Source organism: Pteronotus mesoamericanus, unplaced genomic scaffold (genome assembly GCF_021234165.1).
Source record: "Pteronotus mesoamericanus isolate MK-2021 breed Mesoamerican mustached bat unplaced genomic scaffold, CSHL_Meso_final contig_173, whole genome shotgun sequence".
NCBI lineage: Eukaryota > Metazoa > Chordata > Mammalia > Chiroptera > Mormoopidae > Pteronotus > Pteronotus mesoamericanus.
Genome location: NW_026555072.1, coordinates 14,220,798 through 14,292,886, shown reverse-complemented (window position 1 = coordinate 14,292,886; position 72,089 = coordinate 14,220,798). Strand labels below are relative to the sequence as shown.

The following is a 72,089-nucleotide window of genomic DNA, read 5'->3' as shown; positions in this document are numbered from 1 at the left end:
TCTTTTGTACTTAGAAAAGTACTTGAAATTTAAAATTAGCAGTTACTTAAATTATGGCTTGCCTACAGTTCTGTAATAAATAAAACCATCATGGGGTGTTTTTAAGAAATTTAAAGAACGACCCTTGCCTTTCCACTTCCTCATCAAGACATAGCACATTTTACGTACTGTTAGTTATTTTTGCATTTGCTTAATCTTTACTGATTGTTTGAAAAGCTTGAAAGCAGGGATGATGTCTTTTACATCTTCCTTGGTCTACAGTTCTTAGCACATATCTGACCCATGGCAGGATGGTAATAGATATTTATTGAAATAATAAATGAGTGGAGAATATGCTATTTTGTGGGTAAGGTTAAATGTGTGATTGTGTGTGTGTGTGTGTATATACTATGTTTGGGTAATAATAAAAGATTCAATAACAGAGTTAAATAGTATGGTGTAGATTTTTCAGAGAATGCTTCATGGGAATTAGAATAGTCATATGTTGTTGGTGAACCTAAAATTCCACTAAAATAAACAGCCTAGTAAAAAAAAAGGTGTTTTTTTTTTTTTTTTTTTTTTTTTTTTACTGTAGCTTTAAGTTTACAGGAGATCTGGCGAAGAGGTTCAGACAAGGAATGATATGCAATTGGCAGGAGATGATGGTCCTAGGTTAGTCATATGTCATGAAAAAAGTGTGGAGACACATGATGATGAATAAAAAGCTGAATCCCTGGCAGGATGTTGGACTGAAGGGAAGAGAGAGAAAGCTGAGCAAGTGCAGGTGGTTAGGGTTTGGAGATTCAAAGAGTCTGCGGATGCGCTCTCAGGCCGGGCTTGATCCCTTAAGTGACTGGCAACCACACAGTATGTGGGGGGGGAACAGGGCAGGACTGGGGCGTAACTGTCTTGCCCCTTAATGGGAGGGCTGTGAGGCTGGAGAGGACACGAAAAACTGTAAACCATACGGGCTGCATGGTCTCTTCCAAATGCGTCCCAATGAATAGGAAAGAAGTAATGTTTCTGCGTGTCTTCCCCCCTCATTCTGGGCTCCTGGGCCTAAGCGAGGCAGTGGACCAGGTTTGGAGGCTAGAAACTCGGTGGGTAAACTGAGGCAATGCAAGCTAGCCCTTGGGTGCTACTTCTTTAGAAACCCCTGTGTTCTTGTAAATCCCCACAATCACAACTGTTTCTGCACAGAGACTTCTGCAGAGAATGATTTGAAAAGAAAACCAAAAACTTTTATTTGGGGAGAGGCACAGGAAATCTTTCTTGGGCAGATTAATAACTATTTTATGTTAATCTAATGAGTGAAATGTGGCAAGACAGTTGCACAGAGCGGAGTGATGGTGTTAGAATCATGCTATTTTTCCCCGCCCACAAATCCGGTCTTGTGAGTAACGTGAGCCTGACTAAGTGGCAAACACACTCTCTTTCTGGAGAAGACCAAGAGCGTCCCACATCTTGAACAGGGGCACGAGTTGCAGAGCAAGATGTGCCATAGTGAGGGTGGGTGACATTATGAAAATAGAAAATCCCAGTTGCCCTAGTGGGCTTGCCACCCCGGCGAGTGTGACTGCCTCCTCTTTGTCACGCCTCCCATTTGCGTCGCCCTAGTCAGGCTGGGCTCCTGAGTCGGGCCCACGGTGCGTTAGTCCCAAACAGTTGTCAGAACAGGCAGCGCGACCCACCTGCACGCTGCACCTGTGCCTGGCCGATGGGGACCCATAAATGCACCGCGCGGCTGTGTTTTGCAGGTAGCGAGGGCAGACAATGTCGCTATCGCCTAAGGGAAGGGAAGGCAGGCAAACGTGTCACCAAGTCAAACTCTAAGCGAAGTGCAGTCCGGAAGGAGCCCTCGGGGGCTGCTCGGAGCCGAGTCTCCCAGCCCCCGGGAGCGCAGGAGTCCTCCTCATTCCGATTCACGGCGCTCTCCGGGGACAGAAGGTGCTCGGCATTCGGGCAATTGAGGGAACAATCAGCCAGACAATATGGGCGTGCTCACGAGGAGACGCCTGCTGCTGAGATAACGCCCAGCTGTGGTTTTATTTCTCTCTGTTTGGATAACACAGTCCCTTCTTACTGCATTAACTGAAATAGACTGCCAAAGGAATGGCCGGTTTGAAAGAACACACACTGAAAAATCAACATTCCTGACTCCTCTTGGGATCCCCGCGGCAACAGGCACACATTTCCAAAGAGCCAGAGGCGAACAGCAGGAAGTCGAGGAGAGAGGATGCGGTCCTGCCAGACTGCGGCATGATCTCGCCTGAGCGCACGGACTGTGAGGCCAGGACCGGAATGAGACTTCCGCGGCGACACTGGGGATTCCTTGGAAACATCAAATGTCAAGCACAATACACTCCCCACTGCAGCCGTCCATCTTGCAGTAACTTCCAATTATTTCTGTCTTCTCCCCCAGTTCATTTTCTGCTTGCACAAAATAAAAAGAAGCCAGATTGGTTTCCTTTTTAAATCCTAATATTAGGCAATATCTACGCCTCTCACAAAATGGGTTTGGCTCATAAATGAAAAGCTTTGTTAAGTTTTCCTCTTAATATGGATGCGATTACTCAAAATGTAGGGCATTCTTATTGTCATATTTGTGGCAAAGCTGTTAGTGATTATTACATAGCTGATTCCAGCAACAGAATTTGCTTCTTTTTTTAGCATGTCATTTCTGGCATGCCAAAGGTTTCTGTAGGGTGGATGATGTGCAGGATTTAGGCAGGGTGAAAAAATTCAGGGTTTGCAATGATAATTCTGCCACACGAATTACATCTATTTCTTGAGCATATCCGATAGCATTAATGTAGAGGCCTGGCTATGTATATCTTATCTTCAATACAAGCAAAATGATGAAGGAAACTTAGCTTGGGACACTCATCATTCCTTCCTGGCACAAATGCCTGCTCCCTCCCCTCATTATTCATGTTTCAGCTATGATTTTGCAGATGAGACACAACTTTTAAGTGCTCCACATGGCAGAAATGTCATGCTTTTCCACCATGGGAAGCCTTCTTCCCCGATTTTTCCTGTGAAAACTGTGTGGAAGAGAAAATATAAAATGTGAATAATATGCAGAAATATTTATGGTCTCTATGCTGTCACTCAAATATTTTTTTACATAGCCTCAGCTAACTCTATTTTATGTTTTCTGTCAGAAAGTTATAAATTTCCCATGTAAACAGATAGAGAAGAAGCTTAGCACATCACCGAATTGAATTTGGAAATCTAGAATTTACCTTTAGAAATTGATAGAATCTACCTACAAAAGAGCTAGTTAACATGTGCATCAGAATCAAAAGACTAACATGAAAAGGGAACTGAAGTGTGATTTATTTCTTACTCTTTTGAAGTATGACTAAAATATGACTCACAGCCTCCTACCCTATGTTCCACTGAGCTGTCACTCTGTGAGTTAACATTCAATCACTCCTGGAGTTAACATTCAATAAGAATCTGAGGGAGAAGGGAAGAGGGTAAACATGTGACAGGTACAGGAGGATTTCTTCTCTTACAGCACCACTGAGTTCCTATATGGCAGTTAACAGATCACAGCTGCCTTGTTGCACCCTTGGCATTTAGATGGTGGGGACAGACAGTGGCCAGCAGAAAGAAGACATCCGTTCAGGGGATCTCGGACAAGCATCAGTTGGACTCTAACTTACATTCTTTCTTCTCTATAACCTCTAGAAATTTTAGCACAGTGCCATTTTAGAATCATGAAATCCATTTTTAAAGCATCAGTGATGTGTATTCAGTCACAAAAGATGGCAGTTTTCCCCCATTAAAACTGAGCCTGCCTCTCGTCATTTAATGCCTTTGATGCTTGAGTTGGTGCTTTCGGTCTCTGTCTACCGCTCCAGTGAGGGGGCGCTGGGGCTGAAGGCTGGTTTGTAATCCAAGACTTCATGCTCCAGCTGCTGAGGTTACCAAAGGGAGGTATAGGGATCAAAGAGACCTACTCATGCCTGTTAGATGGGAATGAACAGCTGATTCCCAGAGCTATGGCTGGGCCACCTCAAGCTGGAGCAATTCATTGGAAGAGCTGGTGTGTCAGGCAGCATAAGACTAATTGTAAAGGTAAAAGGAATTCCCCTGGCCAAGCAGAACTGCAGAGCGGGTACCTACTCAGAACAAGGGGTGGTAGGTACGACTCCAAAGACAGATTGGAAACAGAAGGGGCTGTAGCTTCACAAGTGGGTCATTCCCCAGTGTGTGTCGCTGACATAATGCTGGGGTAAAGGATCCCCCGCAATGAACTAGGGCCGAAAGAGGGCATTAAGAGAATTTCAGTCATTTATTCTGCTCCCATATTTCTTCTTTTTTTTCCCTTTGAAACTCTTATGAAGGTATGATAATTCTTTCTCTGTTTTTTTATTTTGTTTTGGTGGGGATTATTGACTTCCATTTCCCCAGTAAGAAAAAGCAAATACTAGTAAAAAAAAAAGTGGAAGGTTTTTGGCCAGATAACTTTTGAATATTTTTGTCACCCATGTATATTTTTACATTTTATTCACTTTTAAAATTTATAGACAGTAGAAATAATATTTGTGCACTCTTAGGAATTTGTCAAAGGAATGCAGTTGATTAGCAGTCCTTAGAAATAACATACGAGTTGCATCAACCTTGTGCTGCTCATTTAAAATCAGTTCCCTTCAGACTCTGGAAAATTCTAAATTTTTAGTGTTTCTACACATGTATCTTTTCCAAAATGCCATATAAATGGGTTTATGTAGTACGTCGCTTGTTTCAGTCTGGCATCTTCCACATAGCACTTGAAATTCAGCATGCTATTGTGTATATATCAAGTTGTGTATATCAGAAGTTTATTATTTTTATGGCTGAGTAGTAGTCCATGTTATGGATGTATCACAGTTTATCCATGTGTTAGTTGAAGGACATAGGGTCTGTTTCCAATTTCTGGTGATTATGAATAAAGCCATTTTTCATTCTATTAAAATATTTTCTAGTTTTCCTTGGGGTTCCCTCTCTGAGCCATTTTTTAGGGCTCTAAATATTTAGTGATTTTCCTATATATCTTTCTGTGACTCATTTGTAGTTAATTTTATCATGATCATAGGACATATTTTTGATATCAATCCTTATAAAATTGTTAAAGTTTGTTTTATGACATTATATTGGTGCTTATTCCATGTGAACATGAAAAGAAAGTGTATTCTGCTGGTGCTGGGTGGTTTATTCTCTAAACAGCAATTAGGCCAGGTTGAGTGATAGTATTTTGTATGTTTCCTCTGTTCTTACACTTTCTGTATCCTATACTTATTACAGTTAGTCTATTGAATAGAGTGGAGTGTTGAAGTCTCCACTGTTAATTGTGACTCATTTATCTCTTTTAGTTTTATCAATATTTTTGAAATGTATTTTTCAATTCATTTTTTTAGGTTCGTGCACATTCAGGATTGTTACATCGTTTTAGTGTATGGACACCTCCCCCGCTCCCCCCACATCCCTAGTAATGGAGATGTATTTTGTCTTTAAGTCACTCACATTTAACAGAAAAGATTGCTATATAGGTGCCATTACCGATGAGGATGTCATAATATGTTTTTCTTTCTTGAAAAAAACCTCACTTGTAACATTATGTAATTATAGAAAAGGAACATAAAAAGGAAGCTGAGAAAACAACACAGAGGGAATGGAATTTAGGCTGGGCCTTAGAAGAAGAATAGATTTAAAACACTTTAAAACAGCTTAGAAAAGCACTCTAAGCTGAAAACAAAAACTAAGTACCGACACTGCATGATCAAAGTAAGTAGGGACTTCCAGCATATAATGTCTTTGTGTAAAACTATATACATCTATAGTCATCAATGTAGGTCCAAGAACTAGTCTAAGAATCTGAGTAAACTTAAATATAAAGAGTGATATTCCTACATAAAGTGTTATATTTGTAGTGGATATGCATCACAGGCTTTTAGAAATTCAGCTGAAATAGAAAATATACTTGGAAATGTTGATTTAGGATTTATCAAGATAGAGATGACTTCCTTTGTCATTTATATCACTGGTATGTATGTAGATATTTTTTATTTGCCTCCTGTATTCTGGGTCTAAATGGAGATGATACAGCCTATGGACCACCTTTATCTTCTAGGTAGCTGCTTTTTAATTATATGAAAAAATGTTTAATTAAAGTTGTGATAAGAGTTACAAAGAAAATGTACAGGGTTATAGCAATGTAATTTGTACTGAAAGGAATGTTGAGGAAAGTTGTTCAGGCTATAGGGAAATTATACCAGAGGAAAATGTGGAACTTCAGGAATAAACAAAGTGCAAAGGAAATGGTAAATACTGGGATAAATATAAAAGATTATTTTTTCAATATAAATTCTTTAAAATATGTACGACAAAATAGAATTCAGGAAAAGAAATATTACCAGGGTTGTTGTAAGGATTAAATGAGTAAGGTCAATCAATAAGCCCTCAATGATTATTTGCAATTATTATAATTTTTCTCTTCTCTCTCTTGATTCTTTTTTTAAATCTTTACCTTTGGTAGGAAATTTTTAAAGGTTTATCTAAAAGAATATGATTACATTAGAAAATTTGCAAAATATTACAAAGAAGCAAAAACAAAAATACAAGATAAAAAAGAAAACATTTAAATAATTACCTCAGGCAGACAAAACATTGTTATCAGTGTAGAAAATACACTTCCAGTAATATACAGAATAGGCACACAGATGCCTATATAAATGTCTTTTTAAAAAATTGAGATGATTCTGTGTAATACACTTTTAAAAAGGAGTCACCCTGGCCCTGGCCACGTGGCTTAGTTGGTTGGAGCGTTGTTTTGTGAACCAAAAAGCTGCTAGTTTGATTCGCTGTCCGGGCAGGTACGGGATCCCTGGTCAGGGCATGTATGGGAGGTAACCGGTCAATGTTTCTCCCTCACATTGATGTTTCTCTCTCCCCCTTCCTATCTCTCTAAAATTAATTAATTTAAAAAGTAATCAACCTATTTCGAATTTTTCCATGTCATTGCAATTATTTCACAATACTTTTAATATTGCTTAATCATATTGATAAGCCATCATTTATGGTTGGAGTCAGGAGAATAATTAGATCATTTCGAAGTGACCACAGAGGGTAATCATAGTAGGGAGACAAAATTTGATTCAAGAGTCTTTAGGTAATACTATTGAATTGTATACTTAAAAATAGTTAAAATGACAAAGTTTATCTTTTATAAAAACAGAAGTATTTAGGAACTCAGATCCACAGAACTTGGTGAGATTTTAGTTGTGTGAAGTATGGGACTTACTGAGAAATACACAGAGACCTAAGGAGTTAGGTGGTTGGTGGATTTTATTTATTTCTCTTTCGTTCATAATTGAGGAGCTATTTGAATAATTCATTAAAACTTAAATATTTTACAGGTCAAATTTGTATCCTTGACTTCATGTTGACGAGAGTCATGGTACCCAATTTTTTTTTTACCATAACAAAAGCTGTCAATAAGACCAAGTGTATTTGTGAATAATTAAATCAAATGTAAGACTAGTAATAAAGGTGAGTGAGACTTTTAAAATAACTCAGTTTTCACCATAGCATAAACAATACTGACTCAAGAATTATAAAACATGCCAACATTGGAGATTATTAGACCATCATGGCAAACTGATCATACCCGTGCACTTTCCCACCTATGTAATATTTCTTAAGATTATAGAAAATAGACACCACAAGATGCTGGTGAGGTTGGTGGCTCATCAGTTGAGAGGACTTTCTAAAATTTGGTAAAAGGAAGGAAACTGATTAACAAAGAGGACACTTCAATATGTGTTGAAAAGGTCTTAGTGAAATAAGAACATATACTAAAAAAAAAAAATTAAATTTAAAATAATGTAGACAGTTCTCCAGGGAATTTACCAAGGTAATTAATTAAAGAACTGCACTCTGAATAGACAAAGACTGACATGCTCCTGTTCCATGTTAGCCGCATTTCCATTGGTATTCTGAATCTTGTTTCTCATTAGAAATATTCAGCACTGGCTGGTGTGGCTCAGTGGATTAAGCGCATGCCTGTACACTGCAAGGTTGCTGGTTCAGTTCCCGGTCAGAGCACATGCATGGGCTGTGTGCCAGGTTCCCCTTTGGGGCGTGCGAGAGGCAAACAATTGATGTTTCTCTCCCTCCCTTCCCCTCTCTCTGAAAATGGATGAATAAAATCTTTAAAAAATAATAATACATGAATAAACACTATGTTTTTTTAAAAGAAATATTCAGATAGTTTCAAAACAAAACAAAACAAAACAAAACAAAACAAAACACTGACTCCTGGGCCCCTCTCCCAGAGACTGAGTTAGTTGTTTTGGATTAAATTCTGGGCATTAGGATTTCCTTAAAGTTTCTTAGGTGATTCCCACGTGCAACCAAAGTTGAGATCCACTACACTAAAGGAAGCGAATTACTTCTCTAACACCCTTATTCATGCAGAATTTGAGAGAGAAGAGCAGAGCAAGAGGTAGTTCAGAATCCCAAAAACACATGCAGAGAAAGAGTGAATGGAAAGGCCAATCTTTTCAGGAGATAAGTACACTTAGCTCATGTGGCAGAGCAAGATGCTACTTCTTTTAGCAAATGAGACTCTGCATGCTGTTCCCTACCTAGAACCTTTGCCTGACCCTTGACACTTTATGCTTCTGCACACAGCACGCTTGAAGTTACCGCCGCAGGTGAGGTAGCTGCGAAGAAAACCTGTATCATTTGCCTCCTATCACCAACATAATCTTTAATTCGTAAAATTAACTGAAAATCAGGAATCATGGGATATGAAGTAAAACCAACAGCATTAAAAAGAAAGACCTTGGGGGAGGAGGGAAAAAAGATCTTGGCTCTGACACACAGAGAATTCAGAATTTGAATAGAAACTCTAAGCTGCTAATTAGTACTCTCAGCGAGATGCTAAGATATTAGATACAAAAATAAGCAGCAATCAAAAATGAGCAAAAAAAGATTCTCATAAAAAGTACATGAGCATGTGTATGGATAAAAAGTTTTGAAATGTGATCAATAGAACGGGCAAAGATGAGAAAACGAGTTAAGAATATGAAAGTAAAAACAAAATACTTGTAAGATGAGCAAAAAGAAAGAGGCATAAACATACGGGGAAAGAACACAAAAATAAGTAGACATGGAGAGTCACTCTTGGACTTTCAGACTATATATAAAATAAATTCCAGAAGGCAAAAGTGAAATCAAATTTAAAACAAGAATAAATATCTTTTAATAAATAAGAGAAGAGCATCTGTAAGAGCTGGAACAGGTAAAATCCAGGGTTTAAGAGTTAATCAAATAAAGAAAATGTAAAAAGACCCACTACTAGTGTAATAATCTGGCAAAATTTTAGAACTTCAAGAAGCAAAGAGGAATTCTAAAAGCATGGGGAGGGGAAGAAGCCTAACTATAAAATTGTAGAAATTCATTTGATATCAGACATCATCATTGACCATAGAAGCTAGAAGACAATGATCAAACATCTTCTAAGCTTGAAATGAAGTGATTTGGCACCTCTTATTCTATACCAAATAAACTAATCAAAATAACGGCAACTTTATTTTGAGGTCATTGATAAATATTTGAAAATGTTAATATCTGTACACTTTATATGTAAGAATTATGCAACACATATAAACTTCAACAAAAGAACAATGATATGGGAAACAAGACACAGCAGTGAGATATACCCCAGTGGTGAAATGTTAATTAAACAATTACTGATGAATAATGTTAAAAATGACAATTGAGAAACAAAAAACATTTTTACAAAAAATAATGAAACTTGCTGGTGAGGAAATTAAAGGAGTGATAGTATACAATGACTAGGGTGATTTTCAGAAGGAAAATATAGCTATTGATTTTATCTTGGTAGTAGTAATACAATGAAAGTTTAAATATTTGTTCAAAGTAATAGCATAGAAAATGAAAAAAATGTTAATATATCTGTTAAACCTAATCGGTGAGTAAATGGTAATATGTTGTATAATTTCGTTTTAATTAAATTGCATAACTTAAAATGAGAAAAATTAAAAATGAAACAAACTGGAATACAATGGAATAAGTATTAGAAGAAAAGAAGATGCAAAGACTTCAACATGAAAAGCTTAAAATGGAATAAATTAAAATCGATAAATATAAAAGAATCATAAGATGTTTACTTTTGCTTACAAAAGGAAAATGGATAGTGCACTATTGATCTCAGATAAGATGGAACTCATGATGAATGCATTAGGTAAACATAATAGTTTATTTTGTAGTGATAAAAATTCCAGTCCAGTAAAGTACAGTGGTCTTGAATCTTTTTTCACTAATTATCTTTAAAATACTTAAGGCAAAAAAATGAATGGTAATTTTAAAGAGAAATTAACCAATCTACCATCTTAGTGGGACATCAATGTGCATTAAAAATGATAGATTAAGTAGACCAAAAATAATTAATGATATTGAGGATTTAAGTAGTATGAGTAAAAAAGATGAGTAATGAGAACAAAAATTTTTCGAACACGTTTGAAAAGTCAGCTCTCTGCAATAATAATCTCAAAAAATTAGATAAAAGGAAGAAAAAAGGAGAAACCTCTAAAAGTAACATTCATTTATTGTAATACAATAAAAATGGAATACAGTAGAATAACTTTAAACCCCAAGATGTCCTTTTTAAAGGTTAATAGTTAATAATAATAACATTGATAATTAAAATAAGATATAAAATTATTTATAATGGCAACTATCAACAATATGAAAGTCAGAAAAAATGAGAATATTTCATTTCCAATCTTTAGAATAACACCAAAGAGGAATTCAGGGAAAAAAAAGTATGACCTCAAACATATTTAAAAAAAAGTATAGCTTCACCCTGGCCAGTAGCTCAGATGGATCGAACGTTCTCCCAGTACGCCAAAGTTGCGGGCTCTATACCCCGTCAAGGTGCAAACAAGAAGCAACCAACAAATGCACACATAAATGTAATAAATCAGTGTTTCTCTCTGTCTCTCTTTCCTTTCCCATCTCTCTCTAAAATTAATTTAAAAAGTATAGCTTCAAACACATATTAAAATATATTTTAATATATGAACAAAATGAAAAAAAACCCCAAAGAGTAGGAAGATAAGCTTAGTATTGGGAAAAATTGATAGGGGATCCAAAAGTTGTTTCTTTGGAAAGATCAATATAATAGCTAAATTTAATTAGGCTTGTTTTGAGAAAGGGGATGAACAGAAAAATAATGGAGCAGAATGAGAGAGAGAGTGTGCCTGTGCACAGAATAAGAAGAGACTCATAGGGAAATGGTGGACGATCCTACAAAATTGAAAAAATAGTTCCTTCTGTTGCATCATCGAGGCATGTGAAAATTTAGAAAAATTATTTTATTTTCTGAGAAAATATAAATCATTCAAACTAGGGCCAATTGATGTAACTGAAAGCAGGTCTGGCTGCCTGCCGATTCGAAGCCAATACTCAAGAGGCAGGTGCTGATATAAAGGAAAGTGGTTTATTCGATTGTGGGCCATCTGGAAGATGGAGGCCTTATGTTTCAAAGCCTATCTCCTTGGGAAGATGGGGGACTCGTCTCAAAACCCATCTCCTGGGAAGATGGGAGACTCTTGTCTCAAGCCCATCTCTACCTCTCAGTGGAGGCAGAGGTTTTTATAAGGAGAGAGAACAGAACAAAGAGATCATGGGAGGGGGTTGCAAAGTTCTCTACATGCAGACTAGCACACCCATTCCGATAAGGCAAGTGATGGTCTGGTGTGCATCATCCTGGTTTAGTCAGCCTGGTTTCATGTCATCTCAGCCTCAAATCATCCTGGATCCACAGCCGAAGGTCAGCAAATCTGGAGCTGGGATGTCTGAAGGTCAGAGTCTGTATCTTTTGAAGTTAATACCTAGGATTCTTACACAGACATGCTATTTATTTACAAGCTACATATTAGGTAGAGTCAGGCACTTACAGAAACAATGTCAAAAACTAGTGGGATGGGTTAAAATTTCCCACTGTTACAGTGAATAGAAAACTTGGTTATGTAAGCCACCAGGCAATAAGTGGAAGAATTGGTAAAATTTCTTCCCTAAACACATACCAGACCCAGCCAATATTTAAGGGTCAGCCCTATTAATGCTTTAATGAGGGTAGTATATAATTCTTTTTCAGAGCATAGAAAAAGAGACTGACATTTTTCACACACACAACACCCATGTAAACAGAAACATACACACTTAGGACTATATACCATCAAAACAATGACAATTAAGGCAAAAGTTCTAAGTAAAATACTAACACACTGAATCCTCTCTGTATTAGCGTAAAAAACATTTATTCTTAGAATACAAGATTGAATCAATATTGAAAAATCCATTAATATTCATTGTTACATTCTGAAACTAAAAAGGAGGAAAATAAATGTTGAAAAAGCATTTTATTAAAAAAAATCCCTTATCTCTATTTTTTTAAAAGGGCATTAGGACAAATAAAGAGTAAAGAGAACTTTCTTAATTTAATGAACCCAATCTACTGAATTTGATTATAAATGACACATTCTTTAGCATTAAAGAATGCTTCCCCATAAAAATCAGGAACAAAACAAGGTTAGTTCCTATTATTAAATATTACATAGGACCCATGGAAATAATATAAAATAAGGAAAATAAAGAAGGAATATACATATTAGAAAGGAAGAGAGAAAACTATCATCCTTTGCATATTATATGATTTTCTTTGCACAATATTCCAAAGAATTAAATAAAAAATTGGTAACAACTCATAATATTTTTAGATGCCTATATATAAGAAAAATATACATACCGCCTTTTCCTATATACTAGCACCAGTAATTATTTAAAAATGAAACTTCAGATTAAACAGTAAATGTGCTGTACATGAGAATAAATTGATCAAAAGCTGTGGAAAATCCTTACAGTTATACGAATAAAGACCTATAGATGGATGTAAAGGAAGAACCTAAAAACAAAGAGAGAAAACATAGCTTATATGGCAGACCTTAAAGTAAGCTTACCACACTGTCAAAACTATGGCATAATTCAATTTCCTTGGTTTAAATGTGCTGCAAACATAATGATTTTTAATGAAAAGTAATGGAAGCTAAACCACTGAATCAGTGTAAAACAAATGCAATAAAAGAATGTATACAACTTGACAGGATTCTCAAGTTATCTTGAAGAAAGGCTATGTAAAGCTAATTCACTATACATAATATATTTTTAAATGAAAAAATGAAGATTTTTCCACTATGTATAAAGACAGTATAAAGAAACATTATTAAAAAAAGTGTGGTAGTACTAAAGGTATTAAATAATAGAGCAATGAAACAAGAGTAGAAAATCCAGGCACAAATTCGTGTACAGGGTCTGACAGAGGTAACGCCTGCTTGTGTGGTTTGGAGGGTGATAATATAGGTGTAATAATTTATAGTTTTAATTTGAACATTTCCCCTAAAATGTCATATGGCATGCTTGAGTGTGATATTATTACGTTACAGAATTACATGCTTATGTAATAAAAGATTTTGTAATAAAAAGGGATGTTATTTGTGCCAGACCCTGTATGTTTGCAAATATATGTGCATGTGTATATGTAGATATATTCACTTTAATAAATGGTTAAGAGTCTATTTTCTATCAGATGGGTGAAGGAGGGGATCGTCAATGGTGTTGTAACAATTTGGCCATACTCTTAGAAAGAAAATCTTAATTACCTACCTCGCCCCATATATGACAGTACATTTTAGGTCAGCGATTTTCAACCTGTGTGCCGCAAGAGGCACACTGATATGTCACAAGAATTTTTAAAACATGCAATACTTGACTATTTAACCAGGGACAGTGACCTCTTTTCTCTTAGATCGTCATATAAAAAAATGACAACAATAACCGTCAGTGTGAATGAATCAAAATTATACCTATTTTTGTCAGATTGGCAAAAGATATATTTAGTAATTATTTTATGTGTGTCATGAGATGAAAAAGGTTGAAAATTGCTATTTTAGCTGTATCCTAGGCTTAAGTAGTTTTCATTATGAGTAGGTGAAAATATGAGAGAATATTTTTGCTATTCTTGAATTTGATTTCTGAAGTGACACTTCAAATCTCAAAGACATACAAAAAAAAAGTTAAATTTAATTATATAAAAAGGAACCATTTTGTGTGCCTAAAGTGAGCACAAAATTAAGTGTAAAGTGGAAGAAAATATTTGCACCATACTCAGCAAAGGATAAACATTCATAGTGTTATTGAGATATTATTAAATTATAGTAGGGAAAACAGTACAATTCAATTCAATTTTATAAGGAAAAACAATAGACAGTCCGTTGAAGAGTATGATTAAGAAGAGATCAGCTGAAGGTTTCAAAGGGCTAGTACATTTCTGGAAAGGTGTTCAGCATCAGAGTTAAGACCAGAAATGCATACTGATGCTTGCCTGTCACACAATAAAGAGTTTTTCAAGGGGAGTGAGGATATGTGCATTCTCATTTGAGTCTATCTTGGTATAAACTTTGTGGAGGGCATTGGCAAAATTTCCTAAAGTTTTAGATGTGTGTATTGATCCATCAATTCCAGTTCTGGATATCTACCTCACAAATCACTAACAGCGTGCTCAGTAATGCTTAGGTTGTTTTAATGATGCTCATTGCAAGGTGGTTGCAGTAAACATTTTGACCGAAATGCTGAGTTGTTACTGCAAAGGAAGGATGATTTTACATTTTTACTCCATCTTCATCTGTTCTGTTTGAACTTTCTGAAAGCCTTTCAAAACAATTTGACATCTCAAAATACACCTGAAAACATCTTACTGTCTTGAGAATTTGTTTAAACTGGATAAGTGGAATACAGTGGATTTCATTGATTCTATTGTCTTTCTGTAATTTGTTTCTGGGACTCGGGAAATAAAAGTAGTGAAAATGTTATTTAGAGTGCTAGATACTGACAGTGATTAAAAGGATTATTTAAATGATGTTATTTATGGAGGAGTCTTGCAATTTTTGGAAGTGCCTTTGGTTCTGGGGAGAGCTTCCTCCTTTGTCGAGTTTGAGATCTTTTGCTTCTGTTCATGTTAGAGGCTGCACAACTAGAAGTACTGCTACAGTATCGCACTCAGAGAATGGCTTTTAGGATGGAAATTAGAATAGAACTGAAAATGGGAAATGGTATCTTTGACAAGTGAATATTTCCAATTTATGTAGTACATTCTGGAACTAAAACAAACGTAATAGAAATTTATTTCAAATTCAGATTGGTTTTTCAACCAGTCTTATAAAATTACTGCCATCATATCAGTGTTGAGAGGCAGAATAATTTTGTAGATAGAAAGCAGGTTTAAGCACCTATTTTGTTTTAGGACGTAATTATATTCTATTCTGACTTGTGCATTATTGTCGAAAATTATATGTGTCTCCAATGTTTAACGGCATTTTATGTTTTTGCCACATTATAAGTTTGAGGTGATCGTAAATAAATATTACCTGATTATAAATATCAGGTGATTTGATTTTAAAAGTGAAGTCTAAACAATTCTGCTACTTGCACTCACAAGTATAGAACTATTAAAGGAAGGGGATCTCACACATCAAGAGAAGGCTGAAAGTGCAAGTAAGACCAGATTACTACCTAATGTTATTTTGAGTACTAAACAAGACAGGACATTTATTTATAAGCCTTTCTACTCTCTTGAATTATGAAACTTGTTTTCACTGCCTTATAAGAACCTAATATTTAATTTATGACTCAGAAGGGAAAAGGAGATCTTTCCTGAATTTGGGCTATAGATTTTATAAACAGGTATATGACCCAGAAAGCCCTCTTCTGGATATCTACCCTAAAAATTTGAAAACATTTACTCACAAAGATATGTACCTTTAAATTCATTGCGACACTATGCACAGTGGCCAAGATACGGAAAAAAACAAAGTGTCCCTTAATAGATGATTGAATGAAGATGTGGTGCATATATAGAATGGAATACTACTCAGCCATTGGAAAAGATGAAATACTATTGTACAATTTGTGACAATGTGGATGGATCCTCAGACTATCATGTGAAGGGAAATAAGTCAGACAGAAAACGTCAAGAACTATATGATTTCACTTAATGTGGGATATAAAACTGAAACTCATAGACCCAGACAACAGTGTGCTGGTTATCAGAGGGAAGGAGGTATGGGAGTAGTAGTAAAGGGCAAAGGGGCCCAAATAGATGGTGATGGAAGATTGGACTTTGGGCGGTGGGCACACAATGCAAAATACAGAGGATGTATCGTAGGATTATACACTTGAAACCGATATAATTTTATCAGCCAATATCACCTCAATACATTTAGTGGAAAATAAAACTAATAAAGGACTCATCTAATTAGGTCAGGCTCACCTAAAATTTTCTTATAATTATTTTTTTCTGGTTAATGGGGAAACAGAACATCTTTTTTCAGAGTCTACAGAGAAATTTATTTGTTTATGAGAGCCATGATTTGGAACATTGAAAAGTTCTTTTGGGAATGTGATTTGGGAAAAATGCGATGAGAGGGTGAGACTCGGCAACCCACAGGCCTGGTAAAAGACGCGCACAAACTCTCTTGGGTGAACTCTGCTCTGATTTCAGGCCAAAGTTGTTTACCCGGCACCCTGGGTGGTTGAAAGGCCCTGGCTCGAGAGAATCTATGTGGAATCTTTCATCTTTGTCTTCTTTTTCACTGGTATTTCATCTAGCATAGCATCTACTGCTGCCTCAACTTGTTTTTGTAGCTTTTCCTTTTCTTTTCTTTTTGGGGGGTTGGGAGGCTTTGGTGGTAAGTCTGGTCAGCACATGGCCACACACAATCCTCTCCATCTTCAGCAGAAGAGTCACAATTCTCGTCTCAAAAAGGGTCTCTGACCTACTGCTCAACCTGGACTCTTTTTGCTTGGTCTTGGGTTGTGTGTAGTTTTCCACATTTTTATATTTGACTTTTTCTTTTTATTTCCCCTTTTCCTTTCTGTTTGGTTCTCTGGAAGATCAGGGCCCACAGCCATGGCCTATGGCTTGTTGTTTAGTTCTGCCATCCGCTTGGCAAAGTCCTCCTGGATGGTGAAGGCACTGCTACCGTATTGGACATTTCATTCCCATCCGGAGTGGCGAGGCTGAGATCATCCTGGGGAGTCTCTTTACTCTGTCTTTTCTGAAAAATGCAGTCAAGATCTGTTTTGCTCTGAGATATTTCCTTCCCTTTTGTGTGTTTCCTATAATGAATACGGATTTTGGAGATGTTGGACTTTTTTTCAAGGCTGAAAGATTTCTTTTCCCCTTGTTGTCCTAGGAGGAGCCTGCTACTTCCAGCCCATGGCAAGTGTTCAGTTCAGCCAGAAGCTGGTTAAAAGCATCCTGATGATCAATCCAGCTGTCTTCATTATTGATCATAGCTCCAAGTCCCAGGTGGTTATTTTTCACTTGAACTTTAATATGATGTGTAGCTTCTTTCTCTTGAACCCCTTAACCCTTTCCTTGAGACCACCCCATCTCCTCCAGTATCCTCTGGCCAAACTTGAAATCATTCTTACATCCACAGCCCACTTCTGTTTCCGCTGATGCTTATTAGTTAGCTTCGAACTGTTGCAGAGCCTGTGATGTCGCTGGGCCGCCAGGCCTGGGCATCTGGGGCTACTTGGCAGTCGGCTCGCAGAGAAGTTGGAACCACCTGACTCGCGTGCCCGGAGAACTGCAGCTATGGAATACCTTCTTCGTGCCGTCACCCAGGTAGGGTTTTTCTTCCGTTACACACGCACACACAGGGTAAATATCTATAGTTATGTATCAATATCTATATCTATATCCTTATTTTGTATAATAATACTGAGATCATTAGAATTAAGATCATTCCAACTGAGTATCTTTTCTCACACTATGGCTCATATTTTAACTTGATTTATGGCATCTTTTAAGGAAGATTTTAATTTTGTCAAACAAAAATCATAGTTTTTAATTAATTTTTTTGTATTCTCTTTTAGTAGCACAGTGTCATTATGTGTGTGTGTGTGTGTGTGTGTGTGTGTGTGTGTGTGTCTCATCCTCACCCAAGGCCACTTTTTCATTGCTTTTCAGAGAGAGAGAGAAAGGGGAAGAGAGAGAGAAACATCATCAATGTGAGAACAAACATCAGTCACTTGCCCCCTTAAGCTTCCTGACCAGAGATCAAACCTGCAACCTAGGTATGTGTCCTAACCAGGAATTGAACTCTCAGCCTTTTGGTGCACAGGGTGATGCTCTAACCAATTAAGCCACAGCAGCCCAGGCTTTTCTTCTGATATTTTTATGTTTTAGTTTTTCTCATCAGGTTTCAATTCGTATTTGATTTGTATAGTATACACAATGAAAGAGAAATGTTTTTCCATGTGAAAGGTCAGATGTATCACTGTCCTTTATAGACTTGAATAGTACATTCTTTCCCCCATGCATTGGTAATGTAATCTCTCTTAGACCAATTTTTGGTGTATGCATAGGTGGGTATGTATGCTAACAACTTACATACTCTATTTTTGCCATTGTTATATTGAGTATTCCTAAATTATTATCAGTATCACATTTTAAAAATTATATCCTTTTTAAAAAAATATTTATTTATATTTAGAAAGAGCAGAAGGGAAGAAGAAAGAGGTAGAGAAACATCAATGTGTGGTTACCTCTTGTGCTCTCCTTACTGAGGACCTGGCCTGCAACCCAGGCATGTGCCTGGACTGGGAATCGAACCAGCGACCCTTTGGTTTGCAGGATGGCACTCAATCCACTGAGCCACACTGGCCAGGGCTATTATGTACTTTTAATAAGCCTAATGTTCTGAACAGAGTATCCCTCGTAGAGTTCTTAAAAATTATGTTGTTATAGACCTTTTAAATTTCCATAAATATTAGGCGATATGATTTTAAAAGTGAAGTCTAAACAAGTCTATGACTCACACTCACAAGTATAGAATTACTAAAGGAAAGGGACCTCACTCATGAAGAGAAGGCTGAAAGTGTCTGACATCTTTTATTAGATTTATTTCTAAGTGCATTTTAAATATTATTCCTATTTTTAAAAGTACGTCTGAGTGGTCGTCTATATTTTCTAATACTATGTATGGAATGGCAATTTCTTATTTGCAATGTTATGAATATGCTTTAGGCAAAACAACATGGGATAGTGCGTACCTCTGGGCTAGAAGCAGTGAAGAGCTCATACTACCACACTTCCAAATGAGGTGGACAGAACTGTTTGAGAGGATCTGTGGATTCCCATAGAGGAAAGCAGGCAGTCCACAGGAGCCTCCGGGAGGGAGGTTGGGGGGTAAGCCAGGGAAATCAGTCCTTTGCCCTCACTTTTTTTTGTCCTCTAGTTTCTTGCTAGTATCTCTTCTTGGTTGAACCCAACTCAAAGCCTGAGGGTTTAGGGAGGCTGTGAATTCAGTCCACATAGGAAAGCCCCTTAGGACACAGGACAGAGTGTAAAAGGATTTAGAGTAGATCTTGGGGGCACACAGAAGATGTACAGTACTCTTCTATTTGTGTTAGTCAGGGTTCTCCAGAGAAGCAGAACAGATGGGATACAGGTATTGGCTCATGCAGGTATGGAGGCTGAGAAGTCCCATGATCCGCTGTCTGGATACTGGAAAAGCTATTGGGGTGGTTTGAAGCCCTGAGAGCCAGAGAGCTTATGATATAGATTCTAGTCTGGGTCAGGAGGCCTGAGAACAAGCTCAAAGAATCAGGCAGTCGCTGCTAGTGTGGCTCAGCGGACTGAGCGCTGGCCTGTGAACCAAAAGCTCGCCTATTCGATTCCCAGTCAGGTACATGCCTGGGTTGTGAGCCGGGTCCCTGGTTAGGGGGGTGTGTGAGAGGCGATTGATGTTTCTTTCATGCATCCGTCTTTCTCCGTCCCTTCCCCTCTCTCTAAAAATAAATAAATAAATAAACAAACAAACAAACTTTAAAACAATCAGACAGAGAGCAAATTCAACCTCCTTCCACTTTTTGCTTCTATTCAGGCTTTCAACAAAATGGAAGATGAGCAGCCACATAGGCGAGGGCCATGTACTTTACTAAAGTCCACCAATTTAGATGAGATGCTAATCTCTTCCAGGCACACCCAGAAAGACCATTTAACCAGCTATTTGGTAATCCCTTGGTTTGGTTAGGTTGGCATAAACTTAACCATCACAGTAGTGTACACACATCCAATCCTCATGCTTTCATGAAATAGATATTTTTATATTCATCTTAAAAATGAAGAAATTGAGATACAGACAGGGTAATTAACGTAACCGAAGTCTCACTATCAGTAAATGGGGGAGCTGGACTTCTAACCTGGCTGACTGATTGCCGGATCTATACTCCTAAACATTATTCCTCTTATGTTTGGTCTGGTGATTGTGAAATAACAATAATAACATGAATAAATATTGCACTGTTCTTTCATACCAGATAAAATTTTGATTGAAATTAAATTGAAACTTTAAAATAATGTGGGGCTAAACATAGTTATTTATTATGTCTTCCAAATGGCAGTCTGTCTATTCATTTAGGTTTTCTTTAATAAGAAGCTTTAAAATTACCTCTAAAAAGACCTTGCACAACTTTGCTAGATTTATTTTTGGCTGTATTTTTCTTGCTATTGTAAACTGTTTTTTAAATACCTACAAGATTTATGTGTGTATAAATTAGGTTGTATTGGATTTTTGTATATTAATTCCAGCGAATTTGCTAAACTTTCATACTTATTATGTAAATGTAACTAGTTACTTTTGGGTCTCTATACACACAATTATCTTCAGTGAATATGGATAATTTTGTGGATTCCTTTCCAATCATACTGTTTTTAATTTGTTTTTCCTTTATATGTGGTACTAGTTGAGTCCTCCATTACAGTGCTCAACCACAGTTGTGATAACTGGCATTCTTGTCCTACTTATTATCTTAAAAGTAATACTGTTTCATTTCACCATTGATTTGGATGAGTTTACTTTTCCTTTTTTAAAGATTTTATTTATTTCTTTTTAGAGAGGGGACAGAGACGGAGAAAAAGGAGAACTATCAGTGTGTGGTTGCCTCTTGCGTGCCCCGTACTGGGGACCTGGCCTGCAACCCAGACACTTGCCCTGACTGGGAGTCGAACCAGTGACCCTTTGCTTCACAGTCTGGTGCTCAGTCCACTGAGCCACACCAGGCAGGGCATGGATGAGTTTGCTTTTTTAAAAAAGTTCCTTTATATACCAAATAAAGTAGTAGAATCTTTTTCATAAAATATATTTGAAAGCTACTTAAGTTCATATGATTTTCTCTTTAATTCTGTCACTGGGATGAATTATGTTGTGGAACAAAACCTAATGCAACTATATTTTACTTTTTTTCACATCGCTTGATTCAATTTGTGTCTTAGTTTAGGAAACTACAAGCTAACATATGTTCGGTTACAAATTATTGAGAGAGTGTTCTATAGGAGGGACGGGGACAGAACCAACAAAGCAAGGATGCGGTCTTGGAATACCAGTCCACAAATGTCCTGCCTTGAGGCAGGTGGGCTTAGTTTTTTGTAATTTCATCAGTTGCTGTTCCCAGTACAAGAGCGTGTGTGCAAAGCATGTAGATGGCAGGGCAAGGCCACAACCTGTTTTTATAAATAAAGTTTTATTGGAGCACAGCAGTGCTCACTCATTTAGATGTTTTCTATGGCTGCTTTTGTGCTACAAAGGCATAAGCGAATAGTTACAATTCAGACTATCTGGCCCACAAGTCCTAAATTATTTGCCATCTGTCCCTTTACAGAAAAAGGATTGCAAACCCTTTATCTAGATTCTTGTTGAGATTGGTCTTTTTTTCCCCAACACTTTCTTTTGCTTTTCGGTTTGTTTTATGTTAACAGGTTTATAATAATTTTAATTATTATAGTCAAGAGGCCTGTTCTAAATTCCTCTAGACTTTGAATAACTGGAATAAGTTGGCAGAATTTTTCTTACAGCTCACAGGTAACACTTGCTGAGCATGTAGTCTTATTTATGGGAAAATTTTAAAGCTCTAATACAGTTCCTTTAACTATTTAGCTATTTAAAAAGACTATAATAATCATATTTTTATAAATGTGTTTATGTGAGTGAAATTTTACATTTATTGATATGCTGTTATATTCTCAACTTTTTATTGTCTGTAACATTTTTAATGTCCCCTTTTTAAATTTTTTATATTGGCTTTTCTATCCTCTGTCACTTTTATTAATCTTTTCAAAATATTAATATTGTTGATTTTCTCTGTTTTATCATTTTCTTATTTTTTCTAATTTATTAAGCTGTCCTTGTTCTTGTATTATGTCTTCATCTTACTTTCCTTAGATTCTGTTCTTTTTCACACCTTTTCAATTATGTTTGGATCATAGAGTTCAGCCATTCTGTTTCCCAGCATGAATGCTTGATTTATATTATTTTAAGTATTTTGAAATGTATTTATTATCTAACTACATTTCCAGTATGGCTAATTCATTTACCCATGAGGTGCTTGAAATATGTTTATAATTTATAACTCTACAAGCCTTCTCTAATTATCATTTATTATTGACTTTAACTTAATTGCTTTGTATCAGAGAACACATTGTGTATGATTACAGTTGATTAACATTTGTGTAGCTTCACTGTAAAATGTGTGGCCATTAAAAAGTGCTTCATGTATAACTGAATGACTTTGAGGTTTAGTGTATTTCAATAATTCTGGAAAATTCACTGCTAATGTATCTCTAATTGGATTTCCAGGAGTGGATAAAGAAAATGGAAGAGTATTATTCTAAGATATTAGGCCTTCTTATTTAATCTTCTCTTAATATCTAATATACTTACTACCTTTTTTCTCTATTACACATCCTGTATAAATTTTTCATATGTATCAATTATTAATTTTTCCTAATCTCTATTGAATCTCATTTAGCTGAGCTTAAGTATACCGTGTTTTAAGTTTTGAGATAGTCTATTTGATATTTTTGTAATTTGTTTAGTTACTTTTATAGGTTCTTGCTGGTGTTTTTAATTTATTTCTTTAGATATTTTGAACAAATTATTTCTGTTACGTGTATGATGATTCCTATGTATGAATTTTTGTATATCTGATTCTGCATTTTTTTGACTTAATCATAGTGCCTCCTTTCCTTGTATACCATTTGCATAAACTCCTCGCAACACTGTATTTGTATGGGTATTCCTTGGGGTTACCCACAGGCTTAAGGTGAAGGTTATTCCTTCAGGAGGATTTGTGTTTCCTTGCAAAGAGTGTGAAATTGAGCTTCAAACCCGCCTCCTTTGGATCACTGTGTGTGTTTAGAAATTCCAAGGGAGGATATTTTCTTTCCTCCTACAAGCAAAAGTTCAGTACATGGTCTCCACTTAAAAGGTGCCTTCTAAAGTTACTTCTCTAGAGTTCACCTTTCAGTTTCTTTCTGGAATTTGAGGAGGATTCATTACTTTTTTTTCTCAGCTGAACGATGACTAAAAAAAAAAAAAATTATTATCCTGCATTGTTTTGGTTTTCTGTGGTAAGCTTGTTCGACAAGGAAATGGAATCCTTGATTTGTTTAATACAATGATACATTTCAGTTTCCAAATATACCACTTAGAATTTAGCATTACCTTTCTAAATGAGATTGCTATATTATTTTGTTTTCCCTTATTATCTTTTAGACATTGGATTATCAAAATTAGGGTGGAGGATGGGAATAAAATAAAATAATAATAATAAAAAATGACTAGCAACAAAAAAATATTAAGCATATTCCCATAGCAATCTTTCCTGTATGCTTTGCCATTGAAATTAAAAAGCAGAAGATACTCTTTTTTAACTGATTTCTTTTTCTTTTAAATTAGCCTAGCTTTAGGAAATATATTGAGGAAACTTCCCTTGTTTATGTTTTGTAGAACAATTTTTTCTAGGGAAGTCTTCCAGGCTTGTGGAAGTGTACTCTTCGTCTTTGGACACTCACCACAGGTGTTTGATATTAGGTGATACATTGACATTAATGTCAAACTGTAGGATTCTTCTGTCTCACAAGAGATAGGGATTTGGATCTCCACTCACGTGTGGCAGAGTCTAGGGTTTTGATTTCTCGGAGACCTCTTAATTATTTCCTAGCCAGAAGACTGGACAGGTGACAATTGTTCTTGCTGCCTCCTTGCCCCAGAAACTATAGTTTTCCAATCCCCTTTAATAGCTGTCTGCTGGCATGTCAGGGCCGTTTCCTGACATGAAGCTTCATGCAGGCATAAGCTCACATCCTCTTGGGCATTACAACCCCAGCCTTGTGCGACCAGGGCCTATTTGCAGGTTTGATAACCATGGTATCAACAAGCAGAGCTAACACTGTGGTATTGACTTGCCTTTCTGTTTCTGGAAACTAGGGGTATCATCTCTTCTAGATATAGCTGAGCTGTGAATAAACAATTCTGTCTAGGAATTTCATGTTCCATGAGTGGGAGGGGCATCGGTGCCATTCATTAGGCTGTGCTACCAAAAGCAGCCAACCTTTCATTTTCTGCTAGTTGAAAGGAGGCTGTTGAAATGCTGCCCAAATCTCTTCATCAGTGAAATGGGCAAAAATACTGCCATTTAACCTAATGGTATCATATTGGAGAATGACCTAAATCATTATAAAATTACACTATTCTATGAATGGTGTTCTAAATGGATGCCAAAGGCATTGATACTTTAATTTTCTCTTTTATGTTTTTTTCTCCCTATAATGTCTACTTTTTAAACCCTGGCTTAATGCCCACAGATGTAATGTTTTCCACTTATGTTATTTTCCACTTCACGTTTCTCAGTCCAGAGGAAATTTCAACACAAGATTTCATTTCAATAATATCTTCATACATCTGTTTGAAAAGTAATGTGATTTCTATTATAATTGTCCTGTCACGACAGATTACAGTCCCAAAGGCATGTTGAGTTTTTCTTCACTTATGAACTCATTTATTATATATACAAATGCCATATATAAATATTTATCCATCTAACTGATAAAATGGGTATCTTCCAATAGTGATAAAATTAAACTAATAGAAAATATTTTGCATGATGATGAGAGCATTATCTCAACCTGCGTGTACTAGTCCCCTAAGGACACTTTTGATCTCATTATTGCTGGTCTGAGCTCTGCCTTCTCACAAAAGAAGTTCACGTGGCAGGAGTTCTATATTCAGTGACTTTTAAAAGAACTTACTATTACCCAAAATAACTTCATTGAGATTATTCCATAAGAACAAACACTGATACAAATATTATGTAGTTGAAATCTGCTAGGAGAGTAGATCTTAAGTGTTCTCAATACACATACAAAAGTGGTTATTGTGTGAGGGAATGCATGTATATACTAACTTGACTGTGGTAATCATTTCAGAATATATATGTATATCATAGCATTATGTTGTACACCTTAAATATATACAACTTTATTTATCTATTATATCTCAGAAAAGCTGAAAAAATAAACAAAACTTAACATTGTTGATTAGATCTTTGTTTATATAACTTATGAGTTAATATTGGGCATCACTCAGTTTTTTCCAATAAAGAGTCTGTAATCTATTATATAAGTTTGTTTACAGGCAGCAAAATTACCTGCAAGAGAGGTTCCACTCATAGTTTTAGATCCTTTAATAGTGATTCGTGACTGAATTTCTAGGTGACCTCAGGAAGGTGAATTAGAAGCATGTAGATATTTAGATATCGAGTCAGCTTCAGTCCTTTGTAAAAAAATCTATTCAATACATCTTGAGTGTGGATGATAAATGCTTTTCATATGAACTACATTTGCTGAGAGAACACATTAATGGAGGAATACTAATAAATCAACTATTCTTCAGAATGTATTCTGTTCTTTGTTGCATTTATAGAAGAATAATGTCTACATTAGGGAACTGATAAATCCAGAATATTAGTATTTGTCAGGTCATACGTGACATGTTAGGTTCAGTTCTGGGTGCCACATTTTACAAGGATCTTTGAAAAATGGAAATGCATTCAAAAGAAGCTGACTGGGAGATTGAAACGATGACATACGAAGAATTAGTGAAAATTTTGGAAGTGTTTAGCTTGGAGATCAGAACACAGAGAAAACAGTGTGTTCTTTAAAAATGGGAAGGGTTGCCAGTCATTCAGTAAACAGTCCTTGAGCAAGTACCTCACATCAGGTACATAATGAGCATGGGGCTTTGAAGGGAGGTATTATGAATAAGAAGGGGGTGCTCTTTTCAACAAGTATACAGAATAATTATAACTCATGTTATAATTGTGTAAATTCTACCAAAAATATAGTCCCGAAAAGTTATAGGAGAACATATGTAGAAGGAATTACTGAAATATACATTTGGTTGCCTCAGATTTCATAACTAGGGACAATGGATTAAAGGAACGAGGCACATATTTTCAAAAACAATATAATGAAGATCTTTCTGACGATTTTATTAGTTTTACAGAGAATTTACACTCAGCTAAGCCTTGTATGAACTCAGAATTATCACTATAATCTTCACAGTGGATGCTATTATTATCACTTTTACAGATGAGGAACGGAAGGCACAGAAAGTTTAAGTGACTTGCTCAAAGGTCGCATGTAACAGAATTACGGTTTGAATACAGACAGTCTTGCTCTAGAAAACATGCTCTTAACCCCCTGGCTACATTGCCTCTCCAGATAGATCATTGGTCTCCATCACAGGACATTGTACAATCTCCATGGCTACCCTTTAAAAGTGATACTGCCCAGATTGAGAGGATGATCTAAGTGACCTTCGAGAACTTTCTGATTATTATGAATCTGTGCTGCTGCTGAGATAAGCTTATGAGCAATCAGTAGTCATTAGTTTACAGACTAAGGTTAATACATTGGACCTTTATTTTAGGCCAGATCAAGAAATTCTATCGTTTGATTTGTAGCGAAGATAGATATCTGCGTATTCTTATTGCTTGCCAGTTAGCGTTTTTATCTCCTAGACGGCACAGCATTTTCTTTGCTCAATGAAAATCTTGATTTTCTACTCCCTGAGGATATATTCCTCATGACACACCACAGTGCTGCATTCCTCATTGTTTGCCAGTGTGCTTTCCTACAATTTCCCTTTGTCTTCCATGACTTAATTGAGATCTCCAAGAGCAGCTGTTCAGCTAGATTCCTGGCATCTGTCTTCTAAAGGAATATATTTGAAATTGATTGAGGCTGGTTGCAAACAACTTCTTATATATTGGTGGACTAGTGCTATTCCAAAGACAAACCATCGCAGGTTTTTTGTCTTTGGCAACGTTTATAAAAATATCCTATGTGACAGGTAACTGTGGTGGATCCACTTCTGGTTTGCCGAAAAGATGTCCCATCAGTGCACAGGAAGTTCAGTGGTTTGTTCTGGAGCTTGATGTGATTTCAGTGCAATGCTCAATGCCTCCCCTGCAATGGGTCTCAGCTGGAGAACTAGCTGCCCATATCAGTGAATGTGAAAGAAGATCATACCCACAAACTCCCGCCTCCATTACCTGCATCTGTGTTCGCACACCCTGCTTTCTTTTTGGTCACTGTGAACAAACTGTTCTCCCAGCAAAAATGAACACTTCCACTTGGGCACTAGATCTAATTTCTTTATGCCTATTCAAGGACTTTGGTGCAGTAATCTCTCCTCTTTTCTGTGACATAAATTTATTAAGACTGGAAAGTGTTAGGGAGGAGCAGGTATAGTAGGTGGTGAAATAAAGAGTTCTCTTTTGCAATGTTCTGTGAAGCGCATGCCCAATCCAGTATCTAAGTGGATGTCTCAAGTGGTAGATGCATAAATGAGTCTGGAATACGAGGCAGGTCTCAAGCACAGGTAGGTAATTTGGAAGTCAGAAATACATAAATGGTATTAAAAGCCACAAGATGTGACTGGGTATGTACAGAAAACTAGAGCATCACTGATTGGTTTTTAGAGACCTCACAGAGAAGCCAGCAAAGCAGCGTGCGTTGGAAGTGTAATGAAGGACAAGCAAGGGAAGTGTTTCAAGAAAGGAGTGGCCAATGATACTGACTACTACCGAGAAATATATTTAAAAAAATTAGAAATGTGAATGTTGGGTTTAACAGTGAAGCCACCTTCCTTTGACAGTTGAGTTATTGAGCAGTGTTCGAGAGATAAAGTCCACATTTTTTCCAAGAAGATTTTCTGTAAAGAGGAAAAGAGAAACTGGTTGGTACAAGGCGGGAGGTACCCGTTGCCAAGGGAATGCTAAGGAATGAATATGTTTGGAAAGTACTTTCAGAACTGACAAAGCAGTGAAAAAGTTATATGTAATACTCAGGTGGCAAACATTGATGCCATTGTTAAAGGTAATACTGAAAGGGCTAAAAAATTATGAAGAAATACAAATATCACACTTAGATTAAGGTAATCTTAGTCAATCAATCTGTATAAAATTGACAGGAATTTTCAGAACTATGGACAGAGAACAGCTCTGAGTAATATTTCCTGGAATAGGTACAGACTGGTATTCTATAAGTACATTCAATATTATTGATGCCTCTAAAATTTATCTGGCACATACCTGTTACTAAGAAATATTATGTCCTTTAATTTAACTTCAGGAAAGGATACATTCCCTCTTAGATCAGACATTTACTTCCAAAATTAAAAAAAAATCACTGGGAGTATAACATGAAAAATTCATAGAATGCATTCTCCTATCACTATTTTCTTTAATGGACTTCCAAATATTGATAATGAAATAAAACTCCCAATGGTCCATATGTTGGGCTACAAAATCTGCAGTGATCACTCCAAAATACTTAGTTACTGTTTTCTTTTTCAATTTTATATGCAATTATTTGCTCATAAGAACCTTTCCCCGCTTCATAGGTACAAATTAAAGCCATACCAAACATCATGGGAAAAGTTAAGGTTCAGCAGGTTCCAAGGTTAGATGAAAAAGTTAATTTTATCCTAGTTTAGCTGATTATAAACTTGGATATAATAATCAGGAATTTTCACTGTTTCTATTATTAATTAACATTATTGAAAACCAACAATGATGATGATGATTATTATGTGTAGGATTGTTCTTTGTACATAATAAATGAGCAATAAAGATCTGCAATTTTATTTCAAAAGAAGTACTCAAAGCTCATGGCAGACATTTTATGTTTACTTATTAAGAACTACTATAATTTGTTGCTTGTTAGGCCTCTCTTAAATAGTGAGCTATTTGGGCTAATCTAAATATTAGGATGCATTTGTCTTTAATGTACAAGAGGTAGGGTGAAACCTATTTTTTCCTTATACTTAGATAACTCCAAATTGGGTATAAATTGAATAGTGAAAGGCAAAATTTGATTATAAAAGTGAGGTAGTTATAGAAATGTAACTAACAGTCTCTGCATTATGCTAATCCCGATCTTCCCCCTCGTTGTCCTCTATTTCTATGTTATCCATAGAGTCACCCTACCTGGAAAACGGGTCCAGTGTGTGAGCCTTGCTCTCCCCTCAGTCTCTTATCCTCACCTTTAGAGTATTTAGGAGGGTAAGGCACCCCTTTAGGACATACAGATTACACCAGAATTTCTAGAAATATTAATTTCGAACATGTGCTAGGCATCTGTGGGCTGAACAGATGAATATCTGGGAGATGGGTACAATTTCTTCTAAACACATTCATCTGGGGAGACAGTTGTCCGTCCCTTAAGGTAATGTTAACCATTACAGTGGGTTTTATTTCTTTATACTTATTTTTTAACAATGATGTGAAAACAAGTGAATATACTTGCAAATAATTTCTAATATATCGATAGGCAGATACATGATTACAAAATTACCTTAAGCCTGTTCCAGTTTCATCTAGGAAAGGAGAAAACAGAGTGATGTAATTTTCATTCTAATACAAGTAATTCCACTCAAAGCTCTATAGCCTGACATTGATCATTGGATCAAATATCAAGACTAGTTTATTTATTATTATTATTTCCATCCTTCTTTTTAATGTGTGTACTTTGGGAAAATGGCGACATTTCTCTTAACTTCAGTTGTCCCATTTACAAAATGGAGATAAGGTACCCATTTTTAACTGTATCTCAGAGTTGTCCTGAGGCTCAAACAAGTTAATTTATGAAAAGGTAATATCTAATTTATAAACTATTAAAACTATAAGGTCCTATTTTTATTAACACTAGATGGGTTTAGCTTTTTCTTTATTCTACAATTTGCTTTAAGATGTCAATCTTATAAAAGATAAACTTAAGCTAGTTAGCTGAGCTTTTATAGTCATTTATTTATTGTGAGGTAAGTGATATTCCAGAGAAAAGTTCTGGGGTCATTGCATTTTACAAAAGTGAAAACACATTATAGAAGCATCATAAATATTAAACAACTACATAAGCTATTTGGAAGTATCTATTGAAATACTTTGCTGTGTCTCTGAAACACCCCTTAGCAAACTCTGAATAATTAATGATGTTTTCAAAAACTACAGATAGTAATGTGAAGTTCATTCATGTCTTTCAAAGCCATTGGAATTCCTGGGGATAAATGAGTACAAATCTAAACAAGCATCTTTTTTCTTAAAAAAGAAAATAAAGTAAGTCATGCAGTTTTCAGTAAGTCATCACTCTGTAAATTAGGATATTTCTTTTTTTATTTTGCCCCAGGGTAAGGTTCATAGGGATATGGTGTACAGAAAACCAAAAAGCAACAATGGTCTGCTTATGCATGATACCGCATGTGAGTGCAAGTTCACTGGGACACTTTACCTTCTAAAGAAGGGTTGCCCACTGCTAGGAATGAGAATGACATCGAAGGTTAACAGAGAAGATTGATACCATTTTCTCTGATCAAATAAAAGTCTTTCTTCCCATGCACCACAGGTAGATACCAATTGCATATTAATACAAATACCATGATTTCGTTCTTGCTAAATTGTAAGTGATAACAAATTTAACCAATGTAGCATAGAAAGAAGGGATTCCAAGAGAAGAAGCAGGTTTTTTTTTTCTAAAGGGAAAAAAGCGACTAGAGTGAATGCAGAAGAGCTTGAAACTTCAAGCAAGTGACAATTTAATTATGTACCTTAGACATTTAGACATGGAGGTGATGAAGCTCTGGGAGAACTGTTAATGGTCATCTGCTTTAAATCCCTGCCTTTTGACAATGAAGCATTATAATATTATTCCAGTATTATAGATAAGATAATTTACCTAAACTAAAATGTGATTAGTCTCAAGGCCACAAATTAAATGGTGCAATGTAAAGTGATGAAGAAATCAGCCCATTGATGTTTAGAGAAAACCTGAACTCAGTAGTTAGAGAAATGAAATAGAGTGTCAACTAAGGGACACTTAAGGATTTACGCTCCTGGGCAAACACCTCTCCCCCATCCTAATATTCTACTGGACACATACAAGGAGCTCTGTACATGTATGTTATTGAATCCCTTTCAAATTAGCTTTTGAAGTGTGCTTCCTTGTGACTTATGTAATTCCAACCTCCTTCTTCTCGAGTATTTGGAATCTCTCCTCCGGGTCTGAGTCTCAGGAGAGATCCTCTCTACTGTTGATGACCCCAGGCAAATATTAGGATCGGAGTCTGATCAGCCTTCTGTGTGTAATGAAACCTGTGGTTTTGGTGTGTTAAGGATTGGTGCGTAGTGGGTCCAGGTCTCTGGCTGAAACAATCAGTCTCTCCTTCCTTCCTACAATGCAGTTTATTTTCTTTTTAAAAATAAAGATAACACCATTTATTATTTAAATAGCCTTATTGAGGTATAATTGATATACAGAAAGGTGCACATATTTAAGGTATACAGGCTGATGAGTTTGGATATATGCATATGCTCATCAAACCATCACCACAATCAAGTTGATAGATATACCCATCAACTCCAAAAGTTTCCTTGTGCCATCCCCTTTTGGTGATAAGAACACTTAACATGAGATCTGCCCTCTTTGCAGTTGATTTTTTAATAGGCTTTTTTATTTTGGAATATTTTCAGATTTACAGAAAAGTTAGAAAGATTGTACAGATAGCGCCTACATACCTTTCAGTCAGTTTCCCTAACATTAACATCTTACATAACGATCCGTATTACATCTGTCAACACTAAGAAATTAACGTTGATGCAATTCCATGAACTGTCATTCACTAATGTCTTGTTCACTAATGTCTGTTCTCCGTTCAAAAGGGATGCCTTTAAAAGTTAAGTTGCATGATGTGTTTTCTTTGCTCAAAATCCAACAATGGCTCAATATCACACTCAGAATAAAAGCCAGCATCACACAGGGGACTACAATGTACTACATCACCTTCTCTGCAATCAGTTACCGTTCTTGCTACTTCCTTTAACTGTTCTGTTTCCCACCCACCTGGATCCCTATGCTGCATTTACAATCAACCTTTTTGCTCTTCTCTAAATATACCAGGTACACTCCTGCCTCAGGCCTTTGCATTGAGGCTTCCTTCTGCCTGGGGCACTTGTCCTCAGTAATTTTCTTTTAACAATAGCAAAAATTTATTTAGTGTTTCTGGGTGCCGGGCACTGTGCTAAGTGTATTACGTGTTATTCAATTTAATCCCCCAAATAACTTGATAAAGGAGGTACTGTTATTATCCTCATCTTGCTTATAATGCCTTAGTTTTGACCCCGACATTGGGAAGGCCTGTGGGTAAATCCATGACCATTGCCACGAGTTACTTGAAGACTATTTGTAATGCAGAGACTTTCGCAAAACAGAGTTGTCCACTTGAGCACTTACCTATACAAACTGGAGTTTAAACTACTGAATTTAAGGGGACTCTTTTCCTTCAACCTCCTTCTCTCTTGTCTCCAAGTTTTTTTAAATTAATCTTTATTGTATTTTTTCCATTACCTTTTAACCCCCTTATACTCCTCTCCCCCTAGCAATCACCACACTGTTGTCCATGACCATGAGTCCTTTTCCTTTTTTGCCATATCCTTCCATCCTCTAACCCAACCCCCCATAGATGTCATCCTGCTCTCCATCTATGAGTCTGTCCCCACTTCCCTTGTTAGTTCATTGTGTTCATTACATTCCACATATGAGTGAAATCATATGGTAGTCGTCTTTCTCGGACTGGCTTATTTCACTTAATATCATATTCTCCAGGTCCGCCCATACTGTCACAAAGGGTAAAACGTTCTTCTTTTTTACAGTCGAGTAATATTCCATTGTGTAAATGTCCCATAGTTGCTTTATCCGCTCATCTACTGATCGATTTTTCATAAGGCTAACTCTCATCCTCTTCCAATCTTTGTTCAAATGTTACTTTATCAGTGACGCCTGTCCCCAAACTTTCAATCCCTCTCTACCATGCACTGCCCATTCCTATTCTTGCATTTACTTATCTCCAAAGTGCTTACCTACATTTTAAGTAAACTTTTTGTTTTAGAATAAGTTTAGATTTACAGAAATGTTGCAAAAATAGTACAGGCATTTCCTTTATACCTCACATCCCGTTTCCCCGATGCTTAACATCTTACATGATTATGGTACACCGGTTACAACAAAGAATCCAATATTGGTACATTAAGATAAACTCCATACTTTATTTGGCTTTTGTTAGTTTTTTCCTAATGTCCTTTGCCTGTACCACGATCCCATCGAGGATACTGCGTTACATTTAGTCATGTCTCCTTAACCTTCTCTGATATGTGACAGTTCCTCAGAGTTTGTTTTTCATGGTTTTGACAGTTTTGAGAAATGCTTGTCAAATTTTGTACATTGCCCCTCAGTTTGGGTTTGTGATATTTTTCTCCTTGTTAGACTGGGGTTATGCATTTAGGCGAGGAAAACCACAGATGTAAAGTGCCATTTTCTTTACATCCTGTTAAAGGAACATACTGTTGAGATGACTTATCAGTGCTGATGTTGACCTTGACCGGCCAGCTGAAGTAGTATTTGTAAGGTTTTTCCACTGCCAAGTTACTCATTTTTTCCTTTTTTCATACTGTCCTCTTTCGAAGGAACACGTGGGAGATTTGTCTGTTCTCTCCCATTTATTTATCTGTTTGATCATTTATTTATATCAGTATGAACTTACAGGCATTTATTTTATACTTTGGGTTTAATACAGTGCCACTTTATTTCTTTTGTTGCTCAAGTTTTCCCAGCTTTTGCCATTGGAAGCTCTTTCATTTAGCTTCTGTGGCCCTTTGATAATGCCCGAAACTTCTGTTTTATAAGCACTTCCTTCCTGGCACTTATAAGATGCTCCGGGCTCACCTTGTATGCATATTTTCTGCCTCTGCCCTACCATCAGGAATTTCCTCAGGAAGCTCTGGTTCTTTTTGTTGGATAATGGTATTAGAAATCAAGATCTGGGTGTTGATTATGTTCATTGTTACTGGGATGTAATTGCTTCTAGGCTCTCCAGTGAGCAGAGTTAAGAATACATGTGTATTTATATTTTTCATTAGTTTTTTTGTAGATACCTATACATAGGTCTTATATATATTTTGTTAATTTTATATCTAAGTGCTTTATTTTTTGTGTTACTTTAAATGGTATACATATATACATTTTTAAAATTTCAAATTCCATTTGTTAACCACTGGTGCATGGCGAAGCTATTGACTTTCGCATATTTATCTTCTGTCCTGTGCCCTTCCTAGACTAAGCTTATACATTAATTCCAGGTGGGGTTTTTTTTGGTAGGTTCTTTGAGGTTTTCCCATAGATATTCATGTCATCTGCAAATATAGACAGTATTATTTCATCCTCTCCAGTCAGTATAACTGTTAGTTATTTCTTTTGCCTTACTGGGCTAGCTAGTACTTCTAGTACAATATTGAGTAAGAGTCATTAAGGGAGGATATCCTTAGCTTGTGCCTGACTTAGGGAGAAAGCATTCAGTTTCAGACTCTCACCATTAAGTATGATGTTAGCAGTAAGTTTTTCATACCTACCTTTTATCAGGTTAAGTAAGGCTTCTTCTATTCTTAGCTTTTTGAGAATTTTGGTGATGAATGGGTATTACATGTTATTTTCTACTTTTTTTGCATCTGTTGGTATGATCATGTGATTTTTTGCCCCCTTGGTCTGTTAATATGGTGAAATAAATTGATTGATATTAACCCCACTAGACCATGGTTCATATTTCCTTTTATACATTGTTGAATTTAATTTTCTAATATTTTCTTGTAGATTTTACCTCTGTGTTCATGAGATACAATAATCTGTTGTTTCCTTTTCTTGCAAGTCTTTCTCTGGTTTCAAAGACACTGCTGGCCTCATAACATAAGGGGAAGCGTTCTCTCTTCTTCTATTTTATGGAAAAGATTGTGTATTATTAGAATTATTTCTTATTTAAATGTTTGGTAGAGTTCACCAATGAAAGCTTCTAGGCCTGGCATTTTTGGGAGATAGATTTTTAGCTACTGTTACCAAATAGTGGACCCGTGGGGGTGGCGCCCAGATGCTGTTACCGAAACAACACCCCCCTTCCCCGGAGTCCCTTGGTTCTAGGTCCTTTGCCTGCCACCCTTGAAGTCATGACTCTCAGTGGCAGAGGTTGGTGAAAAGGAAAGGAACTATTTATTCAAAAGTTATACGGGTTTTGAATAATGGCTAAAGGTAACTGTTAAATCTCAAAATCCCTTTAAAAACACCCACCAACACAGACATGCCTGCCTTCCCCTCTTTGCCCAGTCGAGCCAGTCAGGGTACCGTCCTTTAGAAGGAAAAGAACAGAATTCTGGAGCTCACGGGGCAGGCCTCTCGCTGTTCCCAGCACCATCCGCTGTGTCGCACAATCTCCAGTTCTAAATCCAAAACCACGTGGCACCTTCTCATGGCCCACTAGCAAGAGTCCTTTCTCCCCTTTCCTTCCATGGTCTTCACATTTTTCCCCAGCTTGTGTCCCTTTGTCTCTCCCGCAGGCCATCTCCCCTCCCCCAGTTACATCCTGTGTTAAAGTTTTTCAAACCTTCCTGGTTAGCCTTGTTGAGATTATTATATCTCATGAACACAGAGGTAAAATAACTGTCTTTGCATATGAGGTCAGAAGGTATCCTGTAATTGACATGCAAAATGACTCTCAGTGGCCCTGCCCCACTTCAGTATGAAGCTGGCCTGTCACTGATGCCCAAAGTAACCTTCAATGGCCCTGCTCCAGGTCTCCCATCCCATGTGGCGGCCTGCCTTGGTAGGGGGAGAATATCTTATATTTTTTTTGGACACCCCAAGTTCTGGGCCACATTATAAATCCTTTTTGGGGAGGCCCTGGCTGTGCCCCGTTATACTACTAATTCAACTTGTTTGGTAAATATAGGTTTATTTAGGTTACCTGTTTTTTCTTCAGTGAATTTTGATTGGCTCTGTCTTTTAAGTAATTGGTCTATTTCATCTAAGTTACTGAATATGTGAGCATAGGGTTGCTCATGGTATTCCCTTATTATCCTTTTAATATTCTACGATCAGCAGTGATCACCCCTCTTTTGTTACTGATATTGGCACTTTGTAATATTTTGCTAGAAGTCAGACATGTTGTATAGGGTGTTAAATACTGAGATCCATAATGGGAAGATTTATTTAAATCTGGCCAGGAGTTGGGATGTATTTGGTGTTTGTTGTATTACAGGTACCAGAGGTTTCAGATTCCTCCAGTGTTGTTGCTTTTTGTCTCCCCTTTTGCCTTTAGGGCTTGCCTTTACTGCTGTGCAGAAAAAGTTTGTCTCTTTTTGTTTCCCATCTGTAATCCGCTATTACTGTTCCTGGAGGCCCATTATTATGGGAGTGGTAGGGTGCGGGGGAGGGGAGTTTTCTTCCATCATTTGAATCCTAGTGTTTGGAGGGCACTGTGGGCCTGTGCCCGAGTGGATGTGGCTCTCACAAGCATTTCCATTCCTTCTCTAGGCACAAAGTTTTTTCAACGCATGCCCTCTAATCCTTCCCATGCTACAGTGGTTGTCCTCAAGTGTCCCCAGTCTGTGTAACAGAGGTCCTCTGCTCTGTACATTTAATCCTTTATTTTTTTCTTTATGTGACGGGGGAGGCTGAGGCAGCACAGAGTTGCCTTCGCCCAGTTTGAATGGGATTTCCCTGGTGTCCACTGTCAATGTCAGACCTCCCAGAGTTGCAGCCTTTTGTTCTGTAAGAGAGATGGGTCTGAGTGGATTTCACCATGGCTCCCTTCCCCTTCTATGAGCTAGAACCATGTGGTGGGGGCAGGAGGGTAGCTTTCTTGACATTATTGATTTCCTGAGGGTCTCGTTCCCTTGGGAAAAGCTTACGACTATGCGGGCCCCTCCCCATGACATCAATTCCAAGGAGCTTCTCACTCTCTGGCAGCCCATACTTAGCCTCCGGTAATTCACCAAATGTTCTAGTTGAATATACCTTCCAGCTTATATGATATCTGTCCAGTGGCTTCTGCTCCAGAGAAGTAAATGCCTGAGTTGTCTTCCCGGAGGAGCTCATCTGTCTAGATGTTGGGATGGTAGTTTGCCCTGCAAATTCAGTTCTCTGGTGTGCCCCCTCCCCAAAAGTTGATAGTTAGCTTGTCTAGCTTTTTGTTGTTGTTGTTATTGCAGAGATGGGAATGATGGCTTCTAAACTCTTTATATGTCTGAGCTGAAACCAAAGTCCTTGCAATGAAGTTTTAATAAATGATGGCATCTTATTTTCAAATTATCAGTCAGTGGTTTCTTGTCTTCTTTTTTGACATTAAAATTTTAATTACAGTCTAATATTGTGTTTACATTTAATATTGTTTTCTCTCACTTTCAGGTGTATAGCAGAGTGGTTAGACATTCATATACTTTACGAAGTGTTCCCTCTGCTATTTCCAGTAGCCACACATAGTTATTACAATATTATTGACTATATTCCCTATGCTGTACTTTACATCCCTGTGACTGTTTTGTAACTAGCAGTCTGTACTCAATCCCTTCATGTTTTCCACCCATCTCCCCAATCTACCTCTCTTCTGGTTACTTGCCTTCTAATTCAGATTCTACTGTCCTCTGAGATTCACACTTTTTTAAATTCAAAACCACAGTATATAACATTCACAAAATACTCATCCAAGTCACTGAATTAGTTGTTCACTATTATTGGAGAACTGAAATGAATTGAGGAGCTTATTTCTTCCATCCTTTTCATATTAGATTATTTCTCGCATCCTTTTCACGTTAGATATTTTCAAATTGATTTTGGCTGTAGGACCCACTAAAGGTCATTTGGAGTTCATGACATAGCTGAAAGGCTGGCTCAATTCCTAATCTACTAACTGTAGGATTGATGAAAAAGCACATTTCCTGCCATTCTCATTTACAGAAGTTGTAATTTTAAGCAAACTCAAACTTATATTTAACTCCTATATCAGGCTTCTACTGTACTTAGTACTAGTTATTTTAATAATGACGTCTTTCATTCAGATAAGACATTTTATGCATGTTCTATTTTTGATCCTTTTTATGATCCAGCCATAAAGAATTACTAGTTTCGGTTAGTTTTGAATTGCTACTGGAATTCAAAGGTAAATGATTTGCTTAAGCACATGAGTGTGAACAGAGGACACATCAGGACTAAAACTCAGTTCTCATAGCTTTAAATCTGAAGTGAAGAGAACAGCTGCCTTTAGCATGATGCTGACGATTTAATGTAACTGTCTGCATTGCTCTTAGTACAAAAGAATGCCCACCTGCTTCTCAGTTTTGCAAGGTGTGCTCCCCAGGGCAGCCTCCTGCGCAAAATGAGTGCTCAAAACTGTTGCCCATCAATCAGCTACACCCTTTATGTGCAGTTAATTTTAAATATCACACTGTTGAATACAATTGGAACAAGCAAGAACATATTTTGTAAGATTTAATAATATTGGGCTTTTTTTGGAGTAGTAGGTGAATATTTATTGGCACTAGTTCTGTGTACCGAGTTTTTGTTACCTAGTTTGGACATAATTACTCTTTTTTGTTGTTCTAACATACTATTTGCTCTTCTAAGTTTGTTATCTCTCTTTTGAATTGTCATAAATTGTAGACATAGACAGTACTTTCCAGAACTGGAACACTGTATAAAAAGGTATCACCTCATACACATAGAACTTAATAAAGTGGCTTACTCAACATAGATATTCACTAATGCTGTGGTTTTGGGGAAAATGTCTTGGTTTGTATTATATTTAGTAGATTATATTAGGTTTTAATTCTCAGAAATATGCTTCTGACAGTGCAAGACCATTTTAGCCTTAAATGTTTCAGTTGATTTCTGCCCAGGTAAATTCTGGGGCAGTAGGAGGGGAAAAAGTATGAGAATCTTTAAAATCCAGTTGAGTCAGGAGATAGTCAGGAAGGAGGAAACTCTGGAGGTGCCCCCAGGGCTAAGACAAAGGACATCCATACAGGACAGAGACCCTGTTCTAAGACTGGTAGTTCCTGCTTTCTGGAAAAGTGCTGAATCATGGTGAATCATGAATGCACCTGAGCAGAAGATGCTACATGACCCCTGCTTCATTATAATGTCATTATAATAAATTAACATTGTGGACCCCCTTCTCCAGTGGCCAGTCAAGGAAAATCATGGGAGACCACATGTGCAGTAGTTTTACACTAATATAACTACTTGTATGTGCACAAAAAACCCCCACCAAAACTAGCCAGGAAATATCCGCCCTTTAAGAATAGAATCCCTCCAGCCCCTGAGGTCAATCTCTGCTTGGAGTTGGCTCGCTCCCATGTTCTGTGGAGTGTACTATCACTTATTAAATCTGCTCTCTCTGCTATAAAGTCTCTGTGTGTTCGGTTCAATTCTTTGTCCGTGGTCGCCAAGAACCTGGTTACCTGTGCCGATGTGTGACAGAGTTTCTTGCATATACAGCCTAAAATAGACTTAGGGGAGTTAGGATAAACTTACCAAAGCACGTACTCAAAGAACACTGATTGGTTTTCTCTCTTCTGCTTCAGATTTTTTCTCTCTCCAGCTCACACTGTCTCTTTCCTTATCTGCTGTCATCTGATTAAACACTGCAACTAAGTAGTCTTATTAATCTTATCCACTCTTTTTCCACTAGAAATATGTGACTATTTTAACTTCACGCTTCATCTATAGGCCTGGAGTGAGATATTATAGAACTGAGATTTTCATACTAATTCCATGGGGAAGAATTCTGGAAATCACAATGCTATTTGCAGAATACCATGGAATATTCTTCTACTAAATTCCATTATAAGAATTAAAATAATTTCACTCTTCAAATATTACTTCACATAAGTAGTGCATGTAAAAAGTGGTATTGTATATGTATTTTAAAGAAATTATTTTTTTCCAAAGTTTTAAAAAATGTTTTTAAAAATTTATTTCTTTTTAGACAGAAGTGAAGAGAGGGAGAGAAACATCTATGTGTGGTTGCCTCTTGTGCATCCCTACTGGGGACCTGGCCCACAACCCAGACATCTGCCCTGACTGGGAATTGAACCAGTGACCATGTGGTTCGCAGGCCAGCAATCAATCCACTGAGCCACACCAGCCAGGGCTATTTTTCCAAAGTTTTGCCATTAATATGCATTCATTACTTGCTGATTCAATTTTGTCACCCCCCCGCCCCCCGTAATATATTGCACATTTTGACCAACCTATGTAAAGGAGCATAATTACCTGGATTACTCCCTCTAATAGTCACCCAACTGTACTCATTTGAGGAATATTTATGTAAGAATACCTGTAACAGTTCTTTAACTATATGTTTATTTAGCCCTGGAGAGTGAGTGTTTACACCCCCTCATACAACTGTGTAAGATTATGAATGATATCTTTTCTTACAATGCCCTCTTTTTTCTTTTGATTTTTATTTGCTGCTGCTTTTCTCCTCTTTCTTACTCCCATTATATTCTTCCAAGAAAGTAACCCATGTTAACAACTCTGAATCCCTTATTTTTCTCCACAGTAACTTTAACATACATATTAGATTACATATACAGTTACAAGAATTATCTTTCCTTGTTTTAAAAAATTAAGATCATGAAAAGTTTCCTGCATCTTGCATTTCTTACTCACTATCATTTACCTTGTAGAGTACCCTCCATGACAACTGGCCCAACTCTAATTCGTTATTTCAAAATATTTTTTAATCCCTCCATGGTGTGGATATGCCACAATTCCTCAACTCATGAAGATCAGTTTGTTTTCAAAATTAAAATAAATTAAACAAACATTAATTATGATATATATATATATATATGATCTTCTTTATCCTAATAACAGAATTTTTGTTTCTATGGGGGAGATTTCCAGAAGTGGGATTGATTGATTGATTGATTGCTGGGCCAAAGTTATCTACAAATTTTAAATTTTAAATAGGTTGCTATGGCTTGAATTGTGTCCTGTTTTTGCAGATGTAATCAAAATAAAATGAGGTCCTACTGGAAATGGGTGGGTCCTCTTCCAATGGCTGCCGTCCTAATAAGAAAGAAGAGTGATATTTGGGCACACACAGATTAGAATGTCATGTGAAGATCAAGGCAGATATTGGAATGGTCCACCTACAAGCCATGGAACATCAGTGATTGCCAACAACCACTAGAAGCAAGAAGATTTTGTGAGAAAGCATGGTCTTGTCAACAACTTGACTTTGGACTTCTGGCCTCGAGAACTGTGAGACAATACACTTCTGTTGTTTAAATCTTATGTTGTTTGTGGTACTTTGTTATAGCAGACATAGAAATCTAACACAGATGTTGCAAGAGTAGTGTTTCTAAAGACAGGTGTGCTTGTCTCATTTTCTAATTTATAGCGGCAACTGTTTCAGTGATTACCATTTGGTATATATTTTATGTTGATTTTTGGTAAGAAGTCTACCATAAGTAGTCTCCTTTTCCCCTGCTACAACTTTAGATTCTATGCTACCCAGTAACTATAGAGCCGACATGATTAATAATGATGACAGACTACTAAATTTTTAGACTATGTGTCTATAAAATATTTGTTTGGAGCCAGTGGTGTTTAACTTGCGTGTAAAGGCAATTTGGAATTTAAATACAGCCCTCCCTTGAACAGTGCAGAGGTTAGGGCTGGAGGTGTCAACCCCTGTGCAGTTGAAAATTTGCATCTAACTTTATTTATTTATTTTCCTTATTTCCTCACCACCCTCCATTTTGGCAAACACCAGCTTGTTCTCTATATCTTTTGGTCTGTCTCTGTTTTGTTTTGTTTATTCATTTTAGTTTTTTAGATTCCATATATAAGTAAAATCACACAATATTTGACTATCTCTGTCTGACTTACTTCACTTAGCATAACACCCTCTCGGTCCATCCATGTGGATCCAAGTGGCAAGATTTCATTCTTATTATTGATGAATAATATTCTGTTGTGGGTGTGTGATTTTTTATATATATATATATACGTGTGTGTGTGTGTGTGTGTGTGTGTGTGTGTATATATAACATTTTTATCCATTCACCTGTTGATGTGTAGGAGGCCGCTTTGAGTGTTATTGGGGACAGTAGTCCTGCTCAAGCTGGGGCCTGGGAGAGGACCCGTAAGACTTGGCCGGAACACTGGTAATGCAGTTGATAGGCAGGACCCGATAATAACTCCGAGGGCCCCCGGGGGAAATCCGGCCTAGAAGTAAATTACACTCCTTGAAGCATGCTTTGTTTCTCCCTCAAGCTCTGTTAATCTTATACCAGATAACCAGCTCAAGGGTGGGAAAGAAATTTACAAAATTCCTGGACCCTGACCCAAATCCCATTTGGCGCCGTAATGTTTGCTCATCTCAGACCCAAGCAATTCGGTGTGTTCCTGCCATTGTCTTCTTTAAACATAACCTGTTCTCTGTAAGCTTAAGTTACTGATGTAATTAGATTACCTATACATTCCTGCTTCCTGTCCCCCGCTTGTAACCTTCTCAGTAAAAGCCATTGAGCACGGGGGCTTGGGGCATTCTCCTTGAGAAAGAATCACCTTCCCCTTCCTTGACAGGCAAACGGTGTCTGGAATGACTCTTTCTTCCATCTGCAGCAAATCGGGGGACTTCGCGGGCCAGAGTCCTCCATATTGATGGGCATCTAGATTTATTCCATATCTTGGTTATAATAATGCTGGAATGAACACAGGAGTGCATATATCTTTTAAAATTAGTGTTTTTGTTTTCTTTAGGTAAATACCTAGAAGTGGAATTGCTGGATTACATGGGAGCTGTATTTTTAATTTTTTGAGGAATCTCCATATTGTTTTCCATAGTAGCTATACTAATTTATAGTCCCACCAACAGTGGGCTCCCTTTTCTCCACATCCTTGCCAGTACTTGTTGTGTGTTGACTTATTGATGATGGCCATTCTGACAGGTATGAGGTGATATCTCATTATGGTTTTGATTTGCATTTCTCTGACAGCGACATTGAGCATCTTTTCATATGTCTATTGGCCATCTGTATATCCTCTTTGGAGAAGTGTCCATTCAGGTCCTTCGCCCATTTTTAAATGAGATTTTGTTGTTGTTAATATGAGTTCTTTATATATTTTCAATATTAACCCCTTAGTGGATGTATCATTGGCAAATATCTTCTTTCATTCAGTGGGTTGTATTTGTTTTCCTGATAGTTTCCTTTGCTGTGCAAAAGTGTTTTAGTTTGATAGAGTCCCATTTGTTTGCTTATTCTTTTGTTGCCCTTGTCCTAGGAGACATATTCAAAAATATATTGCTCAGAGAGATGTCATCGAGTTTACTACCTATGTTTTCTTCCAGGAGTTTTATGGTTTCAGGTCTTACGTTTGTGTCTTTAATCCATTTTGAGTTTATTCTTGTCTGTGGTGTAAGTTGGTGGTCTAGCTTCATTTTTTTTGCATGTATCTGTCCAGTTTCCCCAGCACCACTTATAGAAGAGACTATTTTTACCCCTATTGTATGCTTTTGCCTCCTTTGTTGTAGTCTCATTTTATTCCTATTTTATATGGCACTTTTATAAGTAAGGCTCTGAGTTTTACCAAATGATTATTAATAAAATGATTACTGATATCATGAAGCCTTCCTACTTTACTTTTAGATAGAATGGATTTTGTTGGTATTTTTTATGATAATTGACCCATTCTTGCTTCCTAGGGTAAATCCCAGCAAGATATATTGTGCTGTTCTTCTGACTTCATTCCCTAATACTTTATGTTGAGTCCTTCATCTCTATCCACAAGTGATGTCGGGCTACTTTTCACTGTAGTCATCAGGTGTAATATTAAAAGTCTTGTTGGCTTTATAAAATATACTGAAGAGCTTTTTGTTCTTTTGTATTTGTCCAGAATACTTTAGATTATATTGAAATTAAATTTTTTCCCTTAATCTCATATAGAACTCACCTGTAAACCACTCTGGTTCTTGTGACTTTAAAAAAAATGTTCATTTGAAAATATTTAAACTTTTACTATGGTGGAAAGTATTATATAATGAGCCCCTTCATACCCATCACCCAGCTTTAACTCAAGCTGGAGTTCAGCTGGTACAGAAATTGAAACACCAAGTGATGGTTTGTGATTTTTGAAATAAATTTTATGATACCAGTGGACTTCAAATCTTTCCCCAAAGCTAGACATTTTGCCTGAGTTATAAAGTTGAAACTTCCCCACTTGTCTTCTGAAGTAAGTTTATCAAACATTAATTGAGGTTAATAGAATGGCACACCCTGCCTTCAGAGGGCAAGGACTAAAGGCTTGAATTGGTTTCAAGTCCTGGCTCCCTAAATTACTAATAATTTAATCTCAAATTCCTCATCTCTAAAGTGGGGAAAGAATAATCTCTACTTATAGGATGGCAGTGAGGATTAGATGAGATGGTACATATAAAACATGGATGGTGTTTGCTCTAGGTCAGCACACTTTAGGACTGAGGCACTCATTTTTACAGTTGGTGGGAGTTGGCTGCAGATGGCTCACAGATGAGTCCTTCCGTGAGACATGACCTTACCTGAAGGGAACTGCGTTGAACAAGGTTATGCCCCATCTTGGGGGTCAGCACAAGGACAAAAGTTGTTCAATGTTGTCTGGTCCTCTTTCCTCAATTTAGGACAACTCTGACGGGCCATCCAGCCTCCAGCATCCCTGTGGCATTGGTAGAGGCCTCTGTGGCAGCTGCTGTGCTCAAAGTCTTACTGCCCCGTCCTTTTCCCCTCATGCCCTCACAGAAGTTCGTAATAAAGGTATTTCCAATAAAACTTCTGCACACACCTTCTGCCTCAGAGTCTGTTTCTGGGAGAGTGTAGCCTAAAACAGTGCTTTAAAACAGGGCCTGGTAAACATTCAATAAATGCTAACTGTTATTCTGAACTACCGTTATTATTACCGTAGATCTCAGATAATGCTGAGCCTTTCCTGCTAAACTCAGAATGTCTGCCCAATAGTCCAGTGGTGGGGTTCCCTGTCTCTCTGCTAGAATCACATTTGCTTCAAACGGGAGGTTTGCGGTTTGACTCTGAGCAAAATGATGGCGTAGTAAGTTTTATAGCTCCTAACATAGACAGGATTTCTCCACCTGAGCAGAATAATGGCTTTTACTATGCTACATCATTAAACACCTAACAAGAAGCAGTAGAATTGGGTATGTGTATTCAGAAATTCAGTGCTCAGGATGTTGTACGCCTTGTTGGTGCAAGCCGGCAGATGAACTCATCTGATGCCAAAAGCTAAAGGGAATTAAAAAAAATATGGAGTTAAAATATTGAGAAAATACTAACATATTTTACAATTCTGACTTTAGTCACGAACCTCCTCAGTCCGGCGCGTAAGAGCCTACATGGAAATCTGTGTGTGTGAGTGTGTAACTTGGCCCTATGTGGGTAAGTATAGACTCTTTGAAATACAAAAGCAGATATATTTTATTCAACATATGCACATCAAAGAAGTGAAGCAGCCAATTATGTAGCTATTGTGGATAGTTGGAGATGGGTGATGGGACCTAAATTTAGTGTGTATGTGTGTGCGGGGGGGAGGGCGGAATGTTTTTAGTAATAGGACTTTTTTTCTCCCTAAACTGCCTACAGAGCAGATTTATCATCCATCCCAAAATACTCTGAGCAGTAATTTACAGAAGCATCAGAAACACCTGATAGATTAACAAATTGACATCAACATGATTTTTATACTTTATTACCATTATTTATTTGTTTTTTTAACGTAAACTTCTAACTCATCAACATTAAGTTATGTGTTCCAGTTATTCTATGGACAGCGATCAGAGGGTCTTTTGTCTACAGCATCTCTTGGTACTGAAAGGAAAATTTACAATGCACATGAGAGCATTTTCTTACATCCTTTTGAAAGCTTATTATTAAAGTTTGGCTGTCCACTCAGAGGAAGACAATTACCATACGATGTTACTCATATGTGGAATCTAATGGACAAACTGAACTAACAAGCAAAAGAGAGACAGACTCACAGCTAGAGAGTAGGCTTACAGCTCTGGGGGCTGAGTTGGGAGATAGAGGGAATCTAGCAAAAAAAGAAAAAGAACTCATGGACAGGAACAACAGTGTGGTGATTGCAGAGGGCAAGGAGAAAGAGCGGACGTGGAAGAGGGTGTGGGGGGATGAATGGTAATGGTAATAAAAACTAAAATGTAAAAAAAAAAGTTTGGCTGTGTATTCCTCACACCTGTGCTGGAATTTAATCATTTAATTGTGTCACCAATCATTAAACCTGTATTAATATTCCGTTAAAAAATCCCTAAAATCCTCAGCAGTGCTGAAAGGACAAGGGAGGCTGATAAGGCAAAGGAGTTATATACTGACCCAGAGAACAGAATATTGGCATTTTGTATGAAGCATTTCAGGGAGAAAAGTTAAAGCCAATGCCTCTAATTATGTAAACTAGATGTGTATAGATGATGAGGAAATGAAGAACAGGATCTGTGATTTTTACCAATACATTGGATGGTATCAAAAATGAGGTCCCCAGGTTAAGCATACTGTGGAAAGAACACACAGTTACTACTTTTTTTTTTCAGCCAATTTAATAAAAGCATTCTGATTTTTTTTAAAAAACACACACAACTTTTTGGTAATAATTCAGTGCAGAAGTGTTGTTTCTAGCAGGTTTTACAGGTTATGCAAATTGCAATGTAAGACAAATTGATAAACATCATGTCTGGCTTTTGAGGCACATTTACATTTCTAGAGGGAAAAAAAAAGAGTTGCATACATTATTTTAAAATACTCCACTTGTCCCTAACATAGCAGTTTTATTTCATGAATAGTGTGGGTGGGCCCTGGAGACACAATAGAACTATTTCAGTTGGTAGATTTGCTTGAAATTTGATTATGACAATTATACCCCAATTTGGGCACCTTCAAATAATGAGTAAGGAGTCAAGAGGAAGGAATTAGAAGAAATTTGAGAAGTGAAAGACAGTGGTTTTGGAAACTATTTGACAGGTAAGTACAATTAATCTCAAGGCCAGGAAGTTCTTTCAAAGTATACTATGGCATGTGCCAAACTTGAAATGGAGAATCAAATGTGATGCTCTCTGTGTGCCCTGTCTCTTCATTGAAACCAGAGCTATAAAAATATTGGAAATGCTACATCAGGCAGAGAACAGAAAGATAGCGCATGATTCAGAATCTTCCCATGGGCAGTTCAAAATTGGCCTTCAGATTTTTCTCCAGGTATGTATTCTTCTGCAGGATTATGGTCATATTTTTAAAAATTTTATTCAATGGGATCTGAAATGGCTTTAGTGATAATTCAGGTACAAGTTCTTCTCAAAAATCTAGATGGACCCTAGTAAGAATGACAGACATAAGTCAGCAAATATTCAGTAATCACTTATTATGAATAAAAAAGGTAAAAATATAATATTTATGGAGTGTCTAAGTCATGCTGGGCCAATCCTAAGAAAGTCTACATGCACCATATTAATTACTCATCACAGCAACCCACTGAGACTTGAATATGGGTCCACATTTTGACAGTTGAGAAACATGAGGTTTAGAGTCACAAGCTGAGAGAATGGGAGCCACTTTTGCTGTGATATAATATAAACAGCCCACCACTGTCCTCAGAGAATCTGTGGACTGATTGGAGGGAAGAGACAGATATTTGAAATAAGAAATTATTTATGTCAGAGTGGACATTTTATTGACAAGGAGTTTTTGGCATTTCATCTGGCATATACTATTTATACTGTATATGGTAGAAACAGGAGTTCACAAAGAACTGTCCTGATATTCAGGAAAGATACAATGGACAAAGTGGGATTGAAATTCAACAGAGGGTCCTTGAAAAATTAGCAGAATTTATCTAAGCAGAGAGAATGTGAGAGACATTGCCAATGGTGGAACACTCATCTCCAAAAGCCCATAGATGGATAATCAAAAGTGGTTGATCGGTGTGATTGTAAGAGTTTAGTGGGAAGAAAAGCTAAACGTAAGTTTAAATTTAGTCCATAGATATCATATGTCAGCTTTTTGTTATACTTTGTTTAGTATTCTATAGTAAATGTAGAGGATTCAGCTTAGGTATGCTATTAATCTGACATGGGGAAACAGAAGAGGAAAGAGGATTATGGGCATGAGAAAGGAGACAATGTGGGCGATGCCAATGACATTTGTATATATCAGATATTTTTGCTGTAGATTTAAGATTGGGAGATTTTTAAAAATAAGGTTATGCTATACATCTTATTAAACTTATCCCACTTTACCTCCTTTATTAGTTTCATATTACCACTCTATGAAATTGCCGTGGTATCTTAAAACAACACAAATTTATAATCATAGAGTTCTGAAGGTTAGACATTCGAAATGACTCTCTCTGGTATAAAATTAAGGTGTTAGCAGAGCACTGTTCCTTCTGGGAGCTGTATGAGAGAATTCATTTCCTTGTCTTTTCCATCTCCTAGAGGCTGCCTACACTCCTTGGCTCATGGCTTCCTTCCAGCAATTACACTCTGACCTTCACTTCCCTTTTAGATTTCTCTTTTCTGAGTCTGATTCTCTTGCGTCCTTTATTTTTTTTTACAGGGACTTTTGTGATTACATTGGACCCACCCAGATAATCTAGGATGATCTCCTCATCTCAAGACCCTTAATCACATCTTCAAGTCCCTTTGCCCTGTAAGGCAACGTATTCATAGGTTCCTGGGATTAGGACATGGACATTCTTGGGTGGCCATTATTTTTGCCTATAATACTACCCCACAGCAAAAATATGTACCACTTCTTTAGTTTGTCCGTCCGTCCGTCCATCCATCCATCCATCCATCCATCCATCCATCCATCCATCCATCCATCCATTCTAAACGGGGAAATGCAGCATATGCATAGATGTGAATTGACTGTTCTTTTCTGTCTTGACTGTGTCACTTGGAACATCCATTAAACCCTTTGAGCCTCAACACTACCATTTGAAAAACTGAGGTATTTTACCCATCTGTAAGTTCTCTTGTGGAGATTAATGAGATAATGTAGGTGAAAATATATAGAACAGTACCTGTTACAGGCTATTTATTAAAAATAGTCATATGACTAAGAATGGGGATGATAATGATAGTAATAATGTCATTCTGTGGTGAGTGCCAGCTTTTTTAAATAAACGTTAGTTATACTGAAGCACATAATATAGGTCACACATATAAGGCAAATTAATTTACGACGGAGGAGCCAAGAATATACAATACAATGTGGAAAGAGCAACCTCTTCAATAAATGGTGCTGGGAAAAGTGGACAGCCACGTGTGAAAGAATGTAACTAGAGTAGTGGTTACCAGTTGCTGGAAGGTAGAGAAAATGGGAGATGTTGGCCAAAGGGTACAAACTTGCAGTTTTAAGATGAGTAAGTTCTGAGAATCTAATGTATGGCATGGTGATTATAGTTAATAATATGATAAAATATACTTGAAGTCGCTACAAGAGAGTAGATCTTAAGTGTTCTCAACACATACACACACACATACACACCTATGTGAAGTGGTGGGTGACCACCAAAATCAAGCTGATTTTCATGATCATTTCACACTGCATACATATATCAAAATATCATGTTGTACACCTTAAATATACAGTTTTTATTGTCCATTATACCTCAATAAAGCTGGAACATTTTAAAAAATAAAGTATATTATACACTGAAAAAGACATTAGAAGTGACAGGACACAGCCCCTAATGTGGAGGGCTAGTTAAAAAAGTGCGGGAATAAATGACTTGCATTTTTATGGCTATGGTACCATTACCAAGTTGAAGAACACAGAGTAGGAATAGGATATGCTGACAGTGGACTCTCTTCGATATAGTAAATTTGAGACCCCTCTAGAATATCTTAAGTACGAATGTTCATTAAGCACCTTATATACTAGGATGGAGCTCAAGAAAAATGTGTGAGCTAATGACAGACATTAGAGTCATCGATATATAAGGCGATGAAGCCATGAGCATGGATGAGACTGGATAAGGAATATGTGTATAGTGACAGAGCCAAGGACAGAATAATCTAGCTAATGACCTTTTAGGTGTAGGTTAAGCTAGTGAGGTCTGCAAAGGGAACTGGAAAGACATGATCATAGAATCATGAGATACTACTTTTGAGAAGGTTTCAAGTGATTTAGATTTGAGGGTCATTGCAGTTTTAGGCGCTTCAAGGTCCAATTTGAGGTCCTAATGGACTAGTGGCTGAGTACCGGGGTAATCAAGAAGCTTGGTGAATAATAGGAGATTGGATGGAAGTCCATATAGGCATGGAGGCCCTCTAGGATGATGCTGAAGCTTGGCATAGAGAACAGAACTATTACTCAAGTTCTGAACTCTATGCCACATCAAAGAGAATGATAGAGGCTTATGCAACAGAAGGCATTTTTGTGCATTAAAGGGTTGCATTTTTCCCTTGGAGTTGTTTCAAACCTATCAGTATTTATTTCACATTGGAGATAATTTAAAGTAACTTTTTCTTGGGGAGAGCTATAAAAATGAGAGAAACAAGATTTTCTGTCTAGCTGTTGGAACACATCCTTTTTTCCCCCTGTCATAGTTTCATATCTCTGTACCTCCGGACCTACTCTGTTTCTATTGTTCCTTGCACAGGTTTATTTATTAATTAATTATTTTGGGTATACAGCTTTTTGTTTTAATTTTTAGGCTAGCGGAAGAGAAGGAGAAAGAGAGGGAGAGAAACATCGATGTGTGGGAGAGAAACATCTATCAGTTGCGTTCCATATGCACTCTGACTGAGGACTGAACTCACAACCTAGGCATGTGCCCTGACCAGGAATTGAACCAGCAACCTTTTGCTTTGCAGGATGATGCCCAACCCACTGACCTACACCAGCCAGGACTGGTTTACAGCTTTTTAAATTTTAAGATAAAATTTACATATATTGAAAATATTAAATATATATTGGTTGAGTTTTGGCAAACGCATACACCTATATAATGCAAACCCCTATCAAGATAGAGAATATTACCATTCCTGCAATAAATACTCTCATACTTCCCAGTCAAATCCTACACACAAACCCCAGAAGAAAGCACTGTCTTGATTTTTTACCACCGTAAATTAGTTTTCCCTGTCTGGAAATTCATACTATGAATAAATCCATTGTTTTATGAATAGACACCTAGATAATTTCCTGTTTGGACTTATTATTACAAATAAAGCTCCTATAAATATTCATGTAAAAGTGTTTTTGTGGCTCTTTGTGTTCATTTCATTGAGGTTAATAGCCGGGAATGGAACTGATGGGTGGGAGACTAGGTGAGTGTTCAGTTTCATAAGCAACTGTCAGAGTTTTACCAAAGTAGTTGTACCATTTGCACTGTCATCGACAATGTATGACAGTTGTAGCTGCTCCATGTCCTCGCCAATACTTGGTGTTGTCCACCTTAGTAATATTAGCCATTATGGTGGGCAACTCCTTGGGGTTTAATTTACATTTTTTGAAGACTTAACAATGTTGCGCATGTTTTCATGTGTTCATTGGCCATTCAGAGATCTTCTTTTGTGAGGTATGTGGTAAAATATTTGCTCATCTTTCCCCCCACTGGGCTGTTTTTTCATTTTTGAGTTGTAGGAGTTCTTTATATATCTTGGTTACCAATTCTTACCTGATATATGTTTGAGAATATTACCTCCCAGTTTGTGGCTTACCTATCTTAAAAATATTTTTATTTCATGAAAATTTTTATTTTAAAATGTGTAAAATATATTTATTTTAAAATTTTCATTGTGAGAACACTTAACCTGAGATCTACCTTCTTAACAAAATTTTAAGTGTACAATGCAGTATTGTTAACTATAGGTATAATGTTGCACAGCAGATTCTAGAGCTTATTCACTGTGCTCAGCTGAAAATATATACCTAATTATAGGCCAGTGTATATAAGATATAATCTAAAATATCATTACCAATATAAAAATTAAGATACTCTTATATAACCAAGGACGTATCATCCTTTTCAAAACTCATCCTTTTAAGAGACTATTTCCCATTCCACTGGTGAAAATTTTCTTCAAGCTCCTCTTTGATTTTGCAAAATTGTCTTCAAATTTAAGCATTTTATTGTTGCTTATTCTTTTTTTTTTAATTGAGGTGTAATTGATAAGCAGTTGTTTATTCTAAGCAGTATGTAATCAGATCTTTAGTTTTAGTCCAGGGTGAGACCCTTTGACTTTTAAAAGATTTCATTTAATTTTAGAGAGACGGGAAAGGAAGGAGAGAAACATCGGTGTGAGAGAGGAACACGGATCAGTTGCCTCTTGCATGTGCTCCGACTTGGGATTGAACCCGCAGCCCAGACATGTGGCCTGACTGGAAATCAAACCCACGACCTTTAGCTTTGTGGGACGATGCACAATCAACTGAACCACACCAGTTATGGCAACTCTTTGCCTTTTATTTGGAGAATATAATGATGCTAGAGCATCATATAAGCAGCAGCAGAATTTGCTCTAGGAAAAGAATTTCAAATTTTCCAAAGACCAGACAACTCTCCTCTTTTTCTAACCCCTTTTTCAAACAGAACAGCTCAGCTTTGATCTGTGTTTTACACACCAGGCTTCTGATTAACTTTCATTTGAAGAAAAGCCACCCCAGCAGAAGAGGCCATGTAACAGGATACATGTGTTTCTGTCCTCCATTCTCTTCCTTGGCCTGGTTCTGTGTCTAAGAAGACACACTGAGGCTCTTAGGCATTGAAGGTGCTGAGGTGGGGGAGATTGAGGGACTTGATTTCCTTCATTGGGGGAGAGTGGTTTGTGTATCTCTGTGTCCTGTGCCAGCATTAGATATGGACATAAGGGCAGAGCCTTTCTTTATAGTCATTTTTAATATTGTTGCTCTGTTGGCAGAAATTTTAAGTTCCCTGATACTCTTTCTCAATCTAACCCATACTTAGTGCACATTCCACTGTAGACCGTCTATTGCTTCACTTTAATGACATTTTTATATATTTTGCTTCAAAAAGTGTTTATTGCAGAAGAAAGAGAAAATAAATTACAATAAAATAATATAAATCACATATCATTACACCACCACTCAGAAGAACATTTTGGGCTGTTTTCCAAATATTTGTAACTTTTATGTATATACATGAATCAATTATACATGACTATCCAATACCTTTTTATGTGTAACAAACTATTCTAAATTTTGTGACTTAAAACAACAATCATGCATTTAGATAATGTATTAGTCAGCTCTGGCTGCTGTAACAAAATACATAGACTCAGAGACTTAAACAACAGACATTTATCTTTTCACAGTTCTGGAAGCTGAAGGTCTGAGATCAAGGTACTAGCAGGAGTGGTTTCTGGTGAGAGTTCTCTTCTTGCCTTGTAGATGGCTGCCTTCTCCCTGCTCAAATACCTCCAATGGCTTTCTGTTTGATTCAGTACAGATTTTGGCAGAGTAGAAGAGATTGCACAAAATATTTACCTGAATAGAGTCTAATGAAGGGACGATTTTTAGAATTTATGTAGTTAAGGAAAAATAATAAAGAACAGTGAAACAAATGGGAGCCAGCAACAGCTGGAAGTCTGTCCTTGCATAGGTAAAGGGAAGTAACAGTTTCACCAGGTCACCTTGGGAGCCAGAGCCATGGGAGAAAGATGCCTGAAGGGAGCAGCAGCCACATATGACCAGGACAGCAGGGCTTATTTCCCCACTCTCCTGCTAGGGTTTTCTTCCAATTAGTCAGCCTCAAATGAAAGTTGCTATGCAAGGGTCCAGGGTGGTGCAGCCTACAGATTGCACCTCCCATAGCAGAAAGAGGGACTGCACAAGTTCATTGCTTTCCTCAGTGCCTGCCACAATGACTGACTCACAGTGTTTTATAAATATTTGTTGATTGAATGAATACATTTGTTGAAGCCAAACACTCATTTTATAGTCAAGTAAATGGAGTTCCCAAGACACAGTCAAGATAAACCAGAGCATGCTCTTGTACATGTGTAGAAGAATCTCTGATAAGTAGCTCAGCTTAGATGCATGGGGATATTTGTGTAATTCTTACAACTTTGCCTAATACCACTACTTCTGTAACACAAATGACCTTTATGTTGATGTACATTCAGTGTCTTACTGCCTGCCACAGTAAATATTACTGTTTCAAAGGCAATATTACCAAATTTTATCCATTCTGCCTCTGGTACATTAACAACAGATTCTTGATGTCCAACCTGCACACTGTTGGGAACACAGGAACACTCATCAATGTCCCTCCTGTTACAAAACAGAAGCCATTTCTCAATTCTCATTTGTTTGTTATTTCCCCTATTTTTATTGATCAGGGAGAGAAAGAGACAGAGGCAAGAGCATAGATTTATTGTTCCATTTATTTGTGCATTCATTGGTTGATTCAATTCCATGTTATTTAACAATAGAATTTGCCATTGTTGGTCACGAGCTCCTTCTTGCCACACTTTCTTCTCTTGGATTCTAAGACAGTGTATTTTTATGAACTCCTTCCTACTTTTCTAACTACTACCTTTTGGATGATATTGCATGACTGTACTACTAAATTTCTACCTGTAGTTTGTATTTCTCCCCTGAACTCCAGACCAGTGTATCCAATTGCTATGTGTGCAGATTTAGTATGTCCTGAACTGAGCTCCTGATATTTCTCCTAGTCAATAGCAACTGATGTACATTCCTCATCATGGTTAATGGCAATGCCCTACTAATTGCTCAGGTGTCTTGCTGAAGCCTTTCTTTTGTTCATATTCCATGTTTAATAAGTCAGGAAATTCCATCAGCTTTTCTTCTTTTGGGGATAATAAAAATGTTGCACTGAATGATCTTGTTCATATCATATCTTTCTTGTAATAAATTCTTTAAAATTTATTATAAGAAAACTGACTAATTGCCTCTCATGCATTCTTTCATTTACTCATTCATTGAACAAATATTTAGTGAGAGCATATGATGTCCAGGAAACTCTTTTAATTGTCAACAATAGAGTTGCAACCTGGATCTTCATGATACTTATCAGCTTGTGTGGACGACAAGAAGTCAAATAAATAATGACAAACTCTGATAAGGGTTATAAAATAAACTAACAGAGACTGATATATAACTGGAGAACATTCAGATTATAGAGTAGTGTTAAATATCTCGTTATCCTGAATCTTGTCTACCCTGAGTATCATAAGAAATTGTGCCTTTTGTTTATTCTTTGTTGTTTTAATGGCCAGCTTGAGACATGAAAATTTTTAAAAATTTCCCTCAAATATGGACACTTTGGCATTCTTCACTCTCAGTCTCAATAATCTAAGATTTAGCCCTGAGCTCTAGCATTTTAAAACTGATTAGATGCAAAACAATGCATATAATCTTATAAATATTGAGGCAACTATGAATTATAAAGAATAAACAGTGCTTCTATTCTTGGGTCCATAAAATAAACATTTTCAAAAGATATGAATAAACATGAGAGGGAGACAATGAAACTATGTTGATATGTCAAAGTAAGTACTGAAATTGCTCATGTTGTGAAAAGACAGGATTCTTCAGCCATGATCAAACCATGTACCTGACTCTTGGCTTTGACCTCAGACCTTCATAACCATAATCTACCACTTCTCTGTATCTACTTTCAGTGTGTGGAGAGAATTTATTGCAGTGTAGATAGAAAATGTACATTTCTAAGAAGAAAGCAGTCGGATGTAATTGTCTTCTTTTGGGACATAGGGTTTCACGGAGATGACAGCTCCATCCCAAACAATGAAAGCTAGTTGTGTTTTCTATTTCTCCTAATGCTGTCAACTGCCAAATTGTATGTACTGTATTTATAAAGCAATTTTTAAACAAAGTGTCTTCTGGTTCTTACACTTAAACAAGTTTGCATTTGCTGTGAGAGGGATGTCAGTTGGCTGAAAGCATCCTCCTTGTCAGATGTAAAAGCTAAAGTTGGCGGTGACTCAAAGAAAGCCTGGCTGTCCGCGAAGATAAATTCACAGGTGGGGATGGATTTGGTACAACCGAAAGTGACTTGAACCAGATGGTTATGAAAAGGCCAAGTGTCCTGTGCCTGTTCAGCTCTTCATTTGGGTCTGGAATAGAAGGCTTGCTGGCTTAGTGCATATAAAACTTTTTTTAATGAAGGGGAGGTCAAACACTCAGCCACGCCACCTGCCACTATTAAAACAATCAGCTTGAGCTGACCATATTCAAATAAATGCTTTGAGTGCAAAATCAGCAGAGCTGAAGGAGAAAAAGAGAGAAAAAAATCCATGTCATAAAAGAGATAGTTAAAATAATCTTGGTAGAGGTCAACAGGGGTGTCCATCTGGGAGTATAAATGCCAAAATGGTGACTGCTTCTCTTCACATTCCTTTGTAGCAAAACAAAACAAGGCACAGACACATAAAGCCTTAGTAAATGGATTTTAAAATCCCTAAGGGTGAATTTTAAGGGAGGAAAGCTAGTGTCTTGGGGGTGTGCAAATCCTTCAAGGCCCGGTGCAGCCATTGTCCTAGGTCCAATTTGGAGTTTTAGTTGGTAGGGAAAAGGCAACACTAAGTGATTAGGATTTTCTCTTTATAACTTTCAGGATATAAAAAGACCTCCATTTCTTTCCAAAGGCTATGTAGTTGCCCAATGTCAAGTTGAAAGAATCTGTGACTCCCCACTTGTCTTAAGTAAACTCATCAAAGATCAGGAAGACTGCTTTCTTCAAGCAGGAAGAAGGAAGTATGTATTGTGTCTAACTATGGGTAAGCAGAACTAGCATTTATATTATTTTAAATGTTTTCTGTGGTTCAAGTTTGAGAGTCGGGGGAAGAATCCAGGAAGCAAGATTCGCCGGGATGTGTTGGGGCTGAATAAATAGGGTCAACTCAGAGCATATGTATTAATGCAAAAAGGTTCTCTCACTGGTAACCTGAAGGCCACATTGGAGGTGGAATTGTGATTAAGGACAGGGCAATTGCTAGTAAGAGCTGGGAAAAATTTTGTCTTTAGTTTGCTTACAGAGGTGTTGTCTTCCATTTCAAACTCTTCAGAGAGCAGTGCATAATCTCCCCCAAATGATGGGTGTCTCAGATACAACTATTTTCTGTGTAATTTTAATTTTTTATATTTTCCATGTGATTATTTCTACACAGGACTTTTGGTTCAGTACTAGAAAATGAAAGGCTTTACCTTTGGTTAAAAAAAAATAGATTTTTATGGCCAATTAAGGAAAGTCTATTTTGAAGCTCAAATCAACCTTGTTGGATTGGAAAGGATTGAAAAGAAGACTGAATGGCCTGGGTGGCTTGGAGCTGCTGTGAGAGCACTGGATGAAATAATTGGCAACTCACCATATATCTACATTCCTTTTTTCTCTAGACCCCATTTTCTCATTTTATTTTCCCTAGCAAGAGACCATATTTAGCACAGGAAGAAGGTGTCATATGCATCTAATCTTTTTTTGTTTGTGAAATTGAGGAGGTCAAGGGTTTTGTTTATATAGATAAACAGTGTCTGGAGAGAAGAAAATTAAAGAAAATGAAGCAATTAAAATTTAAAGCAGGGAGGAAGAAATAAGGTTTCTAGAACCTTCCCAAATGCTTGATTGCAAATGTAGAATCATACTTGTCCAATACTTGCCTTTACCTGTCAGAGTAGGGGATGAAATGTGTGGAAGAAAGTTTGTCTCTTCAAGAAGAAGAATTAGTGCTATCATTTTCATGTTTATTATGACAGCTATTTCTAGTAACTCTAAAGCTATTATATTCTATGAAACATAAACTAGTTCTAATACACTCAAGGAGCAGCCAATTTCCACAACAGCTGGGAAAGAAAATCAAAGCCACTCCATTGGACCAGCTGAATCGTGAGAGAGGCATTTCCTACCCCTCCAGCTGATGCAGCATGTAGATCAAACTGGCAGCTGTATTTTTAGGAAAATATGTCATAACAGACAAATGTAAGAAAAGGACAAACCCTCCAAGAGGATGCTCTGCATATGAATCACACTAGTAGGAGAAGCGCAGAATGAGTGAATAAAAAGATAGGCATCATCCCCTCAATATTTAGAAAGCCCCTCATACCCACTGCATCCACCATGAGATAAAGTAAATTTTTAGAATTCATTCCCACAGAAACAAAGATCATGAGCCAGAATCTGCTAAATATATTCACCATTGGTCTCTTTGTACTGTCCTTGCATATAAAATTCTCACAGACCTGTCAATAACAAAATCCACATAAAAGCTAACAAGATAAAAGATAAGAAAAAAATCCATCACATATATATGTTTTTGCATGTAGCTAGTCAGGGCATACTACGGCTTCACACTTTAGAAATGTGCTAACGATAAACCTGTTGTCAAAATGACCCTGGCTATTTGCCAAGTGACGCATTATATTGAGTTTATTATGTGGCAAACATCGTAATCTGAGTCAGTTCCCTTTACTTGTTCTATCTGGATTGACGAGGGAATGGTCACAGAGTGTTTAAGTTTTCCCAGGGCAAAGCTGAGATTTGAACCCAGCTCACGGAGATTTAAAAGATTGGACTCTTTGCCTCATTTCACTCTGTCCAGTGGTTGCCTAGTTTTACTCGAATCCTCCTGTGATGGAGAGATTGCTACGGTGTTCCCAGTTCTCTGAGGCAGCATTCAATCTTGAGCAATTCAGAATGTGAGTCTGTCTTCACTTACTGTCATGGCAAGAAGTCTTGGAGCCATAGAAATCCAATCTAATTCCTCCTTTGAATGACACCCATCCATACATTTGGAGGTGGCCACCAACCTCATTCCATTTTTAATCTTTCCTTAACTCCTTTTGTCAGACTTCTCTTATTTTATTGTTTTCTGGTAAAATGAAGATAATGCCTTCACAAAATATGTTTAACGGACATATGATAAATATAACATTGTCCATCTAGAAAATAGTCTGACCCATTCCATCAACTCAATAATTTATTCCCTTGTAGCCTAAAAATATTTCAGCTGGTATTAAGAATATCTGTTTGGAGTTTTTGTATATTTTCCTGTATTTTTTCCACTACCCCCCCCCCACAATCACCACGCTGATGTTCATGTCCATGAGTCTTTTCTCCTTTTTGCTCAACCCCTCCACCCTTAAGCTCCCTTCCCCCACTAGCTGTCATCTGTTCTCCTTCTGTGAGTCTGTCTCTGTTTTGCTTGTTAGTTAAGTTTGTTCATTAGATTCCACATATGAGTAAAATTGTATGGTATTTGTCTTTCTCAGACTGGCTTATTTCAGTTAGCATCATGTTCTCCAGGTCCATCTATACTGTTGCAAAGGGTAAAATTTTCTTTTCTTTTTTTATGACTGAGTAGTATTTCATTGTGTAAACATCCACATGATGGGAATACCAGAGGGAGAAGAGAATGAGCAAGGGGTCAAGAACCTATTTGAAGAAATAATGATTAAATCTTTCCTTATCCTTAATGAATTCTCCAACTGTTTTATGTGATGTGCATTGGGTCTCTGACTTTCTAGCTATTGGGAATGTTACATATTCTCTGTGTTTCAGTCTCTTCAACTTTAAAACAGGGACCGTATTATGTCTTATAATCAGCTTTGTTGAGAAAATTTAATACTGAGTTAATATGTGTAAAACTTTTAGTTCCTTGTACGTAGCCAGTTCCCTGAAATGTATGTTATTAATATTATTGTTGCTGTTATTATCATTTCCAATAGGGCTCGTGTAGTTATTAAAATGTGATCATATAGGTGAAGCTTCTGGCACAGAGCATGGGGCAATTTAATTACTCGGTACATGTAAACTTTCTCACTTTTTCTCTAAGCATTTAATGTATGGATAGGCTTCATGACTCCTTTCATCCCCATGACAGTTTATTTTCTAATTTTTCACACTTGATGGTTTGCTGCTACAATAGACCAGTCAGAATTCCACTTCTGTATTAGCAATAGATTTTTGTTATGTATATTTCTTTCTTAGGCAATATGACCTCTGACCACAGAATGCATGTCATTCTATTCTATTGCACATCAACTGCAGGAAAAAGAAATCAACAATCTGCTGCAAAGCCTTGATAAATGTGTTTTTCCATGGGGCTAGTCATAATGATTCTGGAATGTGTGAAAAAAGTTCTCGAAGACAGTGGTAGACATTCTCCATGCCCACCAGTGGGCCAGTACCAGGGCTTTGTCAATGAATGTCTGTCACGGTACAGATGCTCTGGGTTTTCATGAGGTTCCACAGCTGCAGCATTTCAAGGGATTCTTTCTCATGATAAACATAATGGTGGGAACCTCCATGCTGAACAGGAAACACATTTCCCTGATAATTTTTATAATGCCAATTTCTAGGCTACTTGTTCTTTTGTTTTCTTTATTGGTTTGATTAACTGAATAATGTCTGAAACTGTGTCATACATACACACAGACCTAATCAGTGTGGGTAAAGCAACAACAAAAGGAAAGCACAGGGCATCTGCCTTGTCCGCTCAATAACCTCCATGACACATGTGCATGGGAGGAAGGTACGAGCAGCTCAGTGCTGAGCAAGTGGTCTGGTAGTACCAGCTGTCAGAAGGCCTACATCCTAGCTACTGTTAAGCATATCATTGCATTATAAATGCTCTTCATGCAAATGGGTCATGGAAACTATGGTCATTTTTCTGTGCTGGGAGAAGGGGGAATTTTATCATTCATTCTGACCAAAATATCTTCTTTCTTTTACTACTGTTCTTTCTGTACAAAAAAAAGGCATGTTTAATTCAGTTGGCATTCATAATCATAAATCTGTTTTTAAAGAGTAAGAAAAATATATTTTAAAATATTGAGCACACTGAGATCATTTTAACAATGTTAATTACGATTGATTTTTGGTTCCCAAAGTATACATGACTGTAAACCTTTAGGTCCTTAACATGTTCGTTATTTTCAAAACTATATAAAAAATAACTCAATCCTGGGGTTCAACCTGATCCTTCAAAATGCAAGTACTTTCAACTACCGCCATTGGTATTTTCTGACCACGGATGTTTTCATGCAGGCTCTGAAAAACCTTGCTATATGACTTCCAAAGAATGGATTCAACAAAATTGATTAACACAATCTGACCCATGTGGACAAACTGTCTCATTCCTTGAAATTTATTTGGCACTCAGCTTTATCTTTAGTAAGTCCTTTAAAGTTAATTGCCTTTTATACACTGAACATACAGGGAATCTAGGTCTTTGGATTTTATTTCATGGCCCTTTCCCTCCTTTACCTATGAAGTATTCATGACTCATGTAGCTGTCTGTACATTGTGGATGCTTGTTGCCTTGGCGATCTACACTCCTGCTCCGCACCGACCCGAAATTATCTCAGAGCCCTTAGTTGAAAGCAAAGAATGGTTTGGTGGTGTTGTGTTCTAACGGCGCCCCAGATTTGTTTTAATCAGGAATGGTAAGACTCACAGACATGGACCTGGCTGTCATAAAGAAAGAAGTTTGTTCCACTCACTTACAGCTTCCTGAAACAGGAGGTGCAGCACGCCATGCTGGGTCACACGAGGAAGCCTGGCGGTTAGTCACGTGGCAGAGGGAGCAGGAGGGACACACGGGCTGGAGACTTTATTGTGGTTTAGAAAATAGTTAACGCTGGGAGAGAAGTCCCTCCAGGGTCAGGAAGGCCCCAAGATGTCAAAGCAGGAGAATATTGAGAATAAAAGTTATGATTAATACTGCTTGGTGCCCAAAGTGAGAGAGACTCCTCACCTGTATCACTGATTTGTGAGCTCATTCAGGAAGAAATTGTCTTTCCTGTCACTGCATGTACAGCCATAGCACAGAGCCTGGCCCTTGGGAAATTATGTAGATACTTGGTGTATTCTAGGGCCTAGCATGCACTATTATTAGTAAATTTTGCTTGCCTTTTGAAATGTACAAAAATATGCGGAAAAAAAACAAAAGGCCAAGATACAACTGTTTTGTTTATCTAACAATATCAGTAATCTGTCACACTTTTTGTGTACCTCAGATTCACTAATTCCCTACACAGGCTCCTAAGTAATTAACAGACATGAATTTCAAAAAGCACGTATAGGACTTAGTGTCTCAGCTGGCTGATGAGCTCCAACCTCCTCCTCTGCCCTGCTTTCCTTCCTAAATGTATAAGCTACTCCCTTTCAGCATCTGTGTAACTGTTTGTGCTCGCTACAATAGTGCTTAGGAGATCAAGCACATCTGTCAGTCAGTCCGACAGCAACCATTTAGTGAGCACCCGGGGAGTACATAACCCACTGAGTGTATCAGAGTAAATAACAAAAACCAAGTTAAATTACTATTGTCGAAACGAGTGGAAGCAACAGGCACCTCTTTAATGAGCAAATGCAAGTTGTTCTCATTTTTAAAAAGGACATTTGGAGAATAATTAAATCAAAAGATTTTGCCAAGCATTATTCCTTAACTTTTCATAATTAGATTATCTTTAAAGGAAATTTTGTGCATTCAATTTAAGTTCATTGCATATTATACCATCAAGTTAGGGGATTATAAAAGCTGCTTTACATTCTGTAAAATCCTTTGCAATTTTTTAGTAACAAGGTTTCTTTTATCAAAAAGAGAAAAAAATATTTTAGTAGGAATGACTGCCAGCGTTTGAACCTTAATAATTATTGAATATACCTCTCTTATGTGTTAAGGTCCAAAAGATCCTTGTTTTTCAAGAGGGGAACTAAAGTTTGGGGTTTACTTTGGGAGGAGGGTTGTTTTGGTTTTATTTCCTGATTATAGGTGTAAAAGTATATGTCCTACATCAAATCTCCTGACACAATAACTATTGTGACATGTCCCGGGTCCCTCATTTTCAATCTGCATTGAGGATGGCCTGTGAACCTGCATTTGAGGACTGGCAAAAGCTGCATGGCATGGTCAAAACTTGAAATTAAATCAGGAGACCAGCGTGCATAACCCCACTCTGTCCTAACCCACAGTGTGATCTGGGGCTGATCATTAAACCTCTCGGGTTCTCTGAATGGAAGTGGTATGGACTCAAGTATCTCTAAATCCCTTTCCTGTTTGAAGATAACGCCTATGAGTAAGAGCATTAACATAAGTATAAAATGAGATATTGAGAGTATAAATGGGCTGAAGGATTCTACTGAGGTTAAATATATCCTGATTGAGGTAAGACTGGTTTCTGAACTACATGAAACCATCAGTAAATTACAAAAAATGATGCTTCTTATATGTAACTTATTGATCTGCTGGAATCAATGGATTTTCCAGAAATTCTCACCCACAAGCCAGTAACAACTTGGAGTAAGATGATCCATCAGAGTATTCCTTAACTCACTGCATTATTATTAATTGCTACATAAACACTTGGGAAACGTGGTTATTGTATAAGCATATACTAAGAAGGGAATGAAGCAAGTTTTAAAAATAGTACAATAGGTTGAAACACTTAAGCAACTTTAGACAGCTGCAAAAAATGTTTTTGAAAGTGAACCCTATATACATGGTAATACATTGGGAAGCAAATGGTCTACTCGTTTGAAGATGGTGCACTAACTAGAATAAAAGCAGTCAACATTACTTTTTTTTTAATGTTGCAGTGACACTTATCCTTACTTTAATATTTTTTTTGTCTTCTTCTGCTTTTAAAACGAGCTCTCAATTACAACATATCAAACTACACTCAGAACTGCCAGCCACAGCACAGTGTGGAGAAGCCCACGAACAAGGACAGACAGCGGCAGCAGGTGGCAAGAGGTGGGAAGTGGATGAAGCAGTGGTTAACAAACGTTCACAGGAAGCTAAAACTATCCAACAGGCTGTGCCCTAATTTAGCACAGGTTACACTAGTCACTACGTTGGTGGGTGGCTTCGGTGTATTTGGGTTCAGATTCTACACAACAACACCATTTCTTCCAGTTAAGAGCTCTTGGCTTGCACCAATCACGGGGTGGCCGGGGGGCACCGGACCAGCCTGTTAGTTTTTCAAAATGCTGTCGTAGACCTGATAGATGTACTGAGAGACTTCAGGAACTCTCCACTTCAGCGACACCGTGTAATTGGGGTTTCCTGGCTGGATATGTAGCTCAGCCAAGATCCAAATGCCATTGGGGAGCTTCAGAAATTGGTATAGCGTGTCCTGCCCTTCCACGTTTCTCTTGGCAATAGTGTAAACGTTGTTGTTTTGCAGCTTGTTGGAAACAGTGTCAGCATTTAAATGACATTCCTTAATCTGAAACTCAAGTTCGTTTTCATTGGGAATATCCTTCCACGCCGCGGGGAAGTCCTGGCGCTCCCTTTTGCCATCTTCTGCAAAAAGCACATTGAGTGGGATGAGGCAGCTGAAGTAGGAGACATCAATATTGTTTTTCAGAGCCACCTGCAGGTTATTCAGAGGTTCCATCTTCATGACTGGGCCCAAGGTGTTGAGAGGCAGGGAGACATCGCTGGTTCGGCGTCAGCGGGGTGTGGATGGCCAGGGGAGAGCTGGGGAGGACACCAAAGCTGTTCTTGTTAAACTGGATCGCGAAGTCTGTCCTGTGCTGCAGAGCTTCGTTGGTGAAGTTCATTTCCATATAGATGTGCCCCTGACGATGAGTAAATGTTCCGGAAATCTCCAAGCCTTTAGCCTTCACTGCAGGCAGCCAGACAGCCTTAGCAGCCACGTATCCACTGTGGGCCATGCCTATCCCCGTGGAGAGTTCAAACAGATCGTTCAGGCCGCTGCTGACCACGGCAGGGGTAGGGGAAGGAGCAAAAGTTGCAGGCACTGATGACAGTATGAAGGACTGTCCCACTGCCGGACTTCCTCCAATGTCCCCGCCAAGGTCACTGCCAGCACACTATCTAGTCCTCCTCCCAAGAGATCCACTGCTCCCACCTGCACGGAGGATACCTGTGGCACATTGACTGGGGGACCGAGGTCTAGGTTTAAAAGGTCTCCCAGAAGGTCACCTTGAGAGGGAGTAACCTGAGGCTGCTCCAGGTTGGTGGCAGTGGTGGTGCCAACAGGGCTGTCACCAGCATCAGTGCTCCCATGATGTATTGGCAAGTGTTTGCGATGGATTCCATGACTTCCTTCCATAAAAGCATTGGGAGGCTCGTGGTACACAGAGGCCAAGGAACCAATGTGGCAGGTTAGCTCATCCAGCAGAGTCGGCTCAATGAGATCTGTCTCCTCTGAGATCAGTGGCTTCTCAGACAAGACTACTTCTTTGGCTGTGACAGGGTCCGTTGAGAGAAGCCGCCCATAAATATAGATATCCCCTATCTCACAGGTCAGGATTATCAAAATCCTGTGTTGCCAAGCTCAAGACCTGCTGCACCAGCTCCTGCGTTTCTGACGGTTTCTTGAGGAACAGCTTCACGATGGCTGTGAGCAGAGTGAGCTGCTCCTGGGTGCTTTCACCATGAAAACCCTCCAGGAAGCTCTCTAGTAACTCATCTGCATTGTCAGTTCGTTCAGCATATTCTCCCACAATCCAAATCATAGCTGCTCGAGCATCTGGCTCATCCAGCCAGTCTAAGTTCTCACAGAGAGTCGCAATGGTACTTTCATACCTGTTGGGGTACTTGCGGAAGATGTCCCTGATGACAACGATTGCCTCTCGGACCCCATAATTTACTTTGGTCTGGATGAGATCAGGCAACGTGCTTACACAACGTTCTGCAGATTGCTCCACCTTGATGGCACACCGTCCAATGGCCCGCACAGCTTTGCGAACAAAGTCAACATCCACCTCTGTGGTATATTCCTTCAGTTCGGCCAGAGCCTGAGCCATGTTGACTTGGGATGCTAAATGAATCATGATGTCCAACTTCTCTAGTTTAACACAGATGGGATCATTATACTTCACGAAGGAGACTTTGGTTTCCTACTTTAAGATTTCAGGCCTTTTCTGAACTATTAGGTTGATGTTCCTCAGGGCGACGTACTGCACCTCTGGCTCTCCTGACAGCAAAGTGACGAGCGGAGGGGCCAACTTCTTCAGCAGCACATTGTAGTAATCAGAGTCCTTGGGTAACAACTCCAGAAATATCATCAGGACTTTCACTGCTAAAAGCACCACTGCTGAGCTGGCATGAGAGAGCCGGGGAGTCACCCGCTCACAGATGCTCTGAGCCTCTCGGTCATCTTTAGGGTTATAATTGGACAGGCAGTCCAGGGTGAAAATCTGGCCCCATTCAGTGCACTCATTCAGGGCTGTCAGCAGCTTATTAATGTTCTGGGGGTTCAGGTCGAGTAAGTTGCTGTTTGGGTGAGATTCGCTGATTTCAGATAACGCTGCTACGGCATTAGCCACCGCCATTGGATTGGAATCTGCTATGAGATCCAGCAGAGAATCCAGAAATCTCTGATCTTCCATTTGGGCATGGAAATCGTGGAGTTTCGCCATGCAGACTGCTGCTGTTTTCCGAACATAAGGATCTTCATCCTTCAAGCACTTGCGGAGGGGCTCACAGAGATATTCTGTGATCTTGTCCACCTGGATGCATCCCATGGTTCGGATTGCCAAGACCCGAATCAGAGGATTGGGATCTTCACAGTCCTTCACCAAACTGTTGGCAGCCATGATGGCCATGCCTGGCTGACTCTTGGCGTCGTTCATCAGGTAGAGATCAAGCTGCTTTAGTTCCGGGTTGTCAGTCTGCATACAGTTCACTACATCCGTAAAGAGAGAGCTCACATCCTCCCCCAAAGTCATAGCAGCAATCACTTTCTTCACAGCCTCCTTTCTCTTTTCTTTCGTTTCATTGTTGAGTTCCGCCTTTAATTCAAAGAATTCTCCTTTTTTATTGGTTGTGTAGTACTCGGAGTCAGTCATGGTGTTGGCTCTTTAACGTGTATCGGAGTCAAGGACGGGGGTGGCGGTAGCAGCCAGAGAGCATGGCCCAAGGGGTGTTGTAATCTACTTTTCTATATTAAACCTTTCAGTGAGTCATCAAGGACTTTCAATGCTGCTTAGCTTTCCAATCCGGCCCCTGCTCCTCACCTAATTTCTTGCCACCCTCTCCCTTTGCTTTTCCTGACCCAACCAATATGCTAAGTATGTCATCCTGGGGCCCTTATTTGAATCCCAGATTAGGTTATGTCTCCCCATTACATTCTCCCTTGGTGGTATTCTGTGTTTCATAACAATCATCATGGTTTCAATGAAATGTTTAATGTCCATCTTCCCTCCTAGAGTATAAGCTCAAGAAGCCATGATTAATGCCTGGCTTTTTGAAGGGATATGTCCTAGTGGTTTAGCACAGCATCTGCTGTATGATATGCACTCAGTAAACGTGCTGGAATAAATGGCTGTTTTTAAATCTTGTTTAGGTATGTAGAACTTGCAAACAGCACCTAATGATTTGTAAGTTAAAGGTGAAAAAAAGGAAAATTTTAGGACTTCATTCCTATCCCCTAATCCTCTAGAGTTGGGAAATGTAAACATAGAGAAAAACAGGATTGATAAGTTGTGTGTGTACATGTGTGCATGTTGGAGGGTGATGGGAAGGGAGGAGATTTAGGCAGAGAACACCCCAGATTCCTGTGACACTGATAAATGACTGACACAGACAAAATATAATCATGTGCTATTTTGGGGAGCATATGAACCAAACTCTGTGAGTTATAGAAACAAATAAATAAAAAGCCAATTGACTAATGGCTGAAGAAAATAGACTATAAATCTGAAGGAAGGAAAGATAATTACTTTATTTTTTATGTTTTATTTGCTGATTCCTCTGTGTGTGCTCTCTCCTGGCATACTGATTTTCTTTGGTTAACAAGCTAGGTTTCTAATATGATATCACAACAAAGAGTTGTTTTTTTTTTTTAACTTTGTGTGCCAAAATGTTTTATCTCTGCGATGTTTCTCCCACCAGAAGTCTGATTGGTCACACTTACTTAGTGGCAGCTGTTGGCTTCAGGAAATGTCAAAGAAAATAGAAAAAGTGGGCTGGTGATGTTGGAAAAGAAGGAGCCAGAGAGTGTAAGAAGGCAGAAAGGAATCTACTCCTTCTAATTTACTCACCCCCCCAGCAGGTGTTCTCAGTATAGGCGGAACTGAAGATGCAGTCATAGCCAGTTGTGTATGGATGTACACTGAGCATGATCCGGATGCTTAATCACTGAGTCTCCTGTTGTATCATCCAAACTCAATGCTCAGACTTACAGTGTATCTGCATGGTGCTCAAACACTCTACACACAAAGAGAAAAACCCAATTCATGGCAACTGTCTCTTTTTCTATCTCACCGATTCCCCAATACCTCTCCAGAATGAGGTGTATCAGAACCATGTTAGATGGTTATTAAAATGCAGAATTTGAGCCTTGTTACAAACATCCTTAACCAGAATGATCAGATATGTGTAATACATACAGGAATATACATTTTATTAATCAGGTAGTGCGGATAAGCATTAGAACTAACAACTCTTGTCAACATGACACTGAATGACTAAATGAGCAATAACATTGATTTTCTAATAATTTTCTGACCATTTATTGTTTTCAAGCCACATATAAAAAGTCAGAAAGCCCATTTTCCAGATGTTTATATTATCTAAAATATTTTACTAAAATTATATTATCTAAAATAGAAAGAGAATAAGATCTGCTTTTAGAAGTGGGGTCTTTGCTTTGTTACCAACACTGTGACTTTTGGCCAGAATAGACTAAATATAAAACTACTGATATTTGCATTTTTGACCCACAAAAATGGCAATTTTATATGGTTCCTCCTAATGGTCTAACTCTATGAGCGTTGTTTCCCGTATTGTAAATGGGGTCATATTATCAGAAGGCTATTTTTAAGCTTAAATGAGCTGTTTTATAAGTAATTCCACTTTAAAACTATAATGTGAGCTGTTCCTTTACCTCCTTTGGAGACAACAGTACTAGTAAATGCTGGTCTTTATATTTGGGCATTTTACACCATTGAAATATGGTCTGCAATAATTTTTGTTTGGTATATACACATAAAACTTCCTCCATACATTAGAGAATTTAATGATGACTGTAGTCCTTGCCATCATAGGAAAGATCTCACAAAGAACTATGGCTTTTTGCATGCCTTGGCCAGAATGACTTCTTGGAGTTGCTGCCTTTCTATATGTCTTTATGCCAGTCCTTTAGCCTGACTCCCTCCCTTTCCTTGATCTAGCAGGCCACAGCATGGGTGCTTCATTATGTTGCTGTCCCTCATTACCAGATGCATCCAAGGAAGAGGTTTTCAATTCCAGGTAGAGCTCTCCAATATTAACATGCTGGCCAAACTCCAGGATCTCGATGATGATTCCAACCAGGACGATGATGCTGTAACTTACCAAATTACTGCCAGTAACCAGTGAGCAATCACTGGTGCAAAGTGGTGTTTTTTAAAGAAGTGTGAGAAGTTCCGGTCTTCAAAAACAGGAACATTAGAATTTTTTCCAGGAAAAAACTGCTAGACATGTTATCAATACCAAGAAATACCTTAGAAAATGATTCAGGCAGATAAAAATTGTGACAGGATATTGGAGATTTGGGAGGGGAGCCAAAATTAGTTAACCAAGAATAAGTTGGGGGATTTAGAAATTGAACTTTCTTTTTTCTGGGTAACTTTACTTGACTTATAATTTAAGATACGTAATAATGTCTCTTACAATGTCCTTATTAAAAAGTTGGGAAGATATCTCTTTGTGACCGAAAAGGTGGAATAATAACCAATAGAATTGCATGAAATGAATGTTGTTCAGGAAGATCTTAAGTGGTTTCTGTGCATTGATGTACTAGAGCCATGCTGGCTCTTGAGAGATTTTGTACGCGTTTCTTCCTAATGCCTCGTCACATTGGTAGGCTGACGTTGGCCATGGAGGAACTCTTTATACCAAGGAAATTGGTCAACAGTGCAAATCTGGGCATTATTTTCCTATAGAGAATACGTTGTTAAACAAAATCACCAGCATACCATCAGGCCTATTTTCCCCACTCAATTTTGAATTCAGTCACCCACCCCTCCAAAAAACAAAAAACAAAGCAAGAACCCTATATTTATGAGTCAGTGTGCTAGACTTAAGAGGGACAAGGGTGTCACCTGCCCTGTGCTGAGGCAGCTCATTGTCTAGTCGGGGAAAAACACATATGTCCTGCAAATCCCTACATATTCTGCTTCCTTGATTTTTTCTTTGCTTTCATCTTATGTATCAGATGCTTATATCAGTTTCTCTACTCATATACTATGTTCTTAGCCACACAGGTCTTTTCTGCTATTCCTTCAAGACCCTAAACTCATTATGGCCTCAAGCTTTTGCGCTTGCTGTTCTCTCTACCAGGAATGCCCTTCCTCCAAGCTGTGCATCTCTGATTTTGTCTAGCTTTAAATATCACTTCCTCAGAAAAGCCTTCCCTGATTACCTCCAGTCTAAAGTAACTAACCCACACTGCCTCTGAGTCATTCTGTTTTCAGAAAACCCAGGTTTAAAAAAAAACATTAAATAAACTGTTAATTTTGCAATACTTTTAGATTTACAGAAAATTTGTGAAAATAGTTCAAAGAGTTCCTATTATATCTCACATCCAGGTTTCCATATTGTTAACATCTTATGTTATTATAATGCATTTCTTACAATAGGAAAACCATTATTATATTACTGTTAACTGCACATTGTATTTGGAATTCACTAGTTTTTTACCTAATGCAAATTACTCCAAGATCACAGCAAAGACACTGAATTATGTTTAGTCATCATGTTTCCTTAGGTTCCTCTTGTCTTTGATAGTTTCTCAGATTTTCCTTATTTTTGATGATCTGGACACTTTTAAGAAGTACTGGTAAGGTCTTTTGTAGAAGGCCCCACAACTGAAGGTTTTCTGAAGTTTTTCTTATGGTTAAACTGAGGTTATGGGTTTTAGAGAGGAAGACCATAGAGGTGAAAGTCATTCCCATTAGATTAGATCAAGGGTACTGCATGCTCTCAGCATGACTTATCACTGATCACAACAACTTTGATCAGCTGGCTGAGACAGCATTTATCAGGTTTCTCCACTGTTAAGTGACTCTTCTCTCCCACTCCCCTTCCTTAACAGTTCTCTTCTGGAGAAAGTCGTTAAGCACAGCCCACACTCAAGGGCTGGGGAGGTAAGCTCCTCTTCCTTGAGTGGGGAGTATCTACATAAATTATTCTTCTGTGCCAGAGATTTGTCTCTTCTTTCCAATTTATTTATTTATATTAAACATTCACCAGCACACCACTGGGTCTGTGTTTTTGCATGAACTCACAGATATTTATTTAATATGTTGGATTATAAACCCATTACTATATTATTTTTTCGTGCTCAAATTCTTTCAGCTTTGGCCAATGGGAAATCTTTCTGACTGGCTCCTACACCCCTTTGATATGCTTTCATCTTTTTTGTTGTGTGAACACTTCCATATTTTCTGGTAGTATAAGATGTTCCAGACTCATCTTGTATATTCTGTGCCCTAACATTTCTCCAAAATAGCTCCAGTTCCTTTAATTGGTGAATGGCATTAGAAATCATGATCTGGGCACTGATTGTGTTACTGAACAAATGGACCCGTGGATGGGGGGCGGTACCCAGATGCTATTTGCAAAACAACGACACCCCCTTTCCCCAGGGTCCCTTGGTTGTAGGTCCTTTGCTGGCCGCCCTTGGAATTATGGCTCTGAATGGCAGAGTTTGGTGAAAAGGAATGGAACTATTTATTCAAAAGTTATACAGGTTTGATTAATGGCTAAATGTTGCTCTTAAAT

General features: G+C 37.7%; 1 protein-coding gene and 1 pseudogene across 1 annotated transcript; both read right to left on the bottom strand.

The window, feature by feature from the left end:
• Positions 1–16,671: 16,671 nt before the first annotated feature.
• Positions 16,672–51,776, bottom strand: LOC129065071 (PIN2/TERF1-interacting telomerase inhibitor 1-like; annotated as a pseudogene).
• Positions 51,777–64,323: 12,547 nt separating this feature from the next.
• Positions 64,324–67,171, bottom strand: LOC129065184 (AP-1 complex subunit beta-1-like). The gene is given in 4 exon segments (XM_054566414.1): positions 64,324–64,792; positions 64,794–65,179; positions 65,182–65,592; positions 65,594–67,171. Coding segments are annotated over 4 exon segments (2,844 nt in total).
• Between the last annotated feature and the right edge of the window lie 4,918 nt (positions 67,172–72,089).